The following is a 72,089-nucleotide window of genomic DNA, read 5'->3' as shown; positions in this document are numbered from 1 at the left end:
ATATGCAATGGGACGCAGAGCTGTTCTCCCATTTTTTTTCCTGCTCCTGATGCAGTATTCCTGAGATGACTACTGCTGATGCGTCTGTGTCAAGAACACACATGCCCTTCTTCTTAGGAATGCCTAGCACTGGTGCTTCGCACAGTTTCCGCTTTATGTTCTCGAAGGCAGCTTCAGCTTCTTCCTTTCATTCGAACTTCTTTCCTTTGTTGCGCATCAGTTTCTGCATGGGGTACACCTTGTCTGCGTATCCTTTTTTGAACTCACGGTAATAATTGGCAAACCCTAGGAAGCTCATGAGCTGTGTGTCTGCTCTGGGAGCCTTCCATGTCAACCCAGCCTCCAGTGCTTTCGGTTCCGGCCTTACGCCATGCCTGTCCGCCATTCTTCCCAGATACTTGATTGAATCCCTGAGGATTTCACATTTCGATGGTTTGCATTTCAAATCTGCTCTTTTCATGCAACCAAAGACCTCATCGAGCCGATCAATGTGGAATTCCAAGAAGGGTGTTGCTGTGACCACGTCATCCACGTAACACATCACAAGATTCCCGTATTTCTTCGTCACTCTGGTCGAAGCCTGAGCCATCAGTCTTTGAAAAGTGGCCGTTGCGTTGCACAAGCCGAAGGGCGCCCTCTTCCACTGGTTCAACCCCACTTCACATGCGAATCCGGTCTTCGCTCTGTACTTCTTCCACAGAGGGACCTGCCAGAAGGCAGAACCCAAGTCAAGTGTGGTGAAGAGCTTGGCGTCACCAAGTTTCGAGAGGCTCTCGTCTATTCGCGGTATCGAGTACGCATCTTTTAATATCACTGCGCTCAGGTAGCGAAATTCAAAACAGAACCTAAACTGTCCCCTTCTTCTTGGCCATGACTAACCCGCAAGCCCAAGGCGATTTCGAGGGTTCTATCATGTCGTATTCGAGCAAATTTTCTCTTTCCGCTCAGCGCGCTTCCAATTTATGTGGCCTCATTCGCCTTGCGCCTTCTCTATGAGGAATGGCGCTTTCCTCTAATTCTATTTCGTGTTCGACGAAGTTGCAACAACCGATATCCGCCCTATGTTTTGAAAATACATCCGCGTTCCGATTTGAAACCGCCCTTAATGATTAAAAATCTCCCTCACCTATTTTCCTCTCAAGTGTTCTATCTACGGGAAAACCAATTTGTCGGATTCTCGTTCAAATGACGAGGGGTGTTCCAGAAAGTTTCAGCAGCTCGATAAGCCATCATCCGTTTCGGATTTCATTGAAAACAGTTTATTATTATATTTAAATTCATCATTCTCTTTAAAAAATTATCTTTATCAGCATGATTCGGGCAGTCTTTCACGTTATATTTCTTCAAATTTTGTGTCTCCTCATAGTCGGTCTTCATCGGCAAAGCATAACCCAGTTTCTTTCCACGCTGGATCGAAACCGTGATGTCCAGTGTGTTCAACAACACACTGGCACGCAGCCCGTTTCGTGTTGCTGAAAAGCTCCGGCCTAAAATCACCGAGCTTTGACTGTTGGCTACCAGACGAACTTGTTTACTATCACTTAACAAATTTAACTTTCGCATCCTGAAAATTGCTATGGCAGCTTTTCCCGGCTGTAGTTTTACCTTTCTATCTAAAAAAATTGGTATCTTGTTTTCATCTGTTACTATTTCTTTAACTGGTTTCTTAACATACTTCCAGTCCGGGTTTCTAATCCTTATTAGGCCGTTGTTCAAGTCAATCATCACATCAAAATTCCCTACAAAATCACGATCCAAGATGAATTGGTCTGAGTCATCTAAGTTTTCAACCACCAGGAAGCTGATCCAAAGATCGCGTCCTACCATGTGAAGGACCGTTATTGGTGTCCTTCCGGCCATGTAGATTTCTCCGCGGTTGCCGGCCGCCAATCTGAGGTTCGTTGGAATTAGATCTTTCCTCGTGAAGCCCATTCTTTCCCAAGTCTTTGTTGGCATCACGCTTATCACTGATCCTGTATCCAGTAGTCCTGTAACTCCAACTTTCTTCCCACTGGTATCTAGCAGATGTGCATTCACATCTGCTTCGTACCCTATGTGTACTGCATCTTGCTCCGTCATGGAATCAAGGCCGATTCTACGGATCTTAAAATCTTCCTGACCCAAATAAATCTGCCCATTTGGTCACTATCTGTTGTGACGTAGGTCCTAGTGTAGATACTTATCCCGTCAACGTTCAACATCACTTGATACGGTCCATTGACTTTCACGTAGCGTCCGTGGAGTTTCTTTGTTCCAGGGCCACCCGTTGTCAACAACGCTCCCACAACCCTCGACTCAGTGCGTGGCTCTACCTTTCTCAGATAATCTGCATATGTATCTAAATGCATCATAATGAACTCTGAGGGTTTACTTAGGTTGCTGATCACCTGATGTCCCGCAACTGAATTAATTGACTGTATTCTGCTTCCTTGTGGCACCATGCCGAACGTCTGCACAGAGATCACGTTTAGTTTCATTCTCAAACTGCTTGGTGCTTTCGTTTCTTCTACTTCTGATGCCTCGTATGCGTTTACCCTTTCCTGAATTTTCTCATTCTCTAGTTCGAGCTTCACATTTTGTTCGATCTCCTTTGTCACCAACTCCTGCTGGACTCTGTTTAAAGCATCTCTCCCTATTGCCCTAATGTCAATTTTGAAGTCATTTGCAGTCACTGTTTCAGATTCACGTATTTCTTTAGTTACTGCCTGCATCTTCTTTGTTGCCAGCTCTTGCGGTTTCTCCTTTCTGCGTGCCTCAGCTTCACTCAACAGGCTTTCACACCCGATAAAGCTTCCTCATGCCTTGGATGCTTGATGTCTGCCACAGCATCCCAAAAATGTGGACAACCGATTTAAAATAACCTTCCAAGTTACAAAAGAAATACTTTGGGCCAAATTTCGCAATTATTCTTCTCATGAAATCTTCATCATCAATCTCTGACGCATCTTTATCCTCGAGGCTAAAGTCTATTGCTTTCATGCCCTGTTTGTAGGTTGGGCATGCTGTCATTTGATTATCCGTCGAACTGCAATTTGCACAAGAGCGTCTCTTGTCCATATCGTCTCTTGGTTTGCACCAGTTGTTACCTTGGTTTGCTGGTCCATTGTTAAAATTGCCATAATTGCTTTTGTAATATCCAGATCTCGATGGAGGATTCAGTAAAAAATATTCTTTTGACTGGAGTCTCAACTCATCTGATGTTGGCGCATTGGTTGAAAGTGGTGTGTAATGGGTCGCTAACATCGTTCGAAGTTCATCATTCTTCACACCACCGATGAAATTTGAGGCTACTGTCAGGTTCATCCTTCTGTTCGACTCATCTGGTTGGCTACGCCTTCTAAGCATCTCCAAATTGTCTAGAAACTTGTCTATCGTCTCGTCTTCACGTTGCCTCCGTTTCTCGAAGCGCATCATTGCTTGGTGTCCTTGCACCTCTGAGCCAAAACGAGTCTCCCTCAGAAAGAGTGAAGAACACTTTGGGAAACTTTTTTCCATTTGTCATGGGAACGGGTACAGGCGATGAAGCAGAAACTCAGGAAGAGGAGGACGACGATGACGAGCAAGATGACTTCGGATCTCAAGTCAGCCTCAATAGTCCGACTCAAGAGAATGATGCATACACCGATGCAGAGACTGGCTGTATGGACCGATTTGGTGTGATCAGGACAATAAGTAAGACCACAAACGACCAGCCACCAGTATAAGACCAGCCACAAGTGTCCCGCTGGTTTTGGTTTTTGGCCGTCACGCAGTTTAGGCCTGTCCCTTCCAGGTTACTTGTGAGAGCACTGCATTCTTGTCTTTCTGTCAAGTCCGTCTCTTCAAAATGCAGTTTCATTACCTCTATCCAGGTATCAATACAGCCATCAGATTCATCTTTAAAGCATCTTGGTTTCTTAAAACCCCTTCTGGCTTTTTCACTGCGTTTATTGGTTCGTTTAACCTCGTTAGGAATGATGTTTCCAAGGACCTGTTCAGAGGTTCAAAGGCGGTGGCCATTGATGTCGATTCCCTTTAATGCCCCGGTTGAGCATCATTGCCCCCTGATAGAGGCTCTGGATTTTCCCTCCTGTTCGAATCGCTGGGACGACTTCTTCCTTGATTTGCATGATTCCAGTTTATGGAATCACATCTCCCAGTCGCATGTGTGGCTTGCGTCGGTCGTTCGTTTGAGGTCGACCTGTGGCCAGTCGAACTTCCTTTGATATTTGGGCCCCGTGGATTTTTGTCCCCTGCGGCATAGCCGGATGAACTGCCCCTTCCTCTAGTCCCCTTCCTTCTCCTGCCCCTTCCTTCTTCTATGGGGTTGTCCACTGAAGTTCACTCTCGGCTCCCTGCCGGGTTTTCCTGAGTTTGGTTACCCATTCTTCGATCCACTCCTGTTTCCTAGTAGCCCATCCAACCTATCCATGATGGCCTGAATTGCCTCTCCATCATCGCGTCTATCTTCGTGTCAAGAGTCCCAAGAGTCTGCTCTTGTTGAATTTTCGACATCTCCACGTCATCTCTCAGTCGTAACTCTCTTTGCTCAGCTTCCCTCGTCATTCGCGAGAAGTTCTTGGCCAAGTGTTTATCGAACACGGATTGGGTGACAGAAACCAGAACGCTGACAACCTCAGCTAAAAGAACAAATATTATGAATGGTTGGAGGAAAAGCAAGACAATCAGGCAGAATCAATGGAGGTGTAATCGTTTTTGGACAAGGACAATGATGAAGCTCTGCGTTTGATATGATGGCTAGACAAGTCAGCACACCCAACAGTCAATACCGGGAAATTTTGAGCTAACGGTAGATAAGGCATCTGAGATCAAAAGCTTGTCCAAGAGTGACTCGCTACCCTCTGTCTTCCTTATACGACGTTCAAACTTGGTCCATCAAGAGCTTATTAGCATGAACATCAATAGCCTTCCATTGCTAAGCAAAAACGCAAAAATCCCACCAGAGGTGATGGAGATACAAGGAAAAAATTATTAGAGAGATAATTTACCAGGTACTATCCAGATTGAACGACAACAATTGATAAGAACATCATTCAGGACAAGGCAAGGAAGGGTCGATACTCAGAGGAAAACTGTCACTTTCGAGAAAACTTGGTTCTGTCTGAATACTTGATTGACCTGACTGAAAAATTTTGTCAGGGATACGGGGAAAGTGAAAAAGATGAGAGTACTTATGGAAAAGACATGGTAGACAAGGTTTTGTCGGGGAGTTTAGGTGGATGAGTAGATCGGTCATATCGGGTTCAGGGTTGGAGACGTCCTCCGACGAAGACTCAGCTAGTGAAAGTGGAAGTTAGTCGAAAATATCAGAGGTTGATACCTACAAGAACAGGAATTCGTGCGCAAGCTCAGGAGTATCGGAACTGGCTATCACCAAACTACTAGTGGAGACTAGGGCAAAGGAGTTGGACAGATATATTTATCAAGATCCTGATGGTGACCACTACCTATCCTCAAGCTAAAGGTTTGTTAGCAATGCAGCCGACGATCTGATATTGATAGCAGTGTCAAAACAACCGATGCGCCTGCTACCACAGGAGCCATCTTGACTCCTTTGAGCAAGAAACGAGCCTACTAGCGAAACTCTAGTGTGTCAAGTTCGAAGACAATGCTCACCCATCAAAGCAGCTCAACTGTCTTCTCAAGTTCCAGAAAATGTATCTGAAACTAAGACACATACTCTCGGACTTAGTATGGGCTCAGAAAAAGGATCACATGTCAAGCAGCCTAAAAACTCGTAACAAAACCGATGGTTTAGATAATAGGGACTTGGAGAAGCATAGTTACAGAATTTTGTCAGAATACTACATTCAGAAGAGCATGCCTAATTAGTTGAACGAGAATGGGACCAACGCCTGCAAAAGAAGAGAAGACGACAAAGTTCTGTGCAAGTACAAGACACGGCAGGAAAACTTTTGACTCGGGAGTCGGAAGGTAAGAAGGATGAGAGTGCACATCGACAAAACCCGGTAGACAAATGAGCTCAACTTTTTTCTCAAGACCAAAAACACTGATGTGAAATCAATAGACAGACTCTCAGAAATACTATGGGTTGAGAAAAATGATCATTCGACAAGCAGCCTAGAATTTGGATCAAAATTTAGGCTCGAGATAAGGGAACCCTGGAGAAGAAGTTACAGAACTTTGAGACAATACTACAAGCAGAATGAGAGACGATTATTTTGGATCAAAGATGGGATCAACGACTGCAAAAAGGGATAAGAGGACAAAATTCTTTACAAGTACAACACTCAGCATGAGAAATCGTGTTTGGAGAGACTGACAATGAAAAAGATGAGAGTACACATATACAAGACCCTGTAGAAAATTGATCTCACCTGTTACCTCAAGGTCAAGAAAACGTATTTGAAAGCAAGATACAGAATCTCAGACTTACTTTGGCCTCAGAGAAACGAACATATGGCAAGCAGTCTAAAAAATATATCGAAAATAAAGCTCCGGATAAAGGACACCGGGAGAGAAATACTTACATAAAATTGAGACAACCTAACAAGCTGAAAGACGTTGACTGTTTTCGATTAAATAAAGGACCAAATTCTGCAAAAGGAGAAAGATAACGTTAAAATTCTGTACAAGCACAAGACTTGGCACGTAAGGTTTTGTCTGGGGAGTTGGACAAAAACGACGGACACATGGAAAACACCCGATAAAAAATGAGCTCAACAGTTACCTTAGGGTCATGAAGTTGCTCTCGGACTCATTATTGGCTCAGAGAAAAATTCTTATGACAAGCAGCATGAAAAATGAATCAAAAAGAAAGCTCCAGAAAAAGGGGACTTGGAGAAGTATACTTACAAAATTTGAGAGAAAACTACATGTACATGCAGAAGGATGGATGATTGTTTTTGAACAAGGACGCGATTGAAACGCCTTCAAAAAAAAAGAAAGAACAAAAAACTTTTTACAGTTGGACTCGGCAGAAAACTCTTTGTCCGGATAGTCGGACAGTGAAAAGCATGAGAATACCCATGGGCACGACCGGTAGACAAGGGTTTGTCCGGGGAATTTAGGTAGATGCGGAAAGATGAGCGACTGTGTTTGATCAACACCTGCAAAAAGAGAGAGGATGACATAGTTATGTACAAGTATAACGCGATAGAGCTGCCGCAATTCGGTTTAGGTATCATATCAAAAAGACATCAAAAAATAGATAAGGTATACCAAAAATTTTAAAACACATAGAGAGGGTTGCAGCTTGTTTATCGTGCCAACAGAAGAAAGGTCCCAGGGTCCTGAAATCACCAGAAATAAACCAGAAGTCAATAAAAATCAGCAGATAGACCAACAGAAGGTTTGCATGATAGTAAGTGGCAATAATCAGATACTGGTGATGGTCGATTACTTCACGAACAATGCAGAAGCGGTACTTTGTGCAACATCCTCAGCTGAAAAAAGTGGTTTATTTTGAAAAAAATTTGAGTTGGCAAACAAGCATATCCGATGACCTTCCAGTCGGACAATGATACCACCTTTGTGGGCAAGCTGGTCAAGAACTGATGAGGCGTTCTCAAGTGGGACGAGATACTACCCACAGACGAATGGCTTAGTAGAGAGACAGCCTTGAGCATTGGTCTCAATGATAAGGGTGTATTGTTCCCCATACATGACGGATTGCGACAGATGTTTTTTTTACAAATAATGGGGATTCAAATCTTTACGCAGCATTCTACTGGAGCCACTAGTCCCCAAATGATGCTGATAAAACATGAGAAAACTTCACCGCTAACATTCTTTTACCCTTAATAGGAATGTAAGAAAACATCGCTGCAGGTCTACGCAAGGGATGTAATAAAGCGTCAGCAAGAAATTAAGGTCTTATCCAGACGCAACACACAAAAAGCTCAACCACAAAAAAAAGTTTAAAAAACTTCACAAGAGATCGGCGGGGGTTGAGGCATACTTGTTAGGAGGTTACTTATGGATCTTTCGGATCGTGATTTCATCAAGGGGTACAAAAAACTCCTTAGGAAATGAAGAAGGCGTTCATGATAAGGGAGGCACATGCTCATTTATCAAATACGGCCCACTACAACTTCTACAGGCTCAGTACAAGCTGAGCCGCACACTTCGAGAACATCAAACCTCAAAACCCATCTACAAAACATTGGAGCCGCTCCAGGGGACATGGAGAAAGTGTGATGTTTGTATTTTTCGTGTGACATCAATCAAAACTTATTATGGAGAGGAATGATAAAATGAGATCCTAAAAGAGGGAATAAAATTGCTTTTTGAACTAGATCCAAATGAATTGTAGTAAACGCATGATATAACCTCACCCTATGCGGAAGAAAATTGAAACAATCACAAGCGGAATGAGATCCCCAAGAATACTAACCGGATCTGCATTTCACTAAAATGCAGACACGACAGAGCAGCAGAGATAGATCTTGAAAAATAGCAGAAGAACTACTGGGTCTAGAGGAAGTAATTGCGTCCTGGGAAAAGATTATCAATGGCGGCCAGGACAACGAGCGGGTGAAAGATGGGCCGACAGCGGATGAAAACGATGATGAGCTTCAGCAGTCGTACAAACAGGAATAAACTAACATGCGAGCCTGGGAATGGTTGAACGAGATGAAAGTATACCTCATGGACACTCATGTGACGACTCAAGACGTAGACCGCGAACGTCTGAAATTTATTAGAAATGAGAAATTTATTCCTGCTTGGACTGCCCAGGAAGGACCACTATGTATCCCTTCCTCCAGTTTCAATATGATATCAAATACGCAAGCGACGGGGACGTTGATGGATTTTTTGTCATGGGAGTCTGGGTAGGAGTTGACCACACCGAAAAAGTTTTGTTAAAACATTAAGAACTGCAAAAGAAAACGACGAAAATTGGAAGAAGGTCAAAATATTAGACACAACAAGAGTAGTAGAGTCATAATTCAACTTGCCGAGTGATTACTCGAGCAAAATTGTACCAGGTGAGAAGAATTTAATACTAACAGATAAGACATAAGCGACAGCTAACACGGCAGACATAAGTTTTGAAACAGCTTTAGCAGCGTATTTTACAATTGATTACAAGAACACAGAGTGGTTATGGAAGCAAAGATCAGGAGTAGGGTGTATAGCAGCTTTGCCTCCAGGGACGTTGCAGAAACCATAAAAAACAGTTATGCTTTTTGGTGACGATAGCAACAGAAAGGCAAAATTTAAACCCTGAAACTGTGTTTTTTATCTCTCATTAGGTTGAGGGACTTTCTATTCAAGAGACAAGTAAAGAAGCTCTCATTTCCACTGTAGGTTCCGAACAGAGGGCGACCGCATCCAAGGGATTTTAATACGCTAAAAAAATTTTTTTTTCAGATTTTAACACCGAAACGTGTTTACAATAAGGAAAATTACGCTAGTTTGATAGAAACAGATGCGAAAAAGACCCGAAATTTTAAGCCACAACGATTTTGTTGAATACTTTTTAGATTATCAGATTTTCATGTTATTATGTGACTATTGTATTTTTAGAACCACAAATTTGGGTGAGATAGTGACAAGTTGAAATGAATGTTTTTTAAATCAAATTTCGAGAACAAATCGTTTTAATCTGACTGTTTTCAAAATCTCTTTTTCGGAAAAATAAAGTTTTTTATGTAACTTTTGTTTTCACATATTTATTCTGAAATCAGAGTTTTGCTAGAAAAGTTGATTTCAATAGCGACTTTTCTTTAGGGTCCTGGTTGACCAAAATTATCTACCTTCGAAAAAAAATCAAAGCAAATCAATACATCGGACATCATGCTTATTTTGATTTGAACGAATGGACATGGTAGAGGCTTATGTGGGAGCGGTGGTAGACGCGATCTATCGCCGGCTGCTTGAAAAGGACTATGCTCAAGACGAATCAGAGGTTGCAATTGACGACGGCCTTGACAAACCTACTGTGAAACAACAGCCGTGAGGGCGCCCCACAGAAGTCTTATTGATGATCACATGTTGAGAACGAGGAGTAATGGAGCGTGGGATGAGTTGGAGAAACACGGTACTCTCGATCAGTAACCTATGGAATGAGCTTAAAATTGACGCAACCAGCCAGTAGAAAACGCATCTTTCTACGAAGCTCGGCCTAGATTGAGGAGAATGCGTCAACCATTAACTAGAGAAACGGCCTGAACTAGCTCGCAATCTAGAGTAGCTGTGCCACCAAAGAGGGCGAGAGCGGAGGAAGATGTGCAGGCTAAGGAGACGATGATGGATATCGTGGAAAAGAGGGGCGAGTTTGACAGGATGACAAAAAGGCTCTCTAGGATCCGAGAAGACATCCCGAGTCGAGATTTTTCACCTAATTTGAAGCAAGATTTGAGCGGTTTGAGCGGTTTTTCTAGACAATTACGCTCAAAATCTTGCTTTAAAATGAGCGGTTTGAGCGGTTTTTGAACGGTTTATCTAAAAAAAACCACTCAAAAACCGCGCAAGATTTGAACGGTTTTGAGCGGTTTATCTAAAAAAACCGCTCAAAAACCGCGCAAGGTTTAATAATAAAAAGTCGACCACAGAGGGATTCGAACCCGCAATCTTCTTATTCGAAGTCAGACGCCTTATCCGTATGTCTATCCGGACTTGCTGGAAGCTTAATATTCGCTGTATTTGTTCTACTGAATATGTTCATTGTTTTAGACATGCACAACAAATATACTGTCAGGATTTTTATTGTCAGTCTCTACAAAATAACAAAACTAATCGATTATAAGATCGCACACCAACCCCCCCCCCCCCCACCTCTTACTAGAGTTGATGTCACCCCTCACCTCTTACTAGAATTGATGTCCCTTACTAGAGTTAGATGTCCCCTAACTAGAGAGAGAGGGGGCACGTCGTGGTTGGGGGTTTCGTGGGGAGATGGTTAAACGTGAGGGGGTTACTTCGTGGGTTGGGGGGTACGTTGAGGGAGGGGGGTACGTTGGGGGGGGGGAACTCAAGAGAAACGTTGAGTCTGGGACCTCGACCCGGGAAGACCGCTCAACAACCGCTCAAATCTTGCTTGAAAAACCGTTCAAAAATCACCGCAAGAAATGAGCGGTTTTTTAAGCAAGATTTGAGCGGTTTGAGCAGTTTTTCCAAAAAAACCGCCCAAACCGCTCAAACCGCTCAAATCTTGCTGAAAAACCGCTCAAACCGCTCAAATCTTGAGCGGTTTTTGAGCGGGATCTCTACCCGAGATATACATTAGGAGACGCCTTTTCGAGAAAGCTAACGAGAAACAAATAGCAAGAGATAGAGCGTCTGAAAAAAAGTACAAGAAGGGACCTGATCGAAGCAACCAAACCAAATAATATCTGAGATGGACGTCCCTCATAGAAATCCCTTTTTGGAATTGTTGACTGAGGAGAACTGAGCCACACCAGGAGAGCTGAGCCAAAGGACTGAAAAGCAAGTGACGTCAAGATGTGGAATTCTTACAAGTCCGGATCGTAGCGACACTGTATGATACCCCGAGATGAACAGGACGTCGAGAGAGTTAGCCGAGACAGCTTCCCGCCTAGTTGGACACAAGAAACACTCTAGGTTCCTGGGTGACAGCATCTTATAAAACAGTTGATGATTTCGGCAATGTATAATTCTCTGGCAAAACTGCAGGAGGTGCAGAAACGAGAACAACAATGACATCTGTGCCTAATAGGGGATCGAGCCGAAAAACGAAGAAGTTGCTCTCCACTCGTAGAGATTGTTGAGAGTGTTGAACATTTCGAAGAACAACCATGACTCGACATGAAATATTGCGATGAACATGCAACATACACCACTTGGCACCTTACACTTGATACTGGGCGACAGCCATCTGAGGCTGTTGTAGAATCTGAGAACGGCATTGAATACCACGGCCATGACCATCGGAAGCACTGAGTTGGCTCAAATCCTAATAAAATTGTAGAGCTGATGAATCTCGGAACAGTACTCTTTTGATTGGAAAAAAACATGCCAAGGAGCCCGGACATGGAAGATAGTCAATGGGAGCCGCTGTTGGTGTGCTTGCTGATAAAAAAAGACAGAAATTTCGATACTCAGTCTTGACAATCTGCCCGATACCGCTGAGTACCCGAACTCACGTCGCAAGCGGTTGAAGACAGACTCAAAGAACTTTGGACTGGAATTAGATAGTCAGAAAACTGGCATAACGATTTGAGATCTGTGGGTTTGTTTTGGCAACGGATGGCATCCTCTTTCACCCCTTAGATGGACAAGCTTGATCCATGTCTTCCAAGAACGATTAGATGAATTGGAAGTGGAGATTACCAAAAGAGAAACTTAGCGCACGACGAAACGTCGATTACACGGTCCTTCTCGATTTTGTACCTCCCACTTTAAAAGTCCGCTTAAGATCAGGGAAGCAAATGGCGAGAAGAGCTAGAAGGAGAAAAGGTCCATTCATCCAGGATGATGCTTCAGGGCCTTCAAGGAACAAGGTGACCGCACCTAGGGCAGAACGAAACCACGACTGTGGCTCACTGATGTAGGCAGGACCAGTGCCATCACCACGAAACATATAGAAACAAGAACTGATGAAGCTCCGGTTGAATGAGTTTAGTTTTCTCCAGGACGCCATTCGGATGTTGGAGGAGCAAGATTGTCTTTCATTGGCCTGTATTTCTTTGAAGGAGTGAATAGGTTGATTTCAGCTAAAATTGACTTCCAAAAGACCTTGAGGAACTGCACTCAAACAATCAATTGGCACAAAACAATGCCAGAGCTCTGCATGACGTACGAGTTAACTATCAGGAGAAGAGAAGATATAGAAAAATAGAGAGTTTCTTGTAAAAAAAGAGCACCAAACGGACAACATGTGAAAATTTTCGAAAAAATCAGCTCATTTCAGGAAAGAATGGACATAGTCAAAGTTGCTAGCTCAAAAAAATAGCTAAATTTCAAACCGGACAAGTGGTTGTTGCAGCATATGATAAAGTGGAAAAGAAGAAAGCAAATATAGTGATCGTAGCAAACTCAAGTTATATTATGATAGTTCGAAAACATTGTTCTGGCTAGATGATTCCATGTTGGCAGCAACCGATTTGGAAGGGATGCAACTTTTGTCAATAGCCGTAAGGGTGCTGAGACAAAAAGAAACTCACCCAATAAAAAATGGTCATCGGAATAATTTATGATCATTTACACTGCACATTTCTTCCGAACAGACTCAAAGAGCCGTCTACAGCTAAAAAATATTGTTTGGGCAGCCGTGAAAAATTTAACTTAGGCTATGGAAGTAATTACGAACTTGATAAGAGTCGAAGCTTCCAGAAAACAAACCTAAAGTAATTCTGTTGTCATCTGGAAATGCAAGTCTCAGACTAAGTGAAATTCATTTTCCAATGCTAACGGAAGAGAAGTACGAGATGATAATCCTTGCATCCAACCGAGTACTGCACGAGAGAAAATTGAGACTTCTGAGGGTGGGGTTGTCTGCGGTGTTATATGATAACTCTAACGCAAGGAGATGTCAGAAGGCATAACCGCTGTACATGATATTGTTGGATAAATTACTGGGAATGGAGCTGTTCAATTTTTTTAAACAAATATAGATGAAACCAAAAACTGTTGATGATAATCAAATTATTGTGGAGATGTTGAAAAAATTCTTGTTCCGTGCGAATGGAAGCACACGGAGTGATGATGAAGCCGAACGACGCCACAATATAAAAGAGACGGAGGCACTATTAGAGTCTCTGGTCTTAAAAACTAAATCGGAGGCAACCAATTGGCTGCACGTTTTTCCTCGAATTGGAGAATTGGGTTTGAATGGTTTTAAGAGAGGTCCGCCGACGATTACTTTGATCCACGCACGCGTACATACTCATGGCGTTGGACCGAGCGGAGCGGAGAGGGGAAAGGCGACTGAGTTTGTGGATAAAAAGAAAATGACAACCCTAGAGGCAGTTTGTAAACAGAATGTACGAGGAGAGGACGGTTGGAAGGACTAGGAGCGGGATCAACCGCGTCATTCCCAGCAAAAATATGCCCTGAACCTCCGCGCTATCTGATCAGAGAATTTGTACAGGCACTCAACGAATTGTCCATTGTAGTGATACTGGCATTTTTTGTGACATTGGGAGAGGAAAAATTCCAGAAGGTACCTGATGTCCTAATAACTGACTGGATGATCTGATCACTCTGATAGCAAAGACTATGGCAACTTAGGCGAAGTCCTAATCTTGACTCGTCGCCCAGAACAGAAGCCAGACTCAGTCAAGAAGTTCGAACTGGAGAGAGCAACAGCGTCGTGGACGAAGCTGAGACAGTTGATGCATCTGATGTTGCAACAGTATCTATTGCAGCAGAACGTAAGACCCAACGTGGATGGCATGCCACTGTTAATTGACTTGGGCCTGGTCTTGAGGATCAACCCTCTGGTGCTGATATGGGGTGTCAGTGAGTTTGTGACAGTCGTGAACGGTCCGGCGTTGACATTCGTAATCTAAGTCCCAAAGATGGAATTTACAGGAGGTGAGCGCAGCATTGAACCTCATCTCAGTGATTGATGGAAGCACGCTGAACTGGGACAAGCAAGGTATCTTGAGAGACGCAATGATTGAAGACTTGCTCTTTGCGAAGATTGCGAAGCCTCATATGATAGCACTCGTTTTCAATGATCTTTTCTGTGATAGCTTGGGCGATGTAGAAACAAGGCACGTAGACATATACCCCAAGTTTTGGAACCACAGGTTCTATGACAAAGTTAATTCAGAGGTGACATGTGACAAAGGTTCCAAGATTGTTATCGGCAGACCAGAGGAACAGAAAGGAGACAGAGGACTGGAAGCAATTTAGTTCACTTTGAGAAGTAATGCAGGAAGACTCTCTGATCAGATGAATGTTGGTCGGAGCAGACACCGTAGTACAGGTATTCACTTTAAGAAACTTTAAAACAAACAAAATAGCGTAGGAAACTTCGCTGATTTTTTTGATCAGTGCTTTGTCAACAGGAGTGTGGCTGTTTTGCAGCAAAAACAGTTCTCGTTCTCCGAAGAGTCAACAAGTTTTGAGTTGGAAATTTGGACACAAAGAGGATGCAAGGACTGCCATTAACGTGAGAAGAGAGTTCGTATCATTAGGGACGCTAATAACTAGTGAAGCGGCCTTAGGTTATGAAGAAGTCATACTTATGAAAGATGTGAAAAAAGGCCTGCTGGGTATTTGATCGCGCCAAGTTATTCGATGGAGGAAACTGACGATGATCAACATGGACCCTCAGGAACTGGAAGCAGGGGCTCAAGAAAATGATGGTCAAAGAACTGATCAAGACAGAGAAGAACTGATAGGTTAGGCTCACGACAAAATCGAAGAGGAAAAACATTGGAATGTTAGATCTTTAGTCTTCGACCTGCTCTTGGATGAAAAAGACCAGATGGAGGCAGCAGAGTGAATGGCGAAGCAGACGAGAGCCGTATCTTCGATGCTGAAACCTCCCTCGGTCTTCATGAGCCCAATAGAAACTGAGCCAGAGAGCAGCGCTGGTGGCAAAATTGCACAGGAATTAGTCGAACCAAAATATTGTTTTCAACGATATCACCTCGCAGAAGGCAAAAAAAGGTTTCATCTAGAAAGCTCTTCCAAAGAACCCTGCATGAGAAAGAACGGGGACGCACCATCGTGGTCACAAGAAAAGGAATGGCTGTGGACCGACTATGAATCGCATTCATGGATAAGGTTTTGCCAGTAGTTCAGCGCTACGAGACCTCATCAGTATTGGAGACTGAAAGGCCTGAATCGATCGCTGATACACAAGTTTATAGAAAAATTAATTAAACGGAAGAAAGGATGAGCAAACTACTCATCGATTCAGCCTCTGATGAAGATAAATTGAGCTCCCATTAGGCCAACGTAACCAAGAAAAGAGTGATGAAAAGGTATTCTGTCCAGGAGCGATCGAAATTGATGATTGAACGGATCAACAATAAGAAAAAGAAATTAGGCAGCAAAATTGAGGGAAAAAAACTACCAATTTAGCAAAAAAGAAACGAGTAAAAAACTCAAGAGATCTAGTTTAGGGCAATGGAAGATCACAAGGTACATCGCAGATCACTGAGATAACGAATGTTGCCGCCTATCATTTTTACTTGAACAAAATCTAACAGCTACCACCATTCGAAAAAAGGGATTGCACTCTGACTGGCCCGACAAAAAAAGAAAATTTCTGAGCTACAGTGGAGAGAGGATGATAAAAGAATTCAAACCTTCGATGATGAATTACGGAAAAGGAAGTGTCAGAGATTAGCTTATGATTGTCAAACACTATTGCTTAGCAATGCCAAAAACTACCGAAATAGGTGAACCTAATGGCAGATTTTTGAACAAGGGATTTCAGTCAGAGGTTATAAAGTGGCTTTCGAAACAAAAGTTTCCATGAGATGTTATTTCGAAAGCATAATTTACCGCGCAACGATGAAAAAAAATTTTTATGGAACATTGGCTTCTTCGGAAATGCTTATCAGAAATCTAAACCAGCTTGTCAGTTTTTTTATGGAGCGCAGTGTTTTTGCATTATTTCGAGAAGGAAACAAAAGCAAAAATTCATTCATTTTGACAAATTCTTACACTAGGACTAAAATACCACTCATACTTGCCTGGTTTTTAGGCGGGATGATTCTGATGGAAAAAGAAGATCGAAAAATAAAAAAGCTCGTGACTATGGCCTCAAGACGAAGAAGTCTTCGTTGCATGAGCGAATCGGAGAGACGCTTTCTGTTTCCTATGATTCATGTTTGATACTAGAAACTTATAAAACATGAAGAAGCCACCGCTGCATGAGCAAAACAGAGAGACTCACTTTTTCCTAAGGTTCAGGATGGAGAAGATTTCAGCAACAGCTCTGATCTCCTGCACGAAACTGCTTAAAGAACATCAAGAACCAAGGCAAACATTGCTAATGCATGCACTTGTAGACCTTCTCCAAAACAAGCAGTTAGGAGTGAATTTGAAAAGTTATGTGGAATCAGAGTCTTTGAAAAAGAACTAAACGTAAAAATTTTGCCGCTAAACGTAAAAATTTTCAATAAAGAGCTCAGATCAACGGAAGACTCTATGGGAAAAATGATCAGTTCCAGTGATTACTGGTTGAAAAAGAAGTTCTATGAGTACGTCTCTCGGATTTTCAGGACGGCGTACAACACATTCATAATGTAAGTCACGCGGGATTGATAATTCGACAACGTATTGCTGAAAACTTGGGTGTCCAAAACATCAACTGTAAGAGAAACAGCGGGTCAACAAGACAAACTAGGACTAGTAATGAAACAAAAGGTGATTGCACCTTCAGTACCAAAAAAAACTGATAGCAGAGTGGAATTTGGATTGGGATTCTCAGACGAACCTCCTAGAAGAAGCCTGATGGTTGTGTTAGGCAAATGATGAAACCATCATGGTGTGCAATTCCTAAATAGGACATGATTCGAGAGTGTTACAGGTTGTAGAGAAAATGTTATACAGTGATTGTATACTGTGATTGATACAGTGATTGATACTAGAAACTGAAAAAAACATACAGTAATCAAGATGTACAAGATGTACAAGCCAAGCATATGACTGAAGACTCTAGGAGCAACCGAGAGAAAACTGGTTGATGACCGGAAGTTATACTGGGTAGAGCCTGAATAAACCTCATATAAGTAACTCACAACCCAAAAAACGTACCTCATTTATGTGAAGGTCTGAAATTTGTAACGCCTTGAAGAAACAACATAAATTGTTGATGATACTGTTCAGTAATCTCAAGATGAAAACTAATATGGCAACGGAACTAGTAGCAGAAGGTCATGAAGAAACTGAAGTGAATCTAGTGAGTCACTAATGTACCCAGAAAAAAGACATGGGATGATGACAGACACCAGTGTACAATTACTTCAGGTATTGCTTCAATCCCAGCATAAACACTTTGGAAGTTAAAAGGGAGCGTTTGAAGAAGAAATGAACATCAAGCAAAGTGAGGCTTGTCACAGACAAGCAGGCCTGCGAAACCTTGTGGGTTCGAGCGTAGCTCCTGAATTTGAAATCCGCTACCAAATACACTTCGTAGCAATGGACAAGAGAAGTCAGCGGACTTTAATCGATCAACCGTTCTCAGGGCCAAAGGTTTGAGACCTGCGAGAATGTCAGAAAATCTCTACGACTTACTTTGTAAGGTATTTTCCTAAGTTCCGAAATAGGACCAAGGATAAATTTGAGTCAAAACTTGGAAACAAGTTTATGGGTTATGCTTGTTGATCTATGGCGATTTTGAAAGCCTAAGCAAAAAAGATCCGTGGACACAGAATATAATGCAGTAGATAAAAGCAATGAACTCCACCGTGTAATGATGGAAAAGGAACCCCTACTGGAAACTTCGAAATATCACAACGGGTGATGATCTGGGATGCTCGAGAGCTGCTCTCCAAGGGTTTACCAGATTCATGGTGGCCAATAACGATAATTGTGGTGGGACTGACGGCAATTAGATGACTGGAGGCTCATTTAAGAGAGAACAATCGACAAACGGCGCCAACAAATGAACAATTGAAAGAATCAAACTTTCTCTTATGTATAGATCAGTTCGAGACAACTTGGAAGACATTGAAAGTTCCAACGCAACTTAAGAAAACTTAGGCAGAACTAAATTTCGATAAGAATCAGAGCCAACCTGGCAGCTTGATTGTATGATTATGCCAAAAAGCATGTTTTGAAGCACAGTGGCTGATACAACTCGTTCCAGCTAAACTGACTCTAAAAGTCAGAAAAAAAATTACTTTAATTCATATCCTCATAAAGCAGCATAATGAGTGTAAGAAGACTATTGCGATGCGGTACGATGCCATTTATAGCACGCCGTGAAATATTTTGATATAGAGAAAACAATTTTTGGTGTAAATTTTGTATATTTTGTCTCATGACAATCTAAAATTTTCTTGAGATGATGGAAATTCAATGAGAACTTGTAGCGTGCTGTCCGGGGAGTTTGTGCTGTTCGACAATATTGTGTGATTGTGTGACGTTTTTACTCAAACGAAAACTAATGTACGTTACATCGAAATGGAAGACTAACGAAATAATTTAAATTGTGAACTGAAAAGTGAAGGGTACCACAGAAGTTAGAAAAAAAATTCAAATTTTGGAATGAACGTGCATGACAGGTACCAAATTGAACTTTCGCGACAACTGAAATCACGAAAATCGAACCGACAATTTTCGCTATTCAAATTTACACGACAATTTGAAAGAAGACAAAAGTTGTGAAAAACAACCAGCGAATAACGGAAGAAGTAGAAGCATAGCGGAAAAAATGATTGTACTGTTACAGTTATTACCGTACGGAATTCACCGATCGAGACAATTAACGCTTTCTGATGATAAATTGGAAGCTTCTTCAACGAAGGCCTTCAAAACGAAGGCCTTCGAAGGGTCTCTGCTTCAACTTGAGAACTATGTTTTTGTAGATCATTAGCTTCCTGGACCTGTCCTGATTTCAGTTTTAAAAATTGCTACATGTTATATTTTAAGGTTATGAGGAGCTAGGAGTTAAGAAAAGGGTCGATCCATCTCCGAAGGAAAAGGTGATTTTCTCAATGAAGAAAACTTATTTTACTTGAGTTGAGTTAATTTGTATGGTTTGGCTGAGAGCCTCAAGCCGTAACAGATTCGTTAACCCAATCATACGAAAGAACAGTTTGAATTGGCTCCGCTGGAATCGGTTGAAAGAAGGTGATACACTATCTTGAAGCTGACCTATAGTTAAGGATTAAACCCTACTTTATAGCTGCGCGCACCTGCAGCACAAACAGATCCTTGTTGAAGCAGCAAAAATTAATTTGTTTTGATACAACAGTAACATTAGAAATTTTGAAGGAGCGTTGAAAACTGACGCAGAAATTCGGAGGAAACATCCAAAAGTAGAATTCGGGACATCAAAAAACGTAATTAACCCTTTGGAGAAAATGTTGAATAAAACATTAGAAGTTTCACCGTAGGCAATAACTTCAACGAGTCGCAAGAAATGTTTTTCTACAGTACCGAAGAAACTTGCGTTCAAAACTGAAACTATTTTTTCACGGTCAAGCCCGATGTTACTCACTATCATAACGCGTATTGGAAATTTTTCCGGCGTCGCTCAAATCATACTTTGCTTATGGTTGTAGCCTGAAGTCTCATGTGGATTATAAAATCAAATGTAGTGGTTGTAGTTCAACCTATGTTAGGCAAACGTTCCCACATCTAACCAGAAGGATAACAGAGCATCGACAGAATGATACGCCGGTAAGACAGAATGTCGCAGGATGCTGCGGAAAATCGAAGGAATTTGAATGGTAAATAAATGACAAAAGAAACGACGATGAGAAGTGATAACATTGGAAAATCTTTGTATAAGTGAACCCAAGCCCCAACAGAACACGCGCGACGAGTACAGAAGCCGAGGGCTTACACTGACTTACTTTTCTGACATTGAGGATGTCTGCTTGATTCCAGTTTTAGTTTTTGAATTGAAACATGCCAATTGAATAAAATTGATTAGTTTAATCCTAAAACTATTTAAAAAGGTGTGTACAAATCTGGACAAAGCTTACCCAAGGGTAGGAGAAAGAAATATTTCTAAAAGGAAATTCCCACAGAAACAGTTTCTAAGAGTTGTATAAAATTGCAAGACACTCAAAAAGCTTAAACATTCGCAAGACACTTAAGCAAGGCACTCGAAAAACTTTTTTGAGTAATTTAAACATTTCTCTAATTTTCCGAAAACGTTTCAATTGGTTTTTGATTTGACAGGTAGTTAGAATGTAGCTGAGTTGTACATAATCTAAACAAGATTTCATGAAAATATATTCTAAAAATAAGTTCTCGAACGTCATGATAGTGCTGGGTCAAGATATTTGAAATAAACCAAAATAAATGGCAATAACACATAGTTTTAAGATTTAACCTTTAGAACATAAAAATTTGGGTTCAAAAACAATTTATTTTAGTTGTTAAAAGGCAACCAAAATGTTCAAGGCCTCAACCCTAAACAAGCTGTTTTATTTAAATTTGCATTTCAAGAATCGTAATTGGTGATAATCTGATGTTTCAACTTTCAACTGAATGTACTCAAATACTTTGAAATTTCGTTCGCGTTTGAAGAAACAAAAAATGAGAGCAAAAAGGCAGGAATTTTTGTAAACTGCAAAAACTTTTGGTCAAATTGGCCGGCCGGATTTGTGCTTGCTTCATTTTTTCATCATCGAATTTTAAAACAAAATATTTTCCCAATTTGTAACAATTAACATCAAAATATTTCGTTCTAAAAACTTATATTTTTATGACGGTTTTGACAGAAAAAATTTCGGCCAATTTGAAATTATTTGGCTTAATTTTTTGTCGAAAAACTTGGACGTTTCAAGCAAAAATAATTGTTAAATGAATTTGGGCGGGAGAATGATTGATTTGTCTCATTGAGGGTGGGAGTTGATTGTTCACTCACATGTGCTTGAATTATCATTTTTAAACTCTTGTTGGTTTGTTCTATGATTTGCCTGGTCTATTTGAGGCTGGGAGTTGATTGTTCACGTGTGCTTAAGTCATCATTTTTCAGTTCCTGTCGGTTTGTCATGCTTATTAGCTCCTTAGAAATGCATGTTTCGACTGTGCTCGACTTATGATTTGATTTTCTCGGCCGACACTTTAATAGTGTGCCTGTTTTGAAGTTGATTCTTGACCGCGGTATTTCAGGCAAAACACTGCACACTCTCGACATTCAATACCGAAACATGAGTCGATCACCTCAAAGCGGATGGTATGCAAAGATATGTAAGCTAAAAACAAAACTGCTCGTATCAGGGCGAAACCCTGAACATTCCGACTGCCTCAAAATGTCTATGGAGCACAAATAGCATGAAAAATTAAAGGTAATAATTTAAAAGGAAAACTTAATTCGAAATTTTTTGAGCAAATTATCACCCCACACGCCATATAAAGTACAAAGAGATAGACTTCGCTCCTAGTGACAAATCAATTATGGCAAATAAGCTTCCCTTAACCATTTTGGAACGGTTGCTTGGACGAACTAAATCTCCCCTTAATCATAATATTGCGACATGTATCGCGCGTTCATTGTCCAAAACAGGCCAACATGGCAATAATCTGTTACTTTCGTTACAAAAGTAGGAAAACAAACTTGATAGTAGCAAATGGATCATTTGACATCTTACTTCGAGAGTTCAAAGAAGTAGTGTTTTCATGAGTTCTCAGAACAATTACCAACTTCAATCTATAATTTTTGCGGAAACGTTTTTCGGAGACTGGGGCTACTTTTAGCAAGTGTTTGATACCATTTTCAATTTTTTTTAACGTTTTTGTCGCAAAAACGAAAGTGAAACAATGGAGTTGAAGAATAAGAAATTAACACCAATGGCGAGTGCAAAAATCATAACATACTAACTAAAAATGTGTGTTAGTAGCACTCTTAATAAGTTTTGTTTTTAAAGTTATGTTCGGGTAACCGACATAGAATTCTTTAATGGCCAACTTGAATTTTTAAGAAATAATGCAAGTTTTGTACAAAACTTAACACACTTAATCCAACCGTTGTGAAGCCAATTGAAAAATAAACTTCTCAGACCTTAATTAAAAAATTACGTTTCTCTGCTACGCTTTGCATAACAAATGACTAGCTTGCGTGTTGGTGCGAAGCACGAAATCTTTGCAAAAACGTTTTGTTGCACCAACAAGGGTCAAAAATTGGCTCAAATTAATTCCGCATTTGTAATCTTTATCACTGAGAAAAACTTAGAAACTCAAAGTAATTAGTTCGTGATGAAAACCTATTTCGTTTGTAAGTTCTTTATTGGTGATATTTACTTTCAAGCATTTGTCATACATAGGATTAATTTCAATGACAGGAATGATTGAAATCGGAAGAAAAGCATTGGTTGACTCGTTACGACACCTGAATAAACTATCACTGATTATAGAATGTTTGTTATACAAAAATCAAGTCGGATGAAGTACAGTCATAATAGAATATTGCGTCGAATGATTAATGGGATCTTGTTAACTATCCTACATTCGTTTGCTCGGTCTATTTGAGGATGGGAGTTGATTGTTCACGTGTGCTTAAATTATCTTTTTCGAGCTCTTGTTGGATTGTCATGCTCATTAACTCCTTCGAAAAGCTTGTTTCGACTGTGCTCGACTTAGGATTCGATTTTTTCCACCAAAACTTTAACTTTGAGCCTGATTTGAGATGGATCCCCGACCGCGGAAATTCAGTCAAAACATTAAAAGTCGAAACATGAGTCGATCACCTCGACGCGTGTGGTTTGCATCAATATCCAAATTGAAAAAAAACTGCTCGTATCAGGGCGAAACCCTAAACCTTCCTACTGGTTTTTTGAGGTTTATGGAGCAGTAACATGAAAAAAAAATGTTATAAGAAAAAACAAAAATTCAATATAAGATTTTTTTGTGATAATCATCCCCTCACACGACATATAATGAACAAAGAAATAGTTTTTGTCCTAGTGAGCAATTACTTATGGCAAATAAGCTTCCCTTAACCAATTTAGAGCAATTTCTAGGAAGGAATAAATCTCAGCTTACGCGTTAAAAGCACAAAATATATCGCCCGTCAATTGTCTAAAATTGGCCAAAAAGGAAATTTTTAAACCCTATAATTTTACAAAAATTAATCAAAGGTGAAAAATTTTTCAAATTTAGGCTCATAACAACAATATGTTTTGAATGATCTAAGAAGTTATTGTCAAAATTGGCTTGCTCAAAAGTCGAAGTTTGCCTGAACAAAAATTAATCTCGAGCACAAATATTCTGTTGTTTTCGTTTTGACAGTAGGATTAAACCTTAATACTTAACGAAAATAGAACACAAGTAAAATATTTTTTGAATGAGAAGAAAAATTCCGTCAAAAATGGCTAGTTAAAATTTTGAATTTTGGTGAAGAAAAAAATACACCGAGCACAAAAATATTCCGTTACTTTACTTTCGTTACGAAAGTCGAAACAAAAGTAAGAACGCGGGTACTTAGAATTATTAATATACAAAACAAATACGTAAGAAAAATTTTACCAAACATTTTACGATTAGTATCTCGAGCCTTGCTCCCAAAAGCAAGTTTGGAGCATATATAACTAGTTACATCTCGTAACGAAAATTCGAGGTAAACTGGATACTATTTTGTAATTTGACATAAAAATTCTGTGCCTAAAAAAAATGCTGTTTGTGACATCAAAAGAAAAGCTGTCAAAGCAAAACTTTGAAAACTACTACATCTTCAATTTATAAAGGCTAGATTGCGTTTTCAGAGCCAGAGTTACCAGTCTTGTTAGTTAAGATACTACTAAGTGCATAGTTTTCGATGATGGTAGTAATTGTTCAATCTCTGTTTGAGATATTGATCCGTAGATATCTGAAGAAGCTAATTCTTCTAACCATTGCTCTTTTTTCGTCAAAATTTTAAGAAAAACTCTATTTTTGGTTCTAGTTTGCTTATGTTAACAAGATTAACCGGATATCCAATTTAAAAATTTTTTTTTTGAATTCAACTAATTGGACTGCAGATTGTGATGTGTGTCAATTGGTTGAAATCATGTATCGTTGTTTTTGCTGCAATGCTGAAATTGGAAAAGAAAAAATTAGAAAAAAAGAAAATTAGGAAAGGAAAAACAATTTTGAGAGTAGTAAATGGATTATTTGACTTCTTGTTTCAAGAGTTGAAAGAAATAATGCTTTGATGATTTCTCTCAACAATTACCAAGTTCAAACTGTAATTCTTGCAAAAAAAATCTCAAAGATAAGGGTAATTTTAGCAAAACTTTAAAAACGTTTTCAATTTTCTTAAAAGTTTTTGTCGCAAAATTTAAATAGGAAAAATAGAGTTAAAGAATAAGAAATTATTCCAACAGCGAGTGCAAAATCCAAACATACACTCTAAGAGGGTGTTTTAATAGTACTCATGGGCTTTCTGTTTGAAATTATGCTCGAGTAATCGGCATAGAGTTTTTCAATGGCAAACATGGTTTTAAAAAACATCATGCAAAATTTGTAAAAAAAATTAGCACACTTATTTCAACTAGTGTGAAAACATTTGAAAAACAAAATCCCCAAAACATAAGTACAAGATTTCGTTTCTCTACTATGCATTTACATGACAGGTGACTCTTGCTTGCGAATTGGCGCAAAGCAGAAGAGTTTTTGCAAAAAAACGTTTATTGCATTAATGAGGGTGATAAATTGGCTCAAAATTAGACTGCATTTCTAATCTTTATCACTGATAAAAAACTTATAAAGTCAAAGTAGGTAGTTTGTGATGAATACCTATTTCGTTTATTTGTTCCTCTTTGTTGATATTTATCTTGAAGCTATCGTCATACATAGGATCAGCTTCAATGATATGATTGATCGAAATTGGAAGAAAAACATTGGTTGACCTGTTACAACAGCTGAATAAAGTAGCGCTGTTAATAGATTGACAGCTTTACAAAAAATCAAGCCGGATGAGCTACAGTTAAATTTGACCAGTTAAGCTCGAATGGTTAATTGGATCTTGTTAACTATCAACTTCGCCGTTGGTTTGCTTGGTCTATATGAGGGTGGGAGTTGATTTTTCACGTTTACTTAAATTATCATTTTTGCGCTCTTGTTGGTTTGTCATGCTCATTACCTCCTTAAAAATGCATGTTTCGACTGTGCTCAACTTTTTATTTGATTTTTTTGACCAAAAGTTTGACTTTGTGCTTGATTTGAAAATGATTCTCGATCGCAGAAATTCAGTCAAAACGCTGCCTAATGTCAACAATCAAAGTCGAAACATGAGTCGATCAAATTGACGCCGTTGGTTTGCAATGACATGGAAAATTAAAAGAAAACCGCTCGTGTCAGGGTGAAACACTGAGCGTTCCGAATGCCTTGTAAGGTCTATGGAGCAGTAATAAAATATTTTAAAAAATGTAAAAAAAGAACGAAAATTTAATTAGCATTTTATGTGAAAATCATCACCGCACCTGCCATATAAAGTACAAAGAGATAGATTACGCTCCTACTAACAAATTAATGATGGCAAATAAGTTTACCTTAATCAAATTGGAACGATGTCTAAGGCGGATAAAATCTCCGCTTACGCATTAATCGCGCGTGTGTATCGCGTGTTAATTGTCCAAAATTGGCCGAAATGGCAACCTTCAAACTACCCTATCTTTACAAAAAATGAAAACAGGTTAATTATTTTTTCAAATTTAAGCTCAAGGCAACAATACCCTTTGAATTATATTACAAATTTTTGGTAACTCGTCTGAAAAAAAGACCCCGAGCACAAACATTCTGTTAGTTTCGTTAAGAAAGTAGTATCAAACCCCCTTAACTTTACAAAAAAATAAAAAAACAATTCAATTTTTTTTGAAATTCAAGCTCGGGGCAACAATACTTTTTGTTGATGTAAACACTTCCGTCAAAAGGGCTTCTTAAACTTTCAAAATTTGTCTGAAGAAACAAACCAGCCCGAGCACAAATATTCCGTTATTTTTGTTTCGAAAGTTGGAACAAAAGTGAGAATGCGGGTTTTTAGAATTACTAATGCAGAAAACATTTGGTAAAACAGAACGAAACAGATGATTTTAAAATTAGTATCTTGTGCCTTGCTCCCGAAAAGCAAGATTGGAGCATATATATCTAGTTATATCTAGTAACGAATGTTCGAGGCGAATTAGAAGCCATTTTTTAATTTAACATAAAAAAGAAAACCTGTGCATACTAGGAAAACCTGTTTGTGACATTAAAAAAATCCTGCCAAAACACAACTTTGAAGACTACAACATCTTCAATTTAAAAATGAAGATGTTGCAGTCTCTCTCTCTCTCTCTTATAGAAAAGAGAGAGAGAGAGAGAGAGAAGAGAGAGAGAGAAGAGAGAGATTCGTTATTACAAGGTACCATAGGGGGCAAAAAGTTAACAAAATCCGATTATTGTATTATCGGTTCTAAGTTCAATGAGTTGTCAGATTTCATAATAAGACTGTCTGTATAGCATCTTTGTAGTGTTGTCTATACTGACTTGCTTTCAGGTTTGCGTGCTTCTGATCATTTTGCACTGGATTTAAGCGTTGCCAGTGTTATTCGTTTTATCTGTTTTATCTGTTATTTCCGTAAGTTTTCTCCTTCGGTAACGAAAACAGCTCTTCCAGAATGATTGGATTATGTCAAACTTTTATAGGACTTACATCGAATAAAGAAAGTTATAAGCTTTGCGTTGATGAAATTGATCGGTTTGAAAAACTCTTTTTACAAATGTTAAAATTAAACTCTGGTGTACATCTTGTTTTGCGTCCAAAAACAAGCTCTGCAGGTACTTTTCTTTTGATTTCATAATTTTTGATGCGTGACTAACACTCCTTGAAGAAACGCACAAAAAACAGATAGATTTTTCCCTTGTCGCGACGATATGTCTAATTGTCTGGGCTGCTCTTAGCGCCAGTCTATTTTTTAGATCGGAGATTCGATTTTGCATATCGGCTATGACTTCTAGCATGCTTTGCTCTGAAATCATCGCTTGTATTATAACCACTGTCTAGTGTCACAGACTAGTGTTTGGGGCACTCCAGATGTGGCAAAGACGGCTGACAGCACTTTTTGGCTGCTAGAAAATTTCTTATGGAGGTAAATATATAAATAGTGAGTAATACAAATACGAACGCGCGAAAATAAAAAACGAATTTTTGACATTTTTGAAATGCATATTTTATACAGAAATGGTTGTCAAAAACAATGCATGCATAAGGAGAAGGGGAATAGTTAACAAGGTCCAAAAGGAGGGGGATAATTAACAAGATCCCGGGAAGTTTCCTTTGTAATAATTTTTTTTAGGTCACCCGCATCGGGCGCCCATGGATCATAATCGATTATAATGTCATAATATGGCCAGTATTGATAAAATTATTTTAAAAAAATTGATTATAATCCATTACAAAAGGATTATAATTCTAAAATTTGTAAACACAAAATATTCCATTATAATCGATTATAATATATTAAAAATGGATTATAATCCCAAGGTTTTTTATGCTAATATAATCCTTTATAATCGATTAAAATCGATAATAATGAATCTTTTTTTGAGAGGTTAATTATAAAACTTACAACTTTTTTAAAGTTATCTCATTTCCTGTTTAGTGCAGTTGCTGCGTATCATGTTTCATAAAATGTTACATTTCACATTCAAATTTATATTTTCTGATCTTTTTTAAATTCATCTCTGTTTACCCCTCCCTGTCAGTTTACCACAAGCGTCATTATTCGCCCCCTCTTATGGTTGAAAATTGGGGATTATTTATTGATAGATTTTGGGGTAGGGTTAATAATGATTGACAAGCCCCCGTTTAACCCCCCCATCCCACAGTTTACGTACGCCCCCCCCCCCCCCAGTTTACCCCTAAGCCCCCCACCCCAGTTTACAGATATTACAGATATTATAATTAATTGAAATTTTTTATGTAGGTATTATATAAATAGTGAGTAATACAAATACGAACGCGCGAAAAAGAAAAAACTAAAAATTGATATTTTTGAAATGCATATTTTATACAAAATTGATTGTCAAAAACAACACATGCGTAGGGTTTGGGGATAGTTAACAAGGTCCAAAAGGGGGGATAGTTAACACGATCCCATTCTACTGTTAGATGGGAAGTTTTCTTCTTAATAATTTTCTATGTCACCCGCACCGAGCGCCCATGGATCATAATTGATAATATTGTAATAATATGGTCAGTATCGATAAAACTACAAATTAATCGATTGTAATCCAACAAAAATCCTAATGTTTTTAAAAACTTTATATTACATTATGATCGATTATAATCCATTGAAATTGATAATAATGGATTTTTTGAGAGATTAATAAAAAAATTCCTTTTTTTTCAAAGTTGTCTCGTTTCCTGTTTAGTGCAGTTGCTACGTATTACGTTTCATAAAGATTTACGTTTCACATTTAAATTTATAATTTTTTGTCTCTCTTTCAAATCAACTCAATTTTTCCATCCCTGCCAGTTTACCACAAGCGTCATTCGCCCCGCACTTATAGTTGAACATGGTTGGATTTTTTTTGATAGATTTGGGGGAGGGGGTTAATGATTGAAATCCCCCCGTTTCACCCGTTAACCCCCTTCCCCGTCCCACAATTTCCTTGCTAAAAATAATGGTTTATAATGGATTTTTTTTTTCAAAAAAAAAATTAGATTATAACCGCAATATGTGGTCTGAAATTTATATCTTTATTGAATTATAATGGATTATTTTTGTCTCGTGATTCCATTATAATCGATTAGAATCCATGAGCGCTCGGTGCGGACAACAAATACCAATATGCAACCTTGTTTTGGTGCACTACTTAAGCATTTTTACCATTTACAATTTAAACATGAGTTTTCTGTTGTCTGATTCATTGGATGCATCTTGTGAGCATCATCCATAAGTGGAAGCATCTTTTTGGCAAAGTGTGTATCATCCATTCGTAAAACTCTGGCAGTCAGCAAAAACGAAAGACGTTAATTGTGGTTTGTAGCAATGTTTTTCTAAATCTTCTCTAAGCTAATATTCAGACATGATTCAAGCAGCAGGTACTAGGTCTGGTTTCAAGCTTACTTTTTCCTTCTCGGCTGTATATATTTTTTTCAAGTATACGTCAGCACAGGGGCGGATCTAGGATTTTCTTGAGGGGGGACAATTTTCAAAAAGTTTTCGAAAATTTTGACGATATTTTTTAGGTCGACCAAATTGGTTTTCCGAGCTCTCCTAAAGCACTAAAAAGACGCTGTTTTGGTCAAAATTTCTGCGCCAAAGGCGCCTGTAGAAAACCAAAAATGGATTTCTTAAAAAGTACCAAAAGATGGACCTTTTGGGTTGACAAGGGGTCGAATAGCTAAAGGAAAAATTATGAATAAAATAAAACAAGCATAACCGGTTACTGTGCTCAGTATGTTCCGACCGTAGCACAGAATGTTCCGACCGTAGTCTTTAGAAAACTACGGTTTAGAAAGTTTTTTTTTCCAAATTAGTGTAGTTTTCTCTGCTTGGTGTGATACAAAGATCTGACGTAAAAATATTTAGGCCTAATAGACAGTCATAGTAATAGAGGCAAATTGGACAAATAATTTAAATTTTTTTTTTTAAAATGCCAAAAGTTTTTGAATTTTTTGAAATATTTGTTATAGTAAATAAATTTAAAAAAACTCTTGCTTAAAAGTAAGTTTTAAGGTCTTAAGTTAGGAATAATTTAGCTTGTAAGCCTGCTCGCTTGCTTTATTTGCTCAAATTGATACAGAAAATTGAAAATTTTAAACCGGTTTTTCTCGACACTGGGAAACTTTTTTGAAAATTTTTTGATGTGGTTTAAATTACAACTGAAAGGGCTTTAATGTGATGTTTCACTCAACCCAGTCCAATACTTATTTTTGGTACCTGATTTTGCGCGGAAAACAATAATCAAAAAATTACAACACACCCGAATAAAAAGTTCTTCACCATTTTCAATGGTCGGAGCGGTAAGGTGTACTTTTCTACGTTAATTGTGCAAAAAAATAGTTTGAGCTCATTTAAATTTATTTCGAACGCGCTTCATGGGTGAATAAAAGACTTTCTTTTTTGTGCAGGAAATTCTAGGAAATTTTTAATTTTTGTTGATTTTTGTTTCTTACTATCAAAGACCTTATTCAAAAATACTTGTTTTTTTTCGTGTCTTAGCGTTTAAGGCGTTAATTATCAGCTATGTGATATAAAACTAGAGGCTAAATTATTGTATATGCAGGGGAAAATTTAGGCGGGGGGGGGGCGGGTGGTTGAGGGTGGACGTTTTTACTCAGGGATGCGACCCCCTGCCGAGCCAAAGGGTCCCCCTTTGAACTATTTTGAGATACATATTGAGATATATTACGTGCATTGTAAGCGCATTCCGCAACAGGTCCAAATCAGATTTGTCGTGGAATCCGCAACATTGCTACATTTCTTTGATCTTCTTTGCTGTTTTGGATCCACAAACAAATACCTAAAACACTGTACCCTTCAAAATCGCTCCAAAAATAGGCGAATTTGCGGAATCCGCAACCGTATTTGTGGAATCCAGAACAGTTTGTGGAATCCACAAACAAATAATGAGACATCTGTATAGCTGAATTGAGCTGTTGCGGAATCCGTAACTGTAAACGGAATCCGCAAACTGTAAGTGGAATCCGCAAATTGTAAGTGGAATCCGCAAACTGTAAGTGGAATCCGCATTTTGTTTGCGGGTTCCGTTTACATATATGTATGGGTAGCAGCGTTTAAAACTATATCTTTTGATTAGTACGTTGATCAGCTACCAGTTGGAATACCAAAAATTTGATCTCAACTCCTGTCAAACACTCAACTTCGATCTCAAATCCTGTCGAACATACCCAACTTCGATCTCAATTCCTGACAAACATACGCAATTTCGATCTCATCTCAATTCCTGTCAAACATACCCAGCTTCAAATTCGGTTCCTACAAAAGTTAACTCCGATCTCAATTCCTGTCATCAATCTCAGCTCCTGTAAATTTATTCATCAGTTCATTTCAAACCATTCAATTAAAATAAAAAAGTTTTAATTTGGCCGTTTTGAAATATTTTCAAAAGTCGAAACCAGAAAAAAGTTTTGTAAAACAAAATTTTCAGGATTATATAATCTTGTTTTTAAACTTAAAATTTAGTTCTACTCTAATTCATTTTTGGTAATTTTTATCAAATACTAAATTGCTCAATTTAGTTATATAAATCATTTACTCCCTGTGAACAAAATGTTTTGAATTCATGCTCCCAAATACTGAATCTCAAATACAAAATCCCAAAGTTTGACTCTCAATTACTGAATCCCCAATACTGACCTAAATTGGCGATATGTCAACCCAATAATGAAATAACCCAATTAAAGAATTAACCAAATCAGGTACCACAAGTAATTATTGGACTGGGTTGAGTAAAATATCACATTAAAGCCCTTTCAGTTGTAATTTAAACCACAACAAAAAATTTTAAAACAATTTCCCAGTGTCGAGAAAAACCGTTCTAAAATTTTCAATTTTCTGTATCAATTCGAGCGAATAAAGCAAGCGAGCAGGCTCACAAGCTAAATTATGCCTAACTTAAGACCTTAAAACTTAATTTTAAGCAAGTAAAACTAGTTTTTGGAGTTTTTTTAATTTCATTTTTGGTACCAAATATTTCAAAAAAATTCAAAAATGTTCGGCATTTTTTTAAATTTTTCAAAATTTTTGTCCAATTTGCCTATATTACTATGACTGTTTATTAGGCCTAAATATTTTTACGTCAAATCTTTTTATCACACCAAGCAAAGAAAACTACACTAATTTGGAAAAAAAACTTACTAAACCGTAGTTTTCTAAAGACTACGGTCGGAACATTCTGTGCTACGGTCGGAACATACTGAGCACAGTAACTAGTTATCCTTGTTTTATTTTATTCATAATTTTTTAGGCCGAATCAGTTGGGCTTCTTTTTTCAAAACAAGGATCATTTTTTGTTCCTTAAAAAGGCACAGATTACTGTTATACTTTTTTTTCGTGGCGAATTCAGCAATGGCGAATTCAGGTAGTGGGTCCCAACCTGAAAAAGCTTTCAAGCAGTCAAAAACTATGGAAAAATATGCACGGCAATTTCAAATTAGTTCAAAATTTTCTCATGATTGGCCTTGGCGTGCTGCAGTCCAGGGGCGGATTTAGGGGGCGGCGGACGACCCCTTTCCTTTAGCTATTCGACCCCTTGCCAACCCAAAAGGGCCATCCTTTGGTACTTTTTTGGCTTTCTACAGGCGCCTTTGGCGCAGAAGTTTTGACTAAAACAGCGTCTTGTTAGTGCTTTAGGAGAGCTCGGAAAACCAATTTTTGTCGACCTAAAAAAAGATCGTCAAAATTTTTTCCAAAACTTTTGAAAATTGCACCGCCTCAAGAAAATCCTAGATCCGCCCCTGCCTGCTGCAATCATTGATAAGTTTTTGAAAGGTAAGTTTTGTCTAAAGCAATAAAAAAAGCAGATGATATCAGTGTTGATCAAAAAATAAGAAGAAGGAATTCTAACAACTTGAATTGACGGTTGTTTATTTTACTAAAATTGCCAGTTTTTTGGCAGCGTCCTTACCAGACTTTTTAAAGCACATGTGATACATAAAGTCTTCAGAAGCGACCAAATAAAAATAGCAACCAGAAGAGTTACAATAAACTACTCTATAAGTGAGGTTATTTTCGGATTGGATTTTGGCAGATTCGTTGACATCTCTGAGGGTCAAATAAAAGGGTCATCTGCGGTCAACTAATGCAGCAAGTTTGGCAACAAGCTGGTTTGATTCGACCACCGCCGTGATCCAGTTTTAATCTGTCTCGTCTCCTAATCGCATCTGAATCATCAGTTCTGTTAATGCACCGGCCGTTAGTGCACAATGGTGATGAAGAAGACTCCACACACAGTTTAGCAGCACCACAGAAAAGATCGGCAACGTTCGTGTCGTCTTTTGCCGACGTCTCCACATAGGGGCACCCCCACGACTTCGCACTCGACAGACCCGAGCTCTGACTCACTTCTCGGCCTTCTCGTCGGTCGCACTTGTTGCCGACCAGAACGACTAATTTGGGCGGGTGTTTGGCGCCATATTTGATGATGTCTTCGTGAATTCGGCTGAGGAATTCGAGTGATTCTCGACTGTCGACGGAAAACACGAGAAGAATGACATGTGAATTGGCGATGGTCTTTCGCTGCATAGTCGGGAACTGGAAGTTTCCGTTTGTATCTGTTATCCGAAGGGTTCTCCGACCAGCGCTAGTCTCCAGTTCCTAAAGAATTATAGTTATAGCAACAATCGACACCAATTTTGATTTCCTATTTCCATAATTCTCATTCAGACAAGTCCTACTTGATAGCAAGTGGCATAAGTTTACCCAATAAAATTTTACCCAATTTGTAAATTATTCCAGCATCATTTATGTAAAGGGAAGTAGTTTATCCACTAATGGCATAAGCTATTTTCCAAATGAAGGGGTTAGGGTTTGGATTCGGGTTAATTTTGGTCCCAAAAACTTTAGCAAAAAACCACTGCACCAAAAGTCGCAGTGATTCAAAACAATGTTCATGGTTTAAATTTTTTAAAGCCTTATGGTTCCTATAAATATTTATGTTAATCAAAACAATCCTCATACATGTAGGAAACAGAAGAAAGAGTAGTGTGGTTTGTGTATACCATCATACAATTCAGAGAGCAAAATGTAAATGGGTATAAAAAAGGAAGATTTTGAAAGCAAAAAACGAATGCTCATATATCAGGGCGAAGCTCTGAATGTTCCGACGGCCCCTTTATCCATGTCAATTAGTTTTTGGAAAAAAAATATTGAAAAACTATAAATTCAAGTAACGAAAGTAATGTGCCGATTACGTTAGCTAGCCTCAATTCAATTTGGAATTTTGTGCGGGTTTATTTGTCACGCATAAATAGTTCGCGATATGTTCGCGAATAAAATCTTCAAAACGCGCATAAATTTTCCGGCCAAATTGGCAATTTTGATTGGAGGTAAAACATCTTTTTAATTTATATTTTAAGGAGTCGAGATCTTCAATAGGGTACAAATTTGTATGTTAAAATCTATTATTCCGATCGAGCGAAAATTGACTGAAAAACCACCCCAAGCATAAATATTCCGATTTCTTTGGAAGTAGGATCAATGAAGTTGGTTAAGCGAATTTCAAAACGCTAGAAGCCGGAAAACATGCATTTTGTGTCTGGTGATCTACCACGCAATTTGCGGAAGAGTTATACAAACAGTGTCGCAATGTTTGATAAACTTCGGAAAATTTAAATCATTTTCATCATTTTTTAGCAAGAGATTGATTACTTTAAGGAATTCATCGGACTAATTAACCTGCCTCAATTGAATTTGGAACAAATTTCTGGTGCGGGACAATTCACCACGCGTAAATAATGCGCTTTAACTTTTCAGCATCAAAGTATCACAGCGCTCCTATAGTCACGTTAGTCAATATCTGAGCATTTTACATCAATCATTAAATCCGGAAAGTGTAGTGGTGAGCGTGCCCCTACTGAGAACACGAAGACCCATGGATCAAGCACCCGAGGAAAATATTTTGAGAGTTGGTGTGAATAAAAAACCATCTCGAGCATATATATTCGTTACATTCTTCGAAAGTCGGAACAATAAGAGTTTGGGTTTTTATGTAAACAGCTCCTAAGATAATGAACGTACTATTTTGAAACTTTGAGTGTTTGCATATGAATATGATAATTGTCAAAATCCAATTTTTTTTTTTCAATTTTGCTTTATTTCACTGGCAGCGTTCAAATTTTGACCCAAACTCGGCTTTTAGTAATTTTATCCCTTTTTGTAGTACTCTTCCTTTAAATCCTTAGAATTATACGGTGCATTTTTATCAAACTCGATCCTTATCATACTGATGGAAGTATTTAAAATGTGTACAGAAGTTTTAAGTAGAACATACAATACACGAAACAAAAAAAAACACTTATCTGACTGATCCAATAAAACTTATACCAGCTCAGGTAAGTATCGCTTCTATGCAGGGCATCACATAAATTAAAAAATTGCTTTTACTTTTAGAGAAAAGGTAAAAAGGCAAAAAAAATTTCTACCAGTGAAATTTGCGAATTTTTTTTCTCATGTAATTTTTTATATGGGTAAATTTTAGCATCTGCATTTTCATTGGCAATTCATTTTTTGCAAGAAATAAACCCTTCTCTAAATTTGATGTTACTGAAAGATTTTACACTTCTAAAATGTAGATAATTGTGTAACTTCAAATTGTATTACTTTTTGGAAAGAGCTATATTATTTAACTTATGAGCTTGGAAAGTCCTTTATTCTTGAACTAATAAATTAAAGGTATCAACTACCAAGAAAATAATTGAAAGTCGAGTGAAAATATTGGCACTCTAAAGATTTTAATTGGTACTCAAGGTTACTACCAAAAAACATCTTTTTTAAGCTTGAAATGTTTTATAAACTGCTGCGGGGATGGTGTCAGTTATCTTAAAAAGACCTTAAATTCATTATAGTAAAAACATTTCGTTTACATAAAATAGCAAGATTCTGATTCAAAAAGCTCGCCAAAAAATGAAATTAAAGTTTTTTTTATAAAAAATACTTTGATAACTTTTACATCCTACATTATGTACCGGTTCTCAAACAGTTTTACAGCTGACTAGTAATCCTAATAATTTTAATAATTACAAAAACAATGGTTATCATATTGAACAATTATCATAATATTAAATCAATTTTTATGATTATAATCATAAAAATCTCAATAACAAAGAAAAGGATAACATCATTATTAACCCTGATAATCGCAATATTCAAATTAACAACAAGAGTACTCGTATCAGGCAGGGTAAAACACTGAATGCTCCGACTGCCCATAAACTGGTCTTTCGGGTTAATGAATAGAAAAAAAAATAATAAAAACTAATTAAGTTTTTTTCTGAAGATTCGTAGCGAGCATTGCTATTGGTGGCCATTTCCGTTATTCACTTTTTGGCAAAACCATGACAGAACAGGCTGTAGCAGATTTAGGGGGGGGGGGTGGACGCCACCCTCTCAGGGATTGATCCCTTCACTAACTAAAGGGTCCCCCTTTTGGTGTTATTTTCTGCTATTCATTTTTGGCAACTTTTTATCACTCATAATCGTTTCAAATTGAGTTGAGCTTAGCTAACTGGTCTTACTAACTCCATGAACTCCATAAACTCCATAATATTTATCACCGTGATATTATCAGCCTAAAAATTGTAGTTTGTTAATATTTCATATACCAAAAACGATTCGAGACCAATTAATGGGCAGTCGGAACATTCAGGGCTTTGCCCTGATACGGCCAGTGTTGTTTAGTCTTAATTTTAGCGGTAGACTGGATAAATTACTCTCTTAGTGTTCACTCCCATTGACTTGGAACTGTTCAACTATGTTTTAGCTACTATTAATTAGTTTGGAGCGCCTAATTTAAATATACACCTGCTCTTTCAGAAAACAGTAGAAAACACTAAAAAAGAAAAATTTCTCAAAACCTACTGCTGTCGTTTATAAAATTGCGGATCTACTTAACAATCTCCCCCCTATGGTGCCTACTTAAGAATCACCACCCCTGTAAATAAATACAGTAAATTAGCAAGGAGCTTTCTATTGAGAATTCTAATTTTGCTGCATTCTTATTGGTCAAAAAATCTATCGTTTTGATCTAGTTAACAATCTCCCCTTTTCTTGAAATGAGTAGAGATTGTTAAGTAGATCCAAAATAGCTTCAATAATCATTGTGGGAATCTCTTTTTTCTTTCTACACTGTGCTACTCGAACGACCACTCTTTTCAGATCAAGTTAACATCCCCCCTCCCCTAATAGACCAAGTTAAGATCCTAGCATTCAATTTAAATCAAATTTACGAAGTGGTGCATGTAAAATGCTCTGTTCTGATTGGCTGAAAATTCGAACTAAGAACCAAGTTAACATTCTTCCCCCAAAATGGATTTGATCCCTCTTTTTTTTCAATCGAGGGTTTAGTTCATGGAAACAAGCCAACAAATCAAACTCAGTTGTAACCACATTGCTTTGCTGAGCTTGTTGAAGTTCATACACATGCTTCGATTCTTTGAAAACAGCTTCATGTTGATGGAAATTTTGGACCAACTGAACTAACTCTCCCCTTAATCAAAAAAAGGAGGGAGGGGGGAGATAATTCACTTGTTTATAAGTAATTTTTTCAGCCAATAGCATAATATATTGTTCACATGAACCACGTTTTCTCACCTTCTGATATGTATCTTCGATTGTTGGAATGTAGTGCGTTCTGAACTTCCGTCTGATGAATTGCAAAATTATGGACGATTTGCCGACACCTCGCAGTCCGAAAAGTGCTATTCTTATTTCTTTCTGCTGTTTATCTTGTAGGCTTAAGGAGTCGTTCATCTGATACAAATGCGGATTTCTATCGGCGCTCTTCGAGTGGTCTCGGTCTAAAATGGCAGTTGTGTCAACCGAGCAATTAAACGACTGTGTCAGTTGTTCCGATTGAACTCCGTCGGCCGAGCAATCACTCGGACTTCGTGGCTCTCCGACTCGTTCCGGTCTTCCGACGTGTGTATTCAATTGATTATTGTTATGTCTTTGAGAAGAGAAGTAACTTGGGTTCAATGGGTCGACTTTAAACTTGGACGAATAAGACTGATGTGAGAACTTTTTACTTTCGCCAAGGTCGTTTAAGTTGTTTTCGCCGACTGTGATATCGCCATTGAGAAGGTGAGATTTCAAGGATGATTTTCCTTTGGGGCTCCAAAGAGGTGAGTAGTTTTGGGTCTGATGATGGGGTCCAGATGATCTTTTTTGATAGGAGGGCGCCATTTGCACACTGACTTTAGGCGAACCATTCGAAATCGGATTAAGAGGGCTGGACAAACACTTTCTCGGCGATTCGTACCCTGGATTGGTATAGCTGTTTCGCTTCTACACATGAAAAAAATAATGAAATTCCTTGGAATACAGGTAATAAAAAATGCAAATTGTTGCTGAATTGGTTAAATGTTTTCAATAAAAACTTACTCAATACCAAATGAAATTCCAATTACGGCTGTCTTAAATTGAGATACATTTTTTAAAATGCACATCCTTCATTTCCCTCATCGCCTCGTAAAAATGGTAAACGCTCGCTAATATTACACGTTTAATATATAAATATACTAGTAAGTATAACTTGTCTTTGCCCTTTCTGACGTATTTCCGGGGAGCCGCAAAGAAAACTAATTGCAACTCATCTACATTTTTTTTTACCACAAAGTACTTAATTTAATTAAATAGATGGGGATATAGACACCCAGAAAGCCCACAAAATTGATGAAATAATAAAAACTCAAAATCCCATGCCGCCCGTCATGTACCTGTCCCTCGATTCTGACTCAAGATAATTTCAAAAGGTTCCTTTTTTGCAATATTTTGTATTTTTTACGTGTCAAAATAATCCTTAACACGCTACTAGTTCTGACCAATCTTTTGCAAAGAATACAAATTGGGCTTTTATTTGTGTTAGATGTGACTACCTGTGAGGTTGAATAAAGTATCAAATCAAGTGATAATATTAGCTCAGTCGAGATTCGGATTCCAAAATGAAGCCTCGAAGGCGTGTGATAACGAAAAATCATGAAAAACCGTGTGATTACTGAAATTATTCTTGTACGATGAAATCATTGATAACTTCATCACTAATTTATGCTCTCTAATAACACCGAAAAGTGACTTATTATGATGCCATTACCACAGATGTCTTGCAATACTTGAATTAGAAAAGTCCTTCTAAACATGGAACAAACATATAAAAACCATGTACTTACAGGTGTTTTTGAGGATGCTAGCTCAGGTTGCAACCTAGAGACAGTGTGACTGTAAGTTCTGTTCACGGACAATCCGTTTCTCGCAACTAAGGCTCTTTCCCCCCATTGATTGAGATCATCTTTTACCGCCCATGGTTTGTTATCCTTGGTGCCCGTCAGGCTCCGATTCTGAGTGATAAAGTCTTTATAGCTGTCTGAACTACTGGTGGTGATGTTGTACCTTGCCGCCGGTTTCTGTTTGAAAAGTAAATTGGGACAAGCGCCGACACTAATTTGATGCGTTGAAGTCCCTTGGTGGAAATTGGGGGTACGTGCAGGACTGGTTGGCAGTTGGGTAAAATTACCCCGATTGTCACGTGATCCAAATATCCCGCCGCCGTTCATCGCTATTTTAACCCGCCATGTCTGAGTTTTTCGCAGCGATCATTTGGGCTGAATAGTGTTGCAATTTGAGATTCCGGCATAGGTATGTCTTGCACACTCGCCGTGCGGAGAAGGTCTCTAGGGTTTATTTGAAAGGTAACATGAAAAATTCGGGGGTTTTGTCTGCTCTTTCTCGCATCTTCATTTTCACCCAATTCATGCTACAATAATGCGGTTAGGCATTGCGGAATAACTTAATAACGTCACAGCTGGAGGATTTTATGGTCGCGGTGGGCCCTGCAAACAAACAGAGATATTTAAAAGTGACTAATGCAAATAGGGTATAGATTCCAAACGGAAGAATATTTTAAAACTCAAAATGCAAGCAGATAAAGAGGAAAAAGAGGAAAACTGCAGCATTGAGAGTTTAATTCGCTTTTCCCATGTTTTATATTTGCCATTATTTTAATTCAGTAACACAATAATAAACAAATGAATTGGAAAAGGTATAAAATGTTTGGCCTAATTGACATCTTTTTCGTCGCATTCACTTCAGACAAAATAAATCAAAATGGGGACAATTTATGCTCTGTCCCAAGGCTGGGGAGATCGAGTAGACGAAGGAAAAATTGGTTTATTTATTTCTATAGTCTGCGTATTATAAATGCTATAACTATTATTAATATATTAATACATACGCCACTTATGGCATAATTTTCAATGAATTTTCAGCAATCCTGACTATCGGATGACCCCTTTAAATGATTCTCGATACTAATAGTTAGGTCCCTAAAATAGTTAGGTAGGTTCCTAACTAGAATATAGATGGGTCCCTACAATATAGATGGGTCCCAGAAGAAAAACATAGGCTTACTAAAAACTTCGAAAACAGTTTTAGTTTTTGTTTACTTGAGTTGTTGCACTTTTTTCATAAAAAATGTGGGACCCGCGGAACCAGCAATTATTTCATAAAATGTAATCACTGCTTTTTAGGGACGCACAACTATCCAACTTGTATCCAGGAGTAAATCTAGGGGGGCGAACTTTTTTGCGCCAGTAGCAATTTTTTGAGAAAAAAACCAGGCCAAAAAGACATTGTTAGACATTTTTTGAAAGATTTTGATTTATAAAACTGTGTTTTTACGCGCACTCTCTCTCATGTTTAGAGTAGGTGGGCTGCGAAGGGGCCTTTTAAAAAAATTTAGGTCTGTCAGCCAGAAATGCATGTCCTAAGATAGTACCAAATGGCGACCCTTTGGGTGGTCTGGGGGTCGGATCTCTAAAACAGGGGAGTCCACTCCCCCCTTTAAGGTTGGTCTTAATTAAAAACAGGCCTCTTACAATTGCTACCAAGTTTTCATCCCTTTTACTGCGTATTTATCGGGCAGCCAAAACCAATTCAATCAGAATACTTCCCAGTAACGTTATCCTGCTATAAAAAAAATCAATCTTCCTACAAACGGCAAAATAAATCACATGTAAAACAATAGAAATAAATCATTAGACCGATACAAGAAAAAAGCTTTGATGTTGCATTCAGAGATGTTTCGCTTCTGAAATCAATGGCCACAAACGCCTTTGAATCAAGGCCAAGACTACAACACAACGTTAGCTGGCTGCTGTGCAAGTAGCCTCCACGGTTCTGACCATACCGTTATTTTGAATGCAACTTTAATCAAAAGCTTTACTTGTTCTTTTACTGAAGTCAATCAGACAATCTCTAATCAAAAAGGTTTCAGAAAAAAAACACTTGTTTTTTTCCAGACTGCGAAAAATTGTTTTAATACAGCTCGAACCACGAATGAAAGCGATTTTACGCAAGTTTTGATTTTGTGGTTAAAACTGTGGTTAGAGTTGTTGATTTGGTTTTTTTTCGTTGTGTTTTGACCAAGTCTCGCTATGCTGGAAAATTCTTTGAACTAGCTGAAACACTTGCGTAAATTTAATGGTAAGATATCTTTGTGTTTTTGGTGTTAATTCAAGACTAAAAATTGGTTGTGATGCGTTGAAGCAGCAGATTATTTATTTCAGTATCAATTATTGTTGATTGTAGAACTTTTTTTTCGCCTTACTTTGTTTTGTTGATTAAGACACTAACCAGAAAAACTTTTCTTAATAAGAGGACGGAGTCAAGAAGGAGCCTATGCGTGAAATATTTAATGTTTTAACTTAAACTTCAAGTGGTATGAACGATGTTTTATCTGTGCGCAAGCAGTGGAATCCCTCATACGCGAAGGACCGAATGAGCAAAAATCAGCCTATCAGACTTCAGTCATCTAAAGTTTGGTAAGAAAGTAAACATTTCCAGGAACTAAACATTAATATTGACCGAATATGAAAACGGCAGAAATATGCAAAATTTTCAAATTGTCACTGACCACCGCCGAATTAGAACAAATTTTATATTGCAAGGGTTTCGTTATGAAAGAAGCAAAAATTTGCTTCATTCAATTCATTCATTTTAATTAAATAGCAATTGCTCCTTTTTAAAAATTGACTTTCGGCTAATTTTGTTTTCGATCCTTCGCCCGCAACTTTTTTCGCCCATTCGGTTCTTCGCGCATGAGAATAGCCCCCTGCGCAAGCATCTCGTTTTTTAAAGCCCATCGCATGCAAGTCTTTTAAGTTTGAACCAGTTGTGCCGACTTTGAATATTTGCGCAATTGACATAGCATGCCCAAAAACCGGAGCAATGTTTTTTATGGGAGCGTGAAATTTCAATTTTTAGTTTATATTTATTGCCATGAATCTAAATTTTTTTCAGTTTTTTTTTAATTTTCAGTGAAGTACAGTCTTTAATGTTTGCCAGATTGTTTTTTCCAAAACTTGAGTGCTTGTTTTGATCTAGTGTTTGTCATTTCTCCCGTAACCAAACTGTCTATTTGACAGCAAGTCATTTTGGTGAACGAAATGGGTTTTTCATTTAATATAAGTAGATCGAACTTTTTTTCAATTATAGGCAAATGGACTTTGGTCTAGAAGTCTTAGATGTTTTTTTCTGCATCTTTTATGAATTGGCACAATTTTTACTTTTTCGAAGAAATTTTGAATTATTATTTTTATTAGACTCTCAATTAATCTTTCTAGGTGTTTTATGAAAAAGTAATTGGAGTCATAGCAGTCTGAGACGAAAAGATTTTTTTGGAGTTACTAATTGCAATTTTTGCTTCCTGAAATGGTATTTTTAAAGATCAATGATTTAGACTGCTCCTTAACAGTGATTGGTATAAAACTGGTTTTGCTGTTGCAAAAAAAACTCGCTAATTTGAGAAATGTTTTTTGAAAAATTCAAAATGTTCACGAGCTATTTGTTCTGGTCTGCCTGGCTCAAAATTTTTCCAGCTTGAGTGATTGCGGTTTTCTTCGATGAATTTATGTTGAAACTGTTTCGGTAAAACTTAAGTTTTTCGTCAGACATTATTTTTTCAATTTAATTTCACTGCTTTCAAAAAGCAACTCAAGCCGTGTTCAATTTGGAATTTATGAAATTTATAACTTGTCTTTGTTTTTCTGAGGAAGAGTTTTTGATTCCCTGCCTAATTATTCGTTTTGATTTATTGTTTTTGTCATTTTAGAAGGGAAGAACCTGTTAATCGGCTGTGCTATTGTGTTGTTGATAGTTATCAAGTATGTGTTGGTATCATGGCCAAAATTTGTAAATAATTACAGTTTGTATGTAGTTCAAGTTTTGCGAAGAATGTTAGCTTCTCCTTACTTTCTCGTTCGTTTGTTTTGTGCCATGGCCGTAACCTTTAGTGTCATCAATTTGGCTAGTGAGCGGTAATTTTTAGTTTTAGCCTCAGTTAAAATTAAAATTAATATTATTAAATTATTTCATTTCATTTTAAAAGATCCAAAATTGCTTCTGTTTATATATGCTATATCTTACATTGCGCCAATTAGCCAGCGTCAAAGATTCCTTTTTGACTTCGATCTTGCTTCTCTGTCATCTAAATCCCGTTTGTCAAGCTGTACTTTTTTCTACTGCAAAAATGAAATGGATTAGGTAATTTTCGAAATTGTGAGTAGAAACATAATAATGGAGTTTCATGTTGAATCAAGGTCTTTAACCATAATTATTTTAACTGATCAACACCAACTTTGGTACAACACTAAAGTGAACAAAGATAGCTAGTAGATGTGCAGGTAGCACAGAATTATTCGACATCATGCATAAAAAATGTTTTTTTTTTCATTAACTTAGTGTCGTTTTTATGTGCGTGAATTGGAGAACGATTTAACAAATGCGTAGAAAATTAGTGAAATAAGCTTTATATACAAAACTGAATTCAAAAAACTTTTACACAAAAAAGTACTTGATTGCTTTACTCGCTCAAATTTAGACTAAATATTAAATTTTTCTCGACATTGCGACAAACTTTTGAAATATTTCAATGCCATTCCAATGACGGCTCAAAGAACTTTGATAGGGTATATCACTCAACTTATCCCAATGACTACTTTTTACTTGATTTTTTTGTGGAAAAAAATGAAAAACACTCGAATGCAAAGCTCCTCCCCATTTTCAATGGACAGAACAAAACACCTTCTATTTCAAATCGTCTGAACCTACTCCAAAGAGGCTAAATGATAACTTACATCAAACCAATAAACTTTTGCTAGGCTCAAAATATCCCAGATAAAGCATTCTACTTAAATACACTCGAACTTTTTTCAAATTTACAGAAAAAATTGTCGATGACAAGTCGTGGATGAAATGAGAGAAAATCCTTTTGGAATGTTCTCACTATACTCTGTCGTTGATCAACTGTTTTTAATTTAAAAAAATGACTTTGAAAAAGTTCGAAGAAAACTTTTCGAATGTTTTAACTTGAAACAATTATTCCTTTTTTTTGTGTTCCACATTTTTTGTGTCTGGCAACGGTAAACTATTTCTAAGAGGAAGTTGCATAACTCGGTTCAATAGTCAAAGAATTATTTCGAACCTTACTCTTAAAACGGACAGCGCTTACTTGCGCCTCGATTATCACAATTTAGCTAATCGCGCCTCGATTATCGCAATTTAGTTTACAGTCGTTAAATTTATCCCTAGCGCAATATCTTGTTAATTTAGAGCCCTGGGCGTTGATTTTTTATTTCAGAGTGAATAAAAAATTTTGTCAAGAATTGTTTGTTAAAATGCCGAAGTTTAATTGGAGAAAACCCACCACGAGCACAAATTTTTTTGGCACTTTCTTTGAAAGTCAAAACAATAAATAATCGGTTAACGTAAGCACAACTGCAAAATGGCAAAGTGGCAATTTTCGTAAAACGATTGTTTTACACAGTCAAAACATGTTTTTACATTTGAGAAAAGTTAAATTCAGCTAATTATAACAATTCCTGACAAAAACAGTTAATTAAAAAATTGAAATTAGTCTGGAGAAAACATACCAGACCAGCACCAATACTCTGTCAATTTCCGTTAAATAGTCGCTGATTTTCCATTTGTCCCAATGTTCATAGTTCCCAAAATAATAAATTGGTCGCAAAATTCTTAAAATAATTAATCAGTCCCTTAACATTGAGCGTTAGTGAAGAGGTTAGGTATTCGCTCTAACGGGAGCTGGTAGCAGGATCGATTCAAGATAGGGGTCTTTTTGCCTATTTGAATAATTGTATTAAATGTACAGATATAGACCTTGAATGGAAAACGTTTTTCAGAACGCTTGGCATCGGCATATTTGTCCGAAGACCAGATTTTGCGATGTTTGTCCGGTTTTTCAAGGAACCTAAAGTTAAATTTAAAAAATTTTGCAGTACCCATATATGACCAAAACTGTTTCGATGTTTCAACAAAACCCGGGTTTTAACCTTTGCGCCGAAAATGTGGAATGTTTTGAAAAGGCCAGGACGACTGAGGACTAAACATTTTTGTGAATCAAAAAATTCTACAAGTCGCCAAATTTGTGGTTGCAATCCAATTTTTGAAACAGCAAGAAAAAATGGTCGACAATCAGCTGTAACTTATTCGTATCGAACAAAACCCAAAACGACGACTTTTCAATGAAAGAGTGCATGCTTTTTGAGCCTCGGAAATCATGCATTCTCTTTGATCCTCGGAAATTGTGATTTAAAAACTAATGGTTTACCATTACAGATTTGTGCGATAATACAGTGCTGATTCAAATTAACCGGACAAAACGCGTTAAATTTGAAATTTAAAACCCGTTTTTCACAAATTGGGTTGAGTTTAGGTGAAAACTTATGAAGACAAAACTTGCTTAAAATTTTAGCAGAATTAATATGGTGTAATTTATTTTGCGAAATTCGGGCCAGAAGTTTTACCCCAAAAATGGGTCATTTTGGTTTTTCTTAGTTAATCAAAAATTACGCCGAAAATTCACGGTACATCACAGACCTAATTATATCAAAGTGAGCCCTCTACGTAGCCCAACAATCCTTAAGAAGAGTATAATCTCCAAAATATTGTATAAAATAATTTGATTTTGTTTGATAGACAAAAAAGGTCGTTTTTACTATATAAAATACCAACTTTTTATTTAAAAACATTTTTTAAACAATTTGCAACTTTTTTTGGAGATTATACCCTTCTCAAAGTTTGTTGGGCTACGTAAAGGGCTCGCTTTGATATAATTATGTCTGTGATGGACTGAGAATTTTCGGCGTAATTTTTGATTAACTAAGAAAAGCCAAAATGACCCATTTTTGGGGTAAAACTTCGGGCCCGAATTTCGCAAAATAAATTACACCATATTAATTCTGCTAAAATTTTAAGCAAGTTTTGTCTTCATAAGTTTTCACCTAAACTCAACCCAATTTGAGAAAAACGGGTTTTAAATTTCAAGTTTAACGCGTTTTGTCCGGTTAATTTAAATCAGCACTGTATGTAAAAAATTTATTTTCAGACTTATAAGACTGATGATTTATTTTGGAACTTATGAGACTGATTATTGAATTTGGGTCTTATGGGACCGATAATACGCTTTGGAATTTACGCGACTGTTTTTGAGTTTTGGGAACTATGAATACGCAACAAGTAGTCCCCGGGTTGAGCTCACATTGAAAATTAGCGATAAAAAGTGAAAAAAAACAGCGATCGCCATCCATGAATTATCGATGTTCATTGCCACAGTAGCAAATTTCATCAATAGATTATCGCTAATTTGGCTAATTTTTAGCGATGAAACAGCGATAAAAAAATCTATCAAAACGATCAAAAATAGTGATCTACCAGGGGTTCCCGCAACCATTAGCTGTGTAGACATGTATGCTACCTCTGCGCCATTAAACCATAAAGAAAAAAAAGTTAAAGGGCTTATTAACTAAAATTCTTATTTGAAAGCTACTAGAATGAGTTAAAATTTCTACGGAATTATTACTCAAATAGCTCTGAAACATCGCGGGTTTCGCAATGCAAAAAACTCTGAATTATACATGAATCGGCGCTGGAAAATAGCTATTACTGGGATACTACAAAAAAAGCGATAATTAGCTGCGGGCCGTCACAAGTCGGAACAAAGAAGCAAACCACATTCAATTATAACCGCACATTTTAATAGCGGATATCTAAATTGCGATTAACGGTTAAGTAGCAAAAAGTAGACAAGTAATAAAATAGACAGGTCATGAGGTATCAATCTGCTATATTAACCAATCAACATCGAGAACAGGAAAGAAGCCTAGGAAATAAATAACTTTTAATTACTTATGTCCTGACTTTGCTTTCTGTTCTCAATTCTGGTTGGCTAAAATAGTATTTGTCTACTTTTTGATCGGTATGAAATATGGGTTGTCTTTTTTTCGACCGCACTCCGCGGTAAACACTCATTCACGTGCATTATACTAGTCATACTATGTGTTAAAATAGTGGACAAGAGTCACTACTTGTCAAGCCTACCTGAATTTGATGCTGCTGTCGTGTTTTTTTTTCTGTCAATGAGATTCACCGCAAATTGTCCAGAACTCATTTTTTTAAAATCTTTGTAACACTCTAAGCTTAAGTGTAGTTAATTTGTAATCTAATACTAAACAATTTCACCTCCAAATTGATTAAGGGGGGAGAAAATATGAATTTTTCGGGAAATAACTTTGAGTATACCTTAGAATTATAAAATAAAATAAAATTATTATGAGAAAATTGATATAAAATACGTTATTTTAGGTTATTTACAGCATATTCAACTACAATCCCACATAAAAACTGTGGCAAGAAAATTTACGTGCGAGTTGTTGCGAAATGCATACATAATACAGAATTAATTTTCAAATTTAATACGTGGCTAGGGGGGGTTCTACGGCTGGTCACTTAGGAGGGGGGGGGGGGGGGGTAGGAGATTGTACGGTTGATCCGATACTTGGGTCATGTTTTGTTAGGGAGAAAGTGATTCACCGACACAGTTTTGTCTTATCAGGAGCTGATTTTTCAAATATCTTTAATACGCTTAATCTAAATGCAATTAAATAGTAATTTACTTTTGAATGCTTGCTGGATTTGATGTGTGGGTCGTGTTTCTTTTTTGACAATGTAATTAACGCAATTTTCCGGCAAATTTTTGGTTAATAAAAATTCGGGAATAAATTTTTTTTTGGCTCTGTAAACCACTAAACTGAAATGTAGTTTTTTTATCTTCTTTTGAATGGTAGCTGGGATTCAATGTCTGGTCGTTTTTGTTAGTGTAAACCAATCCGGAACGTTTTCGGCTCTGTAACGAGCAAAACTTTAATATAGTTGCATTATTATATTATTTAAAATGCTAGTTGGAATTTTTGCACATCAACTAGCCACATTAATGCAGACTTTAACTGTCTGAAAAATAAGAATAATTGGGTGGCTTGTTTGGCAGGAGGGAAATTATTGAAATCAAGCACAATTGTAGTCTCGGCTCGACGGTGGTTGAATTTGCAGTTGTTCCTGGATAAGTCTAGAGAAGTCTTCTCTTTACAAGTGTTTCTAGTGCAATCACTCCAATTGGGGGCGATATGTAGATTTGAAAAACCTCTTGGGGCCGGGTCGCATCACTCGTAGGGTTGCAAAACTCGCTTAAGTGCTTAATTTTATCCAGACCAACCTAAATTTGATTATTTTAAGAGAATCAGGAGTATGAAACGCAGTTGGAGGGGGCACAACCTCCAGAACATAACTTTGGAGGCCATAATATTCAAAGGGTCGCCATTGACTACAGCGTGTCGAGGGGGAGGGGGGGGGGGGTGCGTTGGAATTACCCTTTTTACACATCTTTTTTAAAATTTCGTGGCCTTTTTTAATTTGGTGGCCAAATTTTTCCAAATGATACTCTCTTTGATACCATTAGATGACAACCCTTTCTGCCGGACCAGTCCTAAAAATTTTGGCGTGAACATTCAGGGGGCGAGTCCTGAAAAAAAAACCGAAAAAAAAAATTTAATTTTGTTGACCTATAAAAAATTCGAAAAATTATACTTAAATTGAAAACAGATATTTAATTTTAGAAGTATACTTGAGCTTTCGTGCAGCCATATTTTTCCAAGAAAACTGAGAAAATCCTAGATCTGCGCCTGCTTTCTGCACTGTTGCAATCATTTTCAAAAAAAATGTTGTTTCAAATTTTTGCGCAAAACCAAATTCAAATTTATACATATCAACATAAAAACTGGGATGACATTTATGAAATAATTAAAATGTGGCTTGTAAACTATTCTGTACATGTCATTATTAAAATATCTGACACCAAACCGCAAAAACACAATGCTGCATTTAAATTTGATTGTTCCGGGGATGGATAAAAACGGATAGTTGATTGAAATAAATCAAATGATTAACAGCAGCAATCAAAGGGGGGCTGGTTTAGACAGAGACAGAGGAGAGGGAAAAGAAATGTAGCGACAGCCAGGGGAAATAGAGTCCGAAGGCGATTTGTGCGCCATGATCACAAGTGACTGTGCTGCAGAAAGGGGATGTACCCTCAGTTCACTGAAAATGGAAAACCTCATTATGAAAACTAGATCGATCATGAAATACTTTCAATGCTTGGTACAGTTTTTGCATGTTTCAAAAGCGCTGCTAACAAAAATTTCCCTCTCAAAAATTTGGAAAAAGTGTCAAAAATTTAGTTTTTTTTTGGATATTCGTGAGGCCTAATTTTCTTAATTGATTTGTATAAACCAAACAGATTTTAAAACTTTGCTCACTGGCGTTTAGAAATTAGCTCAGAGAAAGTTTGACATATACCAAAATGTCGAAAACTGAATCTGACAGAACATATATGGTAATTGCTTTGAACATTGAGAATTCCGTGTTTGAGTCTCCATGGTCTTTATTTTTATTTTCTGACTAATTAGTTAATTTCAGCAATTATATCTCAGCCTCACTTGTTAACAAGAATAGTTAATTATAAAATGTCATCTGACGACAAAAAGATGATTAAACACCGATGATTTATTTTGTAACAAAGATTTTATTTGGTGCAATCATGCCATTTGATTTCCTAAATTGTTGATCGATTTCGCATCAAAGTCAGCTGACTGCAATACAATTTTGGTTACTATTTAGGAAAGCCATTTTTGGCCGACCAACCTTAACATTTTTTAATTTTTCTTCCAAAGCTTAACATTTTTTAAATTTTTTTTGGTCAAAGCCAGGCGCGGATCTAGGAATTTCTCAAAGGGGGGGGGGGGGGGGGCGGATTTTCAAAAAAAAATTAAAAATTTTGTCGACCTTTTTTTAGGTCGACCAAATTACTTTTCTGAGCTCTCCCAAATCACTATAAAGACCCTAACTTGACAAAATTTTGTGCGCCGCAGGCAAATTTAAAAAAGGCACTTTTTTAGGCAATTTTTGGAAAATTTTGGCCAAAAAATTCGCGTTTTTTCTCGCGCGCGCTCTCCCCTCAAAATTTGTATGATTAGAAAAATTTTAAGGCCAGTCAGCAAAAAATTGATATCTCAAAATAGTACAAAGGGGGGACCCTTTTGGTCAGCAGGGGGTCGAATCCTAAATCCGCTACTGGTCAAAGCCCTAGAAAGTGCCTAAAAACGTCTCTGCAAAATTTTGTACTTCGACTCAAAACAACAAAAATCTGCGCTAAGAGCAATAAAAAAGTTTTGACATTATCAAATGAACGTTTAAACAAGTAGTACTGATCCCCTTGTAAACGATGATTTTTTTACCGGTCGGCAAGTTAATTAGTAGGTTAAGAATTTAGAGTTGCTTTGATAAAGTCATTGGATAATAGCAACTGTGGAATCCAAAATGAGATGTAACTATTTAACTGAAGCAACAGAGGAGCAAAAATTTGCAGAGCAGCGCTCTCATTGCGTTCTATGAGGTCAGGGAGTGTATCAGGGAAAAATGAAAAGTGCAGATACTGTTGATAAGGTATCGGCAGGTCAAATTACCTATACGGCCCATTTAGTGGGAATTTTTTCCTTTGCAGAAGAACAAAACACTACTTTGGTCGAAAGGCTGTTAAAGTAGAAGCCGGAGCTTTGAACTGAAACTGCGAATATTATCCGGCTTATTGCTACGATAAGAAAGGTGCTATTGCGTCAAATCTAAATCCTTTTTGTAGAGGAACTGAATTAATAGCGACCAATAACGGTTTTTAAAGCATTTTTGATAGGAAAACAAAGCTATACAACGGTTCTGATGGCAACTAAAAGTTAGCAATTTAAGCTGTAATGAACAGTGCTTCAAGAAACATTCACGTAGATTTTCGAGAAAAAAATTGAAAATGTTTTCAAAAAGCAACCAATTATTGTTTCATAAATTATTACAGATTAATTACATAGAAGTGAATTGACTTTTGCAGCATTTGTGAAACAATTACATGAAACTTCTATAAAACTACCAAACCTGGGCAATTGATCAAAGCTCATAAAAAAGTTTTTTTTTTAAAAAAAAAAGGTAAAATCAAAGGAATGGCTTCAGAGACGTCGAAGTGTTCGGTTTGCAATGAAATTTAAATTTAACCTTAAACATTTTTGAGCGCAGATAATTTTTTTTCAAATTTTCAACCCAAAAACAAATCTAACAGAAAAACAACAAAAAAACTTGATTCAAAAAGTTAGTCTTAAATCCAAACAAAAAATGGAGAACTGGTGAGCATCTGCCAATACTCTACTGTTTACATCTGCCAATACTTTATGAAAAAAAAACCAAAAAAAAGCTAGCTGATGCAATTATTAGGAGTGGTAAACTTTGAACATATTGACAAAAATTATTGTAACAGGAAAAATCTATCAATCGAAAGCAAAAGCCGCTCTAATTACAAGAGCATAAAAAATGACGTGTTCGCAGAAGTTTTTAGCGATTCAGAGCATTTGAGAAAAATTTTGTCGACCATTTTCGGGACAAGCCAAGTTTTTCTGGCAAAGCAGCAATTCCTCGAAAATTCTTATGTGGAAAAATCTTCTGCATCCCAGGCAGTTTTGAGAAAATCTTCCTTTTGAGTTTTTCTACATGCTTGAACTATAGTCTACAAACTGAGCAAATCATTCACGGATTCTAATTCTTAAAATTTTTGTTGTCCTCAGTGGGTTTGAGAGAAGCCACTCTTCTGCACAAAAAAAATCAAATGCTTGCTTTTTCAACCTTAAGCTTTAACTTACTGAATATCCTATCAATCAGAGTTAATCACAGCGGCCAAACTTCTCTTGTAACTCACTACGAGTTAAAATTTGGAGAATCGTTAGAGAATTTTTGAAGATTTTTGGAGAAATTTGGAAACAATGTTCAGCAATAACGCAATAAAGCGCAGTTTTATCCAGGGGTGGATCTAGATTTTTCTCAAGGGGGGCAGATTTTCAAAAAACATATATATCGAAATTTTGTCGACCCGTTTCTTAGGTCAACCAAATTGATTTTCCGAGCACTCTCAGAAGACTATGAGACTATAAAGTCCGTCTTTTGCGAAAAATATTTGCGCCGCAGGCAAATTTTTCAAAAAATAGGTCAAAATGCCGTTTTTGGGCACTTTTTGGAAAACTTTGACAAAAAAATGGGTTTTTTTTTTGGCGCGCGCTCCTCTTAAAAATTAGTTTATTTAGCGCCAAAGGCGCCTTTAGAAACTTTTTTAGGGCTGGTTGGCCAAAAATATATGTCATAAAAAATAGCAATGGGGGACCCTTTGGTTGGTGAGGATGTCCAATTTGGGTGCGATCAGTAGACTGATGTGTCAACCGAACCAGATCAGTCAGCCAAATTACGTAGTGTTGAAATTGAATGCCAATAAAGATCTATAGGAATGATTTTCCTGGGGCTCGAAGTATAATTATACAATACCCTTGCATATCGCAAGAGAAAAAACTACTGACGCTCATGGCAAGAGCTGTTTTGCTACATTTGCAAAACAAATATTACGGGAAAAATAGCTCAAAGGTTTGGTTAAATCAATCATCTGACATCATCCAATCAATCACCGAAAATGTTTTTTTTTTTCATTTTCACTGCCCCTAAAGAGGAAAAGCAGCTAGTCAAGAACTCTTCTTTGTTTCGACCAGGGGCAGGTTTAGGTGATGGTGTTTGATGCAGTAAACGCTCCTTCCCGTACCTAGTAAAGATTCTATTTCAAATCTGGAAAAAATCTGTTTCAGATCTAAAATCAAATTTGAAAGGGGTTTTAAATTGTATAAATAAAGCTTGGATACTTTAAGAAAAAGGGTTAATTCAGATCTGAATTGTGTTTTTCTGGTTATTTCAGATCTGAAAATACCATTATACGCAATATTGGTTATTTTAGATATTTTAGTACTCAATAATTTATGCTAGTCACGATCAAATACTGAATAAACCTCACATCGTGATGTTTTCGTTAAAATGAGAGATGCATCTCGAATAAACGAGTGCATGAAAACCGAGGTTTTGGTAAGTTCATTAATAGTGCTGAAAAACCTTTTAGAAAATTGGTTAGCTAGAAGCATAGTTTAAAAAGTAGAGTATTTGGAAGCTTTTGCCGCTAGTTAATCTGCGGCTAACTGTTCTTGTTATCCAGTGGATAGCAGAAGAACATATACAGGAAGGAGAAGAGATTATATCTACTGAAACTGAAATACCAAACAGTACTATATACATACTTAATCTCTAGGCGCTATATAACCAGTTGGTATTAATTACATAAATTATAGAAGTCTGTTATAATACTTATTATATAAACCTAACTTGTTATGTAATAGTTATTATGAGCTTCTGACACTCACATGCTTTCGAGGTCAGATTCTAGATGAACAGACTTTCGATAACGTTGAATGAATTTAAGTTGGTTCAAACTCTTTATATTTCATATAACACTTAGAGTCTCAATCCAGTTGATACAGCGTATTACTTCCGTGGGTATAACATGGCGCAGCCAGCAGTTACCAAAAATTCATTGGGAACCACACCGTTCTAAAAAGAAGCCTCAGCGGAACCACCGTTAGAGTGGGACAAGTGGAATAAACAACTATTCCTTGGCATTATCGCAAAAGACGGAGTTAACTTGAACAAGCTCCTACAAAACCCCCCAGCTCTACGAAAACCCCAAGAACCGGGGTACGAACTCTCTATCGAGAGAGAAACCGAAAAACAAATTAGAGATCGCATTCTACGCAACCAAGAAATACGGGTAACATGGGATAATCAATGTCAACATTTGGACGATCTTGGCCCAACAGTAGATGAAATTCCACGGGAAGAGGCGGACATCAAATGCAGGAGCTATATATACTTGTGTTTGGGAACTGAGGGTCAAAGAAGATTGACCCAGTATTATCCGGATCTCGGAATCCATGACATTTCAACAAGAAACTTCTGGGACCGACGGAGACGACTCTTCGTAAAGGAAAGAAATGTGACATTTGACCGCTATGAGGCCTTTACAAGAAAACAAGGGAAGACAGAAAACCTAGAGCAATACTACTGCTTACTAACGGAACCGGCTGTGAAAGGAAATTCCAAATGCCCCAATTGCCATGATGGACGACTAGAGACAGAGATTGTCCGGGACTTGTTTACCGCAAACATGTCGAACGATGAGGTACAAAAAGACCTCTTGGCGGAAACAAAAACACCGGGACAAGCGCTAGATTATGCGATCAGGAGAGAGAAAGGTTCAGAAAACCAGTTGATTATCCGAAAACAGGGATCTCCAATATCTACCCAAGTATCCAATGTGAAATCCGAACCAGTTGGTTTCATTCAAAAAAGAGGTAAGAACAATAATCGTTATCCAACAAAGGGGGACGCGGACGCTATCCGCACCAACAACAAAGGGGGAACTCCGAGCGACAACCAACAGACCAAAAGACACAATGCTTTAAATGTGGTAATCGTTTTGGCATGGGGCACCTCCAGAAATGCCCGGCCCGGGACAAAATCTGTAATAAGTGTAACAAACGTGGACACTACGCGCGACTATGCAAATCATCTGACGTAAACGCAATTCACGATGATGAACAAACAGTAGAATCATTCTCGCAGGACTCAGATGTAGCAGCATACAGTAATTACATGCAAGCCGGCGATCTCATCCCCGGCTGGGAGCTAATCCATCCGGACGATTCGACAACGAATGCGATTCGATTGGAAAACAAAACAGTTGGACAATTAGATGATACAGTCCTGAAGGGACATTTAATATGGGTTAGATGTGGAGACAAGAACCTAGTGTTCATCGCGGACACAGGATCACCCACGTCATTTATTAACCAAAAGACTGCAAATCAAATAATGACAACAGTTAAATCAGCCAAACGAATAAAAACAAACGATAACGACGAGGCAAACAGAATGGTTTGTTACAACGGATATAAAATCCCATCGTTTCGACGAGTCATCGCACCCATTGAATCAGGTGGATGGACGATAAAAACAACTTTCTTCATCGTAGTTGACGACAGACGCGCAATTATTTTGGGAAGAAACCTTCTACCTCTGATTGGATTTCAACTACAACAGCAACCAGCTGGTAAGTCAGTTAATACTATATCGGATGACATAAATGGGTCAGATGCAAAAATAACCAACTGAGTTAAATCTACATATCCGGGGTTATGTACACGAATAGGTAGAGCACGGAACCATATGGTTCATACAACATTTCTCCAAGAATTCAAACTGTTGTAACAAAAGGGTCGAAGAATTCCCATACATAATCAAGAGAAAGTGGAGCAAGAACTCAGGTCTCTCATAGACACATCATAAAACTTGAAAAATGCAGTCACCAGCCATTCATAAGCCCTATAGTCATCACAGTGAAGAAAAATCAACCATTCAAACTAGCGATGGATTCCAAACAAATTAATAAAATGATACACAAGAACACGTATCAAATGCCGAATATAGACGTACTCCTTGATAACGTGGCTCAATCAGCACAGGAAGGTCACAACAAACCGGGAATTACACTGTTTTCAACAATTGACCTTAGGAAGGCAACGTAACTTTAGCATCATTGGGGGGCAGGCAACTGGCATGTATCAGTTTCAGACTGGTTTCTACGGTCTTACTGATATGCCTGCCGAATTCCAGAAAGCAATTGACTTTACACTAAACAAGGAAAAACATACATTTGCTTTCCTGGATGACACATTGATTATATCCCACGGTACAAAAGACGATCATATGAATAAGCTAAAAAGAATTCTGGACAAACTGGATGCTGAGAATATGGCAATATCGCTCGACAAAAGTAAATTCGGTTGTAAACAGGTCGAATGGTTGGGTTATGTCATTCATGAATATGGAACAATCCCAATGCAAAAGAAAACCGAAGCTATTGTACAACTATGTCACACGAAAACTTTCAAACAGCTCAAAAGTTTTATGGGATCGATTCATCACCTAAAAAAATTCATCCTCAATCTAGCACAATTGTGCACACCGCTCCGTCCGTTACTATCGGTCGAAAATAAATTCCATTTCATTTGGGATGAGACGCATGAAAAAGCATTTAAAAACATTTTGGAAGCCGTACACAACATTACAGAAAACCGCCACTTCCTATGTGGCCGGAAAACACGGGTGGTCTGCGACGCCAGCCGAGACGGTATGGGATGTGCATTAGAACAAGAAACTGCGGGCGGATGGGCTACCATTGCCTACGCTTCACGGTTTCTTAATTCATGCGAAAAAAAATATTCGGTCAACGAATTAGAACTGCTTGCAGCAGTTTGGGCAATAGAGCTCTTTAAATTTTACTTGTATGGTGGAAGATTCACACTAATTGCCGACCATCAAGCCCTAATCAGCGCGCTACAAAGCAATAAAAATCATAAATTATATATCAAAAAAAGATTAACCAGATGGATAGACTTGCTACTACTAGTTGATTTTGATATAAAACATTTAGCAGGCTCTAAAATGGGGCTCATTGATTATATTTCAAGACATCCAGTAGGTATATCTCAACCACCCGCCTATTGGGACGAACATTTTGTGATTGCCTTAATTGTCGACTTCATAACATGCCTTGAGTTTCAAGATAGCACAAGTTTTAATTTGAAAATGAACTCAAATCCGAACGGATATCTAGGCGCGCAATCGCTCAACCGGAACGAAAACGGTTTGGCTTCAAATTTGTTTCCAACGCAAACAAAGCTCACTGTAAAAAGTCCATTGCCAAATTTCAGTCGCATTCAGCGTACTTCAAATTCACAAAATTCTTTAAATTGCACACAAATTGAATATCAAACTGAACTTCAAAAATTTTTACCAAATACGAACAGACAACTGACTAACACCGCGTCCGGTATGTCACTACCACCATTTAAACGAATTATGAGAAAATGTCACAATGGTGCTCAAACTGTCATCTCCTTTCACGCGAAGAACATTTCATCCTTCGACACATTCAGTGATCTCAGCCAACATGGACACCTAACATTCAGCGATACATCACACCAAGTCATCCCTTCCGAAGATAGCCTGACATTTAGAAGAGTAACAAACGACAAAGTGGATCAGGAAAGTCAAACCATCGAAGAAGACAATACCCCACCAGTATGTTTAGCTACAGCCTTCATGGACGAGGAAGACGTCCCAATGTATAGACGTCAACTCAGGAATGTGTTCGACAGCAATTTTATTGCAGCGGCCACAAAGAAAGACAAGACACTCTAGCCACTTCTCAAAATGGTACGGGGACAGAAGTGGGATAACTTGAAGTCTTGCTACGGCGCATACTTTTATAATGTTCGAAATCGATTGTCAGTAAGGGACGGAATACTCTTATATGATGACAGAGCTGTCATCCCAAAACAGATAAGACAAATCCTTGTGGACTTGCTACACCTTACACATCCGGGACAAGGCGGAATGCTCGAGGCAGCAAAAAACGTTTCGTATCCATACTTAAATCGGGATATCATTGCCACGGCGCAGAACTGTAAAGAGTGTCGCCAAAAATGTAAAAACCTAAAATTCATTTCGAGCAAACAGCTTTTTACGGCACTAGACGCAGTGGTGGAACCCAACAAAGAAATCCAAATGGATTTTGCGGGGCCACTACCCGATGAAAATAATAAGGAGGTTTACATACTAGTAGGGGTCGATCGATTCTCTCGATTTCAATCAGCTAAAGTGGTAACTATTACCAAGGCGGACACAATAATTCGATTCATGCAAACACACATTGTTAACCACGGGGTCCCACGAAATGTTAGATGTGACCAAGCATAGGGCTTTAGGGCGAAAAAGTTTATGCTATATTGCAAAAAGAATAACATCAAACTAATATCTGCACCAGTAGACGACAACCGGTCTATCGGGAATGGTGGAACGATTAATAAGGACGCTTAAATCACGATTGTCAATTATGAAAATAGACAATAGAAATGTACCACACAAACTTGCTTCAGATGTTGCTGAACTTATTAAAACTCTAAGAATTACACCAAATGCCACTACAAAAATACCGCCGTTCGAAGCGCAATTTGGTCGCAAATTAAACACGCCATTAAGCAACATGACCACATCCCCAAAATCATCTAATTTATCTTGGGAAAACACGAAGATTTCATGTTTAGATCAGAAACTACTGACAAAACCGGCGCTTACAGCGGAAGCCATGTGGAACCGAGACATCAATAGTGAGGACGAGCTGGACATAACGTACCGATAAAAAAATCCGCCAGAAACCACTGATAAAGTAGCCACATCTTCGGCCACATGTTCCAAACAGCCGCTTGGCGTTACTGAATGGGATTCTAGCGACGACGAGTTCGACCGTCAACTGATAGAAAATTTCCCAAAAGGCGCGCATTTACCTTTATCTAAATTCCATACAATTTGATAAATGAAAAACGCAAAATCCTAAAGGAAAACCCCAAAAACGATATTGCGCAATTAACGACGAGAAAACCTATCCGCACGTTATATAACAAAACAGGAAAAACAAAACATTGAAAGGGCACCTATCATTTTCCTAAAGAACCGTTTTAAAGGTCCGCAGACCACAATTAATAAAAAACTTGGTCATAAACTTGAACAAGTAGCCCAAAAAACAGGGACAATTGCACGAAAAATCAAAAAACCAGGGGTTTTCGGCGCACAGTTTAGAATATTGGAAAATGGTTCAATTGTTAACTATTCTCCCCTTACAGCGTGGGTAGGGAGGATGGTAAAGGGTACAAAGAAAAGGATCAAACCAAAACTAAACAACCCAAACCGACTACTTCCTGAAGTCCAACAAAGAAGACCAAACTAGCGGATTAACAATTTGAGTGTGACACATCAATATCGCTATCATCAGACTCAGAGCCCACCAGAAAAACACCGTCACCAATCAAACCGGCAGCAAAAAAATTAGACACTAAACGAACACCGGAGGAATTTGAATGACCATGTCGCCGCTGAACTAGAACAAGGATCGGTACACTGACCGGAAAGTTTGGCAATGCAATCCCGATCAACAACATAGAGGACCAAGGACGCAGCAAAAATGTTATGTGCCAAGTACAAATCATACCTACACCCGAACAATCCGACAAACCAGGAACCGCGTCACATGACGAACCACCAGAAGTAATCTCGATTTCATCCTCAACCGAATGCACTGAAATCCGAATGGAACGGCAAACACCGGAAGGGCATCAAGCCAGCAACAAGACAAACTAACACCAACGTCCAACGAAACTAATCTGGATATAGCATCGCCACCACAAAGAAAACAGATCGGAAGAGCAATAACCTCTCGGTAAGTATTGGATAGACCAACTCGAACAGTAACTCCGGACACTGATTTTCTGAAAAGCTTCGATTCAGCTATAAGCATTTTAAAGGAAATCTCACCAATTAAAAATTCCATGACATTCCAGTGGGAACGTGAGACACAATGCCGACAATCAACATCAAAAGACGCCTTAGAAAACCTCGAAAAGGCCAAGACCGAAAAAACCGAAAAATAAGTATTTTTCTATTCAAAAAAGGGGGAGTGTTATCCAGTGGATAGAAGAAGAACATATACAGGAAGGAGAAGAGATTATATCTACTGAAACTGAAATACCAAACAGCACTATATACATACTTAATCTCTAGGCGCTATATAACCAGTTGGTTATAATTACATAAATTATAGAAGTCTGTTATAATACGTTATTATCTAAATCTAACTTGTTATGTAATAGTTATTATGAGCTTCTGACACTCTCATGCTTTCGAGCTCAGATTCTAGATGAACAGACTTTCGATAACGTTGAATGAATTTAAGTTGGTTCAAACTCTTTTTTTTTCATATAACACTTAGAGTCTCAATCCAGTTGATACAGCGTATTACTTCCGTGGGTATAACAATTCTATTGAGTTTAATATTCTAAAAAGGCAAAAAAATCCAAATTCAAATGTTTGCTCAGAATTCACATATACGCATATAGTATGAAATGCAAGAAAAACCTTTGGGCATTTCAAAAATGAATTACTTCAGATCTAACTTCAAATCTAAGAATTTGTTTTTTTTTCGTAATAGTTCAGACCTGAAAACATTTGAATCAGATCCAAGTTTCAGATAAGAAACAGAACACGTAAAAATAAAGAAAGTCAGTTTTTGTTGATAAAAACACTGCGCGCGGTTTTTTTTCAAAACTTTGACAACAGTCGTCACCCAAACAGTCCCCATTGAAAACATTTACCAAAAACTGCGCGATTGCACTCATTCATTAAAATTAATACGAGAACGCACGTCGAAAAAACGTGATTTTTTTGTCACAAATTTCAACAATTGACCCAGAGCTTAAATAGCGGCCTGTATCTTTAAAAGTATCTTCAGTTTTTTAGAGGCAAAGTAGGGTGTTATAGTGTTTTGGGATTCCCTAAAATCAAAATGCTCGGATTTTTTAAGAACGAACTGAAAGTTTCGGTTTTTTTTTGGAAATCATCCCGCCCAAACCTCCAGAAAAATTGCGATCCAAAATTGCTTCTTGAAAATTAGTAGGGTTGATTGGCCGAAAATGAATGTCTTAAAATATACCAAAAGAGGAACCCTATGTATCATAGTGTTTGGGATTTCCTAAAATCAAATAGGTCAAACTAGGTAAAAAAATCATATTTAAAAAAAGTCAGGAGCTCGGACTTTTCTTAGAACGAACTAAAAGTTTCGATTTTTTTTGATATCACCCCACCCAACCCATCAAAACAATTGCGATCCAACCCTTTTGTAAATCAAATTGTGAACTGAATGAATAATTTGAATGAATGAATATTTTTTTGCCTGAATTTTTTTAATATCTCTTTTCCAATTGCTCGGAAAAAAAACAATTATCAAGGCACTAACTGGATCTTCAGACAGTATCTGAAAACTGCTGATTTATCTTTTCAAATCTTTAAAATAAATTAAAAACAAGGATAGCCGGTTACTGTGCAAGTAGCACATAATGTTCTTATAAAAATACAACAAAAAAGTTTTTTCAAAGTAGTTTCGTTTTTTTGGTGTGGTGTGATAAAAAAGGCTGAACGAAAAACTAGAGCTATAAAACATTCGAAGGTAATAGTTAAAAAAAGCGAATTGAAAAACAATTTTTGCAGAAAAATGACTAGCCAAACCAAAAAAACTCAAAAAAAATTCAAACGTTTTTTTTTCAAAGTTTTGCAGTTTTTGATTCCAAGACGGCGCTAAAACGCTCAAAAAAACTAACGTTACTCTAGAAAAACTAAGTTTTTATATTTTAACTAAAGCGATTGTAAACTTTTAGGCCATTAAAATGATCTATTGTAAGCCTGCGCGCTCGTTAAACTCACTCGAATCAAGACGAAAAACCAAAAATTTTAACCGGCTTTTCTCAACGCAGGAAAAAAAATTTGAAATTTTTTAATGTTGATCGAAGCACGACTGTCAAGGGCTATAATATGATTTATTATCACTCAATTCTCTTATAATTATTTGTGGTAGCTGATTTTGCGTGAAAAAAAACCTATAACACACCCAAATACATTATTCCTCCCCATTTTTCAAAAATGGTCGGAAGAAATACTTTAATCATTATTATATAAACGTTGCGTTAGATGGAAAAATAGTTTAAAAAATGATAGAAATGCGCAGATCTTTTCGCATTCATTCTTGAGTAAATTGAAACTGAGACTTATTGAGAGATGACTTTACGACTTTTCAACAATAACTTTTTAAATTGGCATAGATCTGACATCTTTTAATATCAAAACATTGGTAAATAACTAGTTTCTCGTAATGTGATTAAGCCTTGAAACAAATAACTCTGAACCGTGAGATTGGTGATAGAACCTCTGCCCCGCACCCTGACAATGACGGTTCGAATCCTGAACAAGCGTGAAAAAGTAACAGAAATTACGCAAATTTAGCCCAAATTCGACTCAACCGTTCGCGTAATGGGGGCAAAGGTAGTTACCAATCTAAAAAGCATGCCATAATTTTTGGCCTACTTTTCAGGCTTTTGTGCAGCATCCGATTGCCTTGTTTTTCTTTGAAGCGAAATAGAACAGAAATCAAATAATTCAGACCAGAAGCAAAATCCGATTTTAGTACAACAAAACAGCTTTTTAATTCTCGGTCAGTTGATAAATCCCCTGAGAACGCCTCGCATCCTAAAGACTACAAGCAACAACCTTCAAATTGATTGGCTGTTGTCTTCAAAGGCTTTTGTCTTGACAATCAACTAACTAAAAAAACGGCTCTAGCCTAGCACAAATGATCGGTCGCTAAGAAGTTTTAATTTGTCTTTTCTGGCCTTGATTAATATTAGGGTTCATTGTGCGCCTAATCTCCGTAAATCTCCTTCTTGTGGAGTCAGAAGCATAAATTTGAAGGCACGCATCATTTTTTGTCCTTTTTTGAAAGATGACAATCGATTTTAAGTTACTCCATTTTCAGCTCGATTTTCGAAGTGACTGTTTTACTAGTAATACTTAGGGCTACAAACCAACTGAAAGAGTCGTAAATAATCATCTTATAGGTTTTTACTGGCGTAATAAACAGATCGATAAAAATAAAATGAGAGCGCATTTCCTCCGGTGATGTGCCATTGCGTATATAACGTTGCGTATTTATTTTTTCGGGGTACCATTACATTTAATCGCTAAGAGTGCAATCACGTATATTTGCAACAGATCAAAGGCGGATTTGGGAGAAGAGATGGGGCCCCATTTTGATACAATTACAGTTTTACGACTCTCCTTATTCCCTTTTCTCACTGAATCAACCAAAATGTCTGAGCTGAAAAATTCGACTGTTTGAGTTAAGAGCGCGCCAAGAGCTTACATGAAAACACCAACGCGGTATTTTTGGCTTCTTCTGTCAAATTGTACCATAGAGTTTATGTGCAATCTAGTTTTTCAAGGAGAGAAGTCAGAAACGGAATTAACTAACAGATTTCGGTAGCTGGATTTTCAATTTTGACGATTTTAAGACAAAACATAACGGAAAGATCTCAAAAACAAGATTTTCAATTTGTCGACAAAACCTTTGATTTTTTTAGAAAAAACTTTAAGGGTAAACAATCCTTAAAGAACCAATTCTAATCGTATCAAGGCCTCGAATGTTCTGAGTGCCATCTAACTTCGATCAAAAGCTGTTTTGTTAAGAAAAAATAGTTTGAAATGTTTTAGTTTTAAAATCTTGTGGTAGAAATTGTATGTTTTTGAAAAATTTCGCTATGTTAAGTATGTTGTTAGCATCTACTAGCGTATTAAAAAGGACAAAAAACTTGTCTCATTCCATTTGCAATAACTTAAAGTGCCGCTAATGCTGTAATATGGCGAAATAATTAATACGAAAAATAAAAAGTCGAAATTGGTCTGAAGAAAAAAAACAAAACCCGAGCCGAAAAAAAAGAATAGCCGACTGCTGTGCAAAGAATAGTCGACTGCTGTGCCAACCAAAATGCTGCTCTCATCACGTTGGTTTCAAAAATTGATTTTAAGTAATAGTTTTGTGCCCCATCAAAGATATCAACTTTCTGAATTATTTAAAAAAAACACTGCCTCCAATTTTTTTTGGAAAGTTTCGAGGGTTTCGAAAATTGCCATTTTGCTATGCTCTGGACTAGTTGATGCACGCGCCCTGTGAAGATTTTTTAATGATGCTGAAAGCGTATCGCCAATTATTTATGCGAAGCGAGTTATCCCGCGCTGCAAACTGAATTCAGGTCAGTTAACTGGTCAAATTAATTTTTCGCTTTTGTTGGTTGATATTGTCCGAAACTTAAATTTTTTCGATTTTTTTCCCGAAGAAAAACTATTCGACACCAATTAAGGGGCAGTCAGAACATTACTTATTTTTTCTTCTCAATTTTTTAATTCAGCAGCCAGAAGCCTAATTTAGTGACAATTACGCTATTAATCTGTGCCCTAAATTATCTAAAATTTCAGACTATTTCTATGGACGAAAAAAAATGTTCAGCATCAACTGTATACTGTACCATAAAAAATCTATAATTATGGCAAGGAGAAATTCATTTAAAAAATGTCCTAGTCTGGAGATTTGAGGCTGATAAATGAGTTAGGAATATGCAACTGTAAACTGAGATTGAGACGAGAGAACAGAAAAAAAATCAGATCAAGCATTAAAAGGATCTCATTAACAATTTCCCTTCTTTGGTATCTAGTAACGAACTGCTACCTCTAAAAAGAACTAATTCAACGATTAAGCATATATGAATTTTGAATATAGTAACGATTAAAGAAAAAAATATTCAGAGTTAAGAAAATTTCTATTTGGTTTCAATTGAAGCAGCAAGTAAGCCAGCAACATTAGGTTAAATCACGTCAGACAGGGTGGATTTTGTTCATATCGTTATTTTGATTGATTACAGAAGCAATTAATGAAGTTTTCACGGTTTTCGTTGCTAGGCAATAAAATTTTACAGCTCTATCTTTTCTTCGTAAAACTGTTTCGAAAACTTTCACGACTCTTGAAAATTCCAAATTTTTTCGACACACTTGTAGTTTGTTATCCTGTGATGAGCCTCGCGTTGGTTTAGGGGTGAATGGCACGGAGAAGGGTCTGATCTAGACATTGAATTCAATAACCCGATTTAAAAAACTAAATGAAGGCTTTTTGACGGTAAACGAATAATTGTTTCACAACTTGCTCGCCCTTAAATCAAACGAAAACAAAACTAAATGCTGTGCGAAATTGTTGTTCAAAATTTGGCGGAAAAATTTCAACTTGGGTGCTTTGCTGTTGCTACTGTTTTTTGTTCCGACTTTCGATACGAAAGTAACGGAATATTTGTGCTCGGGGTGGGTCTTTTTTTTCTTCAGACAAATTTTGACTTTTTAACTAGCCATTTTTGACGGAATTTTTTTATATCATTCGAAAGCTATTGTTGTCCTGCGCTCAAATTTGAAAAGATATTTTACTTGTGATTATTTTTCGTAAAGTTACGGGGGTTTAAAGATTGGCATTTTGGCCAATTAGGGACAATTAACGCGCGATATAATTTGCGCTATTAACGCGTAAGCGGAGAGTTAATCCGTGATAAAAATCGTTCCAAATTGGTTGAAAATAGCTTATTTGCCATAATTGATTTGTTACAAGGAGCCAGATCTATCCTTTTGTACTTTATATAGCGTGTGGGGGATGATTTGCATAAAAAATTGCAAATTTTAGGATTTTTTTTTTCATTTTGTTTTATTTCATTTTATTTTTCCATGTTATTACTGCTCCATAAACCGTGAAAGGCAGTAGGAACATTCAGGGCTTCGCCCTGATACGAGCAGTCTTGGTTTGTTTTGCTGTCCCTTATAATTGTATGTTAAGTTCATTGTCTGGATCAGACCTGTCTCTTTGTCATTCACCGTTTGGGAAACTATACAAAAAAAAACAATCTAAGCACCAGTTTATTAGTCTAACCTGACAATCTGGCCACAAAATCCACAGCTTCACAACAACCTCAGAGCATTTTCGTGAACCTTAGCACTCATGCCATCGATTGTTCGAAAATAGAGCATAGCTTGTGACTCCGATTGTGAAACACCTCAATGAAAAATAAAGTGCTTTTAGCTTTTTTTTTTGAAAAAGTGGAACAAAAAATGATAACGGTATTTGCGATATGCCGCAACTCAAGTGTGCGTAAAAAGATGTCTGCGACTGATAACAAAAAAAAACAATTTTAGACGATTTAGGCGTTTCTAATAATTTCGAATGTAAGAAGGCTATAAAACACTCAGATTAGCTATAAAGTGGCACATTATTACCTGTTTATATCTCATCTCTCGATTCTTTTTCAGCAAATAAAAAAAATGTAGCTTTTTCCTATCGAAAAAGGAGAAATAATGGAAGGGAAAAGGGCAGCTATATATAATAGAGAAAAAAGGGCCATGTTCCAATTAGCCTTCTGTAATCATCGTCGTCATTATAAACACCTTCGGTCATACTGAAGAGAGTATTAACTAGAATATAGTGACTAGCTGTCTTATCTTTTTGTATGCATTGTGTTTGTAAAGGTAAGATGGTAACAACATACAAGCATAGATATACAAATGAACCCTTAGGGAAAAGAAATGCATTTGAAAGCGTGATGGTAACTCTACTAACTAGATAGCGAGACGACTTCGCGTATAAATTACCAGCTATCTAGCTGCTATTATGCAATGCACTGAAAATGGTACGCGCAATGGTAGACTAAAAGAGCGAACAGCAACAAAGACGAAAGTTTAATTTAAATACGAAAAAGTCTAGTTTCGATTTTTAATGGCCCAAGTTCAAAAATGTACACGCCCTACTTCTGATTCTGGTAAAATAAGTTTAAATCTGGAAATAATAACTTTGTTTTGTGGGCATTTACAGTTTTGCGTCGTACCGGTATGCTTGGTGGCTTGCGGGAGGGAAGGTAAACGGCGGAGGAAATGGAGAAGGAAGGAAGAAGATTGGCGTTCAGTGGGAGTGCGGCAGTCAGTACCAGTAGTGCCATACAATGGCCGCAGTGGCCATAACTTTAGTTGCATATAATGGAGTCACTACTATAAAGAGGAGTACATAAAATAAAAAGAAGTGAATTTAAGAAGCAGAGCTGTGCTATATAGATCAAAAAGCCGCCAACTTTTACTCCACACGAAGCACAACACGAAGAAATAAGCTATCTTTTACCCCCCCCCCCCCCCCCCCCCACTTTCCCCGTCTCTCTACATGGCAAAGAATATTCACCCCCATAAACGGCTATTAAACAGTCAAAGGTTGCGAACAATTACCTTGTAACGCCCATTTCACAATAAGTTTGACTCTCAAAAGTGATTGTTTCAAATTCAACAAAAATACTAACAAACTAAATTCATCTTAATTTCACTTTGTTTTTAAATTAAAAACAAAATTCTCAGTTTTTGAGCGGATCATAACAAGAATGCTGCAATTTTTATACGAAAAAATTACAATTTTTTGTCCAGTCATCGGTTGGTTTGTACCAAATCAGCTAGAGTCAGTTAGTAAACAGACGAGTGAACTGTACAATGGTTTGCCTGCTTTTAAGGCTGTCTGCTTGTTGACCTTCAGGAATACAAGCAGAGTATGCATTGGAAGAGGGAGATTATCCGAATAATCTAAAGAGCACAGTTGCCGCAAGGTGCCACACACATCAGTGGTTTGTTCACAAATTCACTTTTAATATAGTTGCCGCAATTCAACTCGCCGCGCAGTAGCTTCTTTTTATTGCACCAACGGAAGCAAAAAAAAATCTACAGGAAAAGAAGAGAATAAATGCACTTTTGTAATTGGTACAGTACGCGTATTGCATTATAATCGATTTTAGAACGGAAAAGAGTTTCAGAAATATCGGAACAAAAGCAGTGTGAATAAATGAAATGCATTATTTCTAATATTTTGATTAGATGCTACCTAACCGTAATGCAAATGATAGTGACTTACCGGGAGGTCTTAATGAGTCGAAAAAAGGTCTAAAAAGGTAGAATAAAGATGGTAGAATAAAATAATGACAATAAAAAGCGACTTTGCTCTGAAATGCGAGATCAAAGTGTTCTTTGAAGAGGCGTTGAAAAGAGTGTAATAGTCGCGAACTACCCAATTCGTACCCCTTCAAAGCTGAAAAAGGTCACATTTTGAATTTCAAAAAGAAAAGTATAATTCAGCTGAAGCAACACTTATAACTTGTGTAGTAATAAGATCCATAAATCTCAAATTGAATTGTAAGCAATTACCTTCTGCCTATCTGAATCTTTGCTTTTTACATCCTTCTCGGTTTCAAATGGACCGGGATGCATGTTCATGCTCCAACATTTTTGTACGACTGAGCCCCAAAATATTACAGCGAATGTAAAAAACAACTCAAAACCCATTTTTAGAAAAAAAAAGACGGGACTCTTTCCAATCGAAAGTGGGGACTTATTTAATAACAATTGCCCTCTTTCGTTTATTTTGCAAAAACGTTTTCCATTGCCGTTCGATTCAATTCCCCCACAGGCAAATTCTAAAAAATTGGTCAGCATTTAAGAAATGACCATTTTTAACCATTGTGAGCAATGTTCCCGGGTTGACCAAAACTTCTAATCATACAATTTCCGTTTATGAAAAACTTCTTGTCATACAATTCCATACAATGCCATACGTACAGAACATTGTATGAAATCTCTATGATAAACATTTTTCCATATATGAAAATTGTATGATAGGTGTTTTTCCATAAACCAAAAACTTTGATTTTTTCTTTCTTAATTTAGTTTCTGAAAAACTTTCGGTGGTGTTTGCAACCGAACACAAGTGACAAAGACCTTGGTTACTCAAAACACCAAAGGTTAGACGGTCTTGCATTTACAATGCATAGCAAACGACCTGAAAGTGGCTGTTTTTCACAATTAATATAACAGCCACGGTTGAAAAAAAAACAAAAAAATTTTTGGGCCAAAATTTCAAAATTACTTGAAAAAATTTTTGTGTCGCCATCAAAAAAATGCCAGTCATACAATTCCCATATATGGGAATTGTATGATAAGCATTTTTTTTTCAAACAACTAGAACCTCAGTTTTTTATCACCAGACTGTTTTATAAGAATCAAACATCCACAGAAATAAGTTTATACCAGTTCTCAACCATTTTTAGAAATTGTATGAAAATTGTATGACAAGCATTTTTCCACACACCTGATGTATGGAATTGTATGATAACCATTTTCGGTGTATGGAGGACAACCCGGGTTACTGAGGTTTGGGTTCCCTCAGCTCAGATGTCGATAATTTTGGTTCTTTTTTACCCATTTCCCAAAAACTTGGCTCATTTATACCTCCTCCTGTCAAAAATGGACTAAAGGGGTCAGCCAATTTTATCCAGAGAGAATAGTGATTAATTGTTTAAATTGAAGTGAGCGTTAAAACTGGGCAAGGTAAACCCCGTTCGCAAGCGAAAATTCGTACAAATTAAAAAACGTGACGATTTGCACCAGGCAACTATTCGCAGCAGGCGGCAATTAGTAGCAGCAAAACCTTTGATCACAATAAACGAATTTTAAATAAAATTAATGATTGAAATAAACAAAAGAAGGCTGAAATCAAAAAAGGAGAGAGAAAACATTCAGCGCTGCAAGAAAATTTTTGCCGTTGCAAAGCTATATCAGCTCAAGGAACGGTGATTGGCACTTTTCATATTTTGCAAAATTAACGGCAACATTTCGAACAGTAATTTCAAACAATTTATTCAAATCCATCATTACTTGTGGATCGCTAAGGAACTGGATAAAACTTTGAATCGTGAAGTGGGCAAATCTAATTCCCTCTTGGAATAAAAAAATAAAAAAATTTTGTCTAATTCTCTCTTGGCAAATCTAATTTTCTCTTGGCAGTAAAAATCACGGTGATGGTCTTTTAAAAACTTTAGGCCACTGCATTTAAAATGTATCCAGCCATATGTGGCACCAGACACTTGATTGGTGCTTGGTTACGGTGTATGCATTGGTTGCAAGGGGAACTGTTGTAGGGAAGAGGATTTGGATTAGTACCGGAGTAAAATGAGGACTAGCAGACGGAGCAGCCTGGCCGGCCTCAGACGCTCCATTGCCAAAAACCCGGAGAGTTCTGAGCTTCCCCCGAACTTGGCGAGCCAGGCTGTTGGATCTACCACTCGAAGGCGGCGTCGATTAGATCCTTGGAAAACTGTTCGCCAGACCTGCACTGCATTAATGGTTGTAGTGTCTGCTTTGAGTACGGAACGTGGGAATCGTTAGGCGGCCCTGTGTTAATGCAGAATCACTCTGACTGAAACGCAGAAAATCTTTCTGATTTTTGATTTTGACACAAAATGATTTTTGTTCAGACCCTTTGAAAAAAAAGATGAACTTTAAATTCGAGTGTGTTTTAGTTCTTTTTTTGTGCTTTCCTCGCAAAATAAGCTACCACAAATAATCATCGAAGAGAGTTGAGTGATATATATCATTTTGAAACTCTTAGAGTTGTGATTCGAACAATATTGAAAAATTTCAAAAAAATTTCCTGAGTCGAAAAAGACCGGTTTGCATTTTTTGGTTTTTCGTCTTAATTCGAGCTAATAAAGCGAGCAATCAGGCTTACAACAGCTCAATTATGCTCGGAGACTTCTGAGCTTCCCCCGAACTTGGCGAGTCAGGCTGTTGGATCTACCACTCGAAGGAGATATTCGAAGAAAATTTTTGCCTATATTAGTATGACTGTCAAATTTGCCTAAAATATAGTTTCCCATCAGGTTTTTTTAAATACACGACGCAAAAACAATTTCACTTATTTGAAAAAAAAACTTTTTTTTTGTAATTTTTCAAAGAGTATGGTCGGAAGATTTTGTACTTCGAATTTTAAAGTAGTAACGAGACAAAACTTACAAAGCAGAAACAAATTTGCAATGCTTGAGCACACAACATTTGAGCCGAATATAATTTGATTTGATGACAAAAGACTCAGAATAAGTCTTCTCTGCAACTATAATGAGCAACACTGTCAACTACAACGAAATTTGTTTGCAGCATCAAAAAACTATGAAATGACAGTTAAGCCGACAAAACGTGATCAGACAGAAGAAAACCCGACAATGCATTTTTAATGGGAATTTTTTTAAAGTTTCATAAAAACTGAGCAAAAACAAAGTCCACCGAGACTCGAACCCCTGACTTTAGACTGCTAGTAATGTGGAAACTATTAAGATTCAATAACAAAACAAGTTCAATTTCTTGCAGATTTTACAGAAAAGTTGTTCGTGGGAAAAATTCTATTTCCTGATTGCATGAAATTTGCTCTAGAAAGTGTATTACTTTATCGGAAAAATTTAAGTGGGCTATTCTCTTGCGCGAAAGAGTAAGCTGGTGAAAACTCTAAGCATATCATTGCCTTGCAAACTTTCCAAAACTGACTTTTTATTAACCTTCTTTTCATCGAATATATGAATACTCAACTCCTCATAAACCACAGCAAGGATTAAAAAATTTGTTGAAATAAAAAGAAACATGCTTTAAATGTTTCACTGACTGGCCATTGTTCGATTTTAACCATTTTGAGATTTGACTTTAGGGAGGGAGCATCAATACTCAATTTTGTTTCTCCTTAGCTTTTAAATATGAGCGCCCAAATGCCATATTCGAGCTCGGTTTCCGACAAATAGGAGGCGACAATCGTTCTTGATGAGACTTTGAGAGGAAAAACTTCTCGGGTTGACAAAAAATGCTTGTCATACAATTTCTTACTGGTGGAGCAAGCATTTCATAAATCTAGGAACTTGTCTGATAACTCTAATGACTACAGCATTTTCGTCACACTTTGTAATTGAGCAACTAGTGTTTTCTCCATACTTTGAAACAGTATGACTAGCTTTTTTTCCTTTGATGAAAAATTAAAATATCTTTGAATATTTTATTTTTCTTTTTAGTTTTATGTTTTTATTTTGATCCTAAATTGTCATTTTTAAGTACGACGAAAACTTCTTTTGAGTGTTTGTAAACAACGAATTGTTTTTTGACAGATTTGGCCTGCCAAATATAAACAAAAAATCTGGTTTCTCA

The 72,089-nt window shown here is 37.4% G+C and overlaps 1 protein-coding gene across 6 annotated transcripts; it reads right to left on the bottom strand.

The window, feature by feature from the left end:
- Window positions 1-33,085: 33,085 nt before the first annotated feature.
- LOC134844887 (uncharacterized) lies at window positions 33,086-68,073 on the bottom strand. Of its 6 annotated transcripts, XM_063861710.1 has the most exons (5): window positions 66,504-66,850; window positions 65,980-66,216; window positions 39,386-40,045; window positions 37,812-38,504; window positions 33,086-33,818 (listed from the first exon to the last, which is right to left on the bottom strand). In XM_063861710.1, exons 3-5 carry the CDS (start codon window positions 39,767-39,769, stop codon window positions 33,297-33,299), a joined length of 1,599 nt encoding a protein of 532 aa, XP_063717780.1. In that variant the 5' UTR covers window positions 39,770-40,045; window positions 65,980-66,216; window positions 66,504-66,850; the 3' UTR covers window positions 33,086-33,296. The 6 variants fall into 6 exon arrangements, with proteins under 6 accessions (XP_063717780.1, XP_063717783.1, XP_063717778.1 ...); XM_063861713.1 differs by lacking the exons at window positions 65,980-66,216; window positions 66,504-66,850 and adding an exon at window positions 67,987-68,073; XM_063861708.1 differs by lacking the exon at window positions 65,980-66,216 and having other exon boundaries at window positions 66,324-66,850.
- Window positions 68,074-72,089: the final 4,016 nt, after the last annotated feature.

Source organism: Symsagittifera roscoffensis, chromosome 4 (genome assembly GCF_963678635.1).
Source record: "Symsagittifera roscoffensis chromosome 4, txSymRosc1.1, whole genome shotgun sequence".
Taxonomy (NCBI): domain Eukaryota; kingdom Metazoa; phylum Xenacoelomorpha; order Acoela; family Convolutidae; genus Symsagittifera; species Symsagittifera roscoffensis.
Note: the sequence above shows the minus strand (reverse complement) of the source record. Positions and strands in the feature narration are given on the sequence as shown.

Excerpts from the sequence above, each read along its gene's own strand:
- LOC134844887 (XM_063861713.1), bottom strand. The coding sequence starts at position 39,769 with ATGAACGGCGGCGGGATATTTGGATCACGTGACAATCGGGGTAATTTT. Across the intron at positions 38,505-39,385 it reads TAGCATCCTCAAAAACACCT|AAGCGAAACAGCTATACCAA; the intron begins GTAAGTACATGG and ends TTTCATGTGTAG. Across the intron at positions 33,819-37,811 it reads TCGAAGATACATATCAGAAG|GAACTGGAGACTAGCGCTGG; the intron begins GTGAGAAAACGT and ends ATAATTCTTTAG.